At 29.5% G+C, this 72089-nt stretch overlaps 3 protein-coding genes and 1 long non-coding RNA gene across 6 annotated transcripts in view; all 4 read left to right on the top strand.

The window, feature by feature from the left end:
• Positions 1 to 10093, top strand: part of LOC107443543 (U1 small nuclear ribonucleoprotein C) — a 17528-nt gene extending 7435 nt beyond the window's left edge. Inside the window, exons 3-7 of one of the 2 annotated variants that reach the window (XM_087160730.1) lie at positions 3442 to 3550; positions 3667 to 3762; positions 5226 to 5357; positions 6346 to 6395; positions 9834 to 10093. In XM_087160730.1, the coding sequence (XP_087016856.1) occupies positions 3442 to 3550; positions 3667 to 3762; positions 5226 to 5357; positions 6346 to 6371 (363 nt within the window). In that variant the 3' untranslated portion in view covers positions 6372 to 6395; positions 9834 to 10093. The remainder of the gene's footprint in view (positions 1 to 3441; positions 3551 to 3666; positions 3763 to 5225; positions 5358 to 6345; positions 6396 to 9833) is intronic. The other variant, XM_087160729.1, reaches the window with a different exon arrangement.
• A 7100-nt stretch (positions 10094 to 17193) lies between these two features.
• Positions 17194 to 29599, top strand: LOC147810782 (uncharacterized). The gene is made up of 5 exons (XR_015433403.1): positions 17194 to 17214; positions 24354 to 24375; positions 26134 to 26185; positions 27101 to 27165; positions 29478 to 29599. It is a non-coding gene; the product is annotated as an uncharacterized LOC147810782 (long non-coding RNA).
• Positions 29600 to 37047: 7448 nt separating this feature from the next.
• Positions 37048 to 44578, top strand: LOC107443544 (alpha-latrocrustotoxin-Lt1a-like). 2 transcript variants are annotated; one of them, XM_071182008.2, is made up of 3 exons: positions 37048 to 41190; positions 42486 to 42669; positions 44440 to 44578. In XM_071182008.2, the coding sequence occupies exons 1-2, from the start codon at positions 37113 to 37115 to the stop codon at positions 42527 to 42529; spliced, it is 4122 nt and encodes a 1373-aa protein (XP_071038109.2). In that variant the 5' UTR covers positions 37048 to 37112; the 3' UTR covers positions 42530 to 42669; positions 44440 to 44578. The 2 variants fall into 2 exon arrangements, with proteins under 2 accessions (XP_071038109.2, XP_042910939.2); XM_043055005.3 differs by lacking the exon at positions 42486 to 42669.
• Positions 44579 to 56657: 12079 nt separating this feature from the next.
• On the top strand, positions 56658 to 61618 carry LOC122272029 (alpha-latrotoxin-Lg1a). Its single transcript, XM_043055006.3, has 2 exons — positions 56658 to 57835; positions 61478 to 61618. Exons 1-2 carry the CDS (start codon positions 56719 to 56721, stop codon positions 61489 to 61491), a joined length of 1131 nt encoding a protein of 376 aa, XP_042910940.1. The 5' UTR covers positions 56658 to 56718; the 3' UTR covers positions 61492 to 61618.
• Positions 61619 to 72089: the final 10471 nt, after the last annotated feature.

Raw genomic sequence — 72089 nt, 5'->3', positions numbered from 1 at the left:
TTTTTTTCGAAAAAAATGCTGGAATGAAATGTTTTACGTACCAGGTTTTTCTCTTTTCCGTCTTGCTATATAAGGGCTTTCACCCATGCTCCTGTCCCCCATGTCCATAGTAGCCTCCTTTTCCTCTAAATATAATGCTAATCATAAAATACCAACTTTATAATCCTGTTGAATCCGGTTACTATATCGTTAGGAAGGTCTTTTCAAGACAAAACCATTATAAAAATGAAAATTATTTTTTGGTTTCAAATCTAAAAGTTTTTGATCGCGTTATGGAAACTGAAGGAAATTATAGACTTTCTTTTTTCTATCTGCACATGTACCCACATTTTAAAAAGTCCTAATTGAAAAAATATTCAGAAATTTTTTTCTCTATATACATCGATTAACAAAAACAAAGTTGCCTTTCTCCAATATGGACAGGTCCCTAGAAAATCGTTTTTGAATATTTGGCCTATATATTCATAACACCATGTAATCATATGTGACAAAATTATGACGAAGAGTAATAGTTTTTTTAATGAAAGAAAAATGAGAAAAACTCAAAGCATATTTGCTAATTAAAAAAAATTATTTTTAATGGTTTGTCATGGAAATGAATTTTAATTGCTGCGGATTTCTAAGCTGATGTTCATAGCTTTTTTATTAAATTAAATGCGTTCCGTTATTAAATTAAATATGATTTTTTTATATTAAATGAAGATTGCATTTCACTTTTTAATGAAAACAAAGTTGTTAAAAACCCTAAAAATTCGAAGTTCCATTTTAAAAAATTTAAAGGTGTTAATAATTTGAAAAATATAAAATAAGAACAAAATCCATGCACCCAATAAACGGTAAAATTATCAATTAAAGTATTTACTATACAAATTAAATTTTATATACGAACATAAAAAAAAGCAATTTTTATGTTACCATTTTTATAAAAGAATTCGAATAGTATATAAATATAACATTTAAATGCATTAAATGAGTTAATGCAAACATTTACTTACCTCCTGATAAATAAATTTACATTTGGTTTTGCTGCTTTCCAAAGAAAATTTTTATTAAGAATGGGAATTGTTGATATCACGATTTATGTTTGAAAAAAATGAAGTTGCAAATAATTTCAATAACTCTTAATTAAAGTTAAATTTTAATTTCAAAAATTGAATAAAATAAAAGCTAACAGAAAATTTATATCTGAATTAAAAATGGTTAATTTAAATGACGCAATTAAATGAGCTAAAAACTGGAATTTAACTGAAACGTTTTACGTTTGTCTCAGAAAAATCTCTTGACAAAATGTCCTAAGTAAATGTCAACAAGAGTCATTCCCTTGGATCCCTTAAAAGCTTACATCTATTTTCCTAGAACATCTAGATAATTGCTAGTTTAAGACAACTTAAGGGACATATAGATGGTACTGTAAATATATGACATTTTATGAAAGCACAAAAGAGCCCAGGATCATAAAAATGAATAAGGCAATTTAAAGAAGCAAAAGGTCATTTTCCCATGGTGTAAAAGGAGATTATTTTTTGAGGAGTCAGATAACTGTGGGTCAACTCTGTGGGTGGTATGAAGAACCTTCATACCACCCACAGTCAAAAGATGCATTTTTCAGGACGCGAAACAGTGGTACTTATTTTAGTTTTCTAAACACTTGTTATGTTTTTTTATGATGTGCTCCTCTTCTCTTTTCGTGTTTTAGTTTTAAATTTTTTTAATAAATTAAAATTCGTAATATATAGAAAAAAATTTAAACAAAGCAGAAGTATTTTTCTTGTGTGGGGGATTTCTACTTCAATTTGGAAAATAACTAGTAAATTGGAAAAAAAGTAGTTTCTTTTTCTGAAATTCTCAGTTCTATTTTACTTTATTGTAGCGAATGTCAAGTTTCAGAAGGGGTGGCGCACATTATCTTCTATCTCAATTAAATTTCAGAGGAAAATAAAGTTTTCAATTTGGAAAATAGCTTTTAAAGTCGAAAATAAGAGTTAAGTATAAATTTTACTTGACTTTATTCCTGCAAATGTCTGAATTTCAGAAGGGGTGAAGTATATTCTTCGCCCCCTCACTTTAATTTTAGAGGGGAAAAAGAGTTTTTTTTTTTTTTGGAAGATAGATTCAAAGCTTTTTTTTTTTTTTTTATTTTTTAAAAACAATTTTACTAGACTTTATTATTTCAAACGTCTAAATTTCAGAAGATACAAAATACATTTTAGTCCCCCTTACTTTATATCAGAAGAAAAAATTTTCGAAGTTATGTTAAAATTATGTTACAATTTTTTTCTTCTAAAATCTCCTACTTTACTTGATTTTATTCTATTAATGTCTAAATTTCAGAAGTCCAAATTTCCCCCTCACTTTTATTTCAGAAGAAGAAAAAAATTTCTATTTAGAAAATAGATTCAAAGATGAAATTTTTTTTAGTTACCAATTTCTATTATTTTTTAGCACTTCGAAATTTCGAAAGGGGCGAAACACTATATTCGCCCCCTCATTACTATTTCTGAAGAAAAAATAGAGCGAAAATTGGAAATAAAATATTTTTTCCACTTTCATTTTACTTTTCCAAAAGTCAAAAAATACATTAATCGCCTATAACAAAATAAAGTTTCCTACTTGATATATAACTTCAAAGCTGAGAAAGAATAGCTTTCTTTTTCTTCTCTAAAATTACCTATTTTAATGGACTTCGTCTTGGCGAATAACTAAATATCAGAAGAGGCAAAGCACATAAATGTTAATGGAATATTAAGGTTTTCTTATTTCAAAAATAGCTTCAAAATTGAAAAAAAAAATCTAAATTACTGATTTTACTTTATTTTTGTGAGTGCCTAAATTTCAGGAGGGGCGAAGCGCATCGTTTGCCCTATCACTTAAATTTTAGAGGGGCCCTCTGCCTCCGCCTGGTTGGCACGCCACTGGGTCTGACGCTAGATAGTAGAGGAAACAACTAAGCAAACCAGAAGTGCAATATACAAAAAGTGTTAACAATCAACTACATGCAGCTGTGGCCTTTCCTCTTCTCTGCAAAGTGTGTTTGTTCTTTTGAGAAAGGGAAATAATTCGCGAAAAGGTGTTCTACCGTTTTTTACCCTTTCTTTTATGTTATAGTAGGTACGTAATTACAAAAAAGAAAAATTTTCAGCAACTCTATCTTAACACAATTTCTTTCCTACATATATATAATTAGAGTACTGTATTTTGAAAAAACATGATGTGGTCTCTTCATATGGGGCCTCCCTTGACCGTCGGTGTCCCGGTTGCCCCGGCGTAGTTACGGCCCTGGTGTTACATTTTTATTCTTTCATTACCTCTGTGATTTACTAATGTTCACTGCTTGTGTATATTTTTTCAGTTGTGTTTTTAAAATGTTTTGATGATAATTTGATTAAAATATTATAGAGTTTTTTTTTAATATAAATCTTTTCATATTTACTTTTTTTTCAGCCTTCAGTGCGTAAAACACACTGCAATGGGAGAAAGCATCGGGATAATGTAAAGTTTTATTATCAGAAATGGATGGAGGACCAAGCTCAATATTTAATTGATGCTACAAGTACGTTTAGTTCTCAAAAATATGTCTCTTGCTTTATAGTTCTGTTTTAAATTTTCTCACATAATCATAATTCTGTATTATAGCTTTGATTTTATAAAGTCATGTTTGTTTTCTAGCTGCTGCATTCAAAGCAGGGAAGATTCAATCTGCACAGTTTCCCAATGTAGGGAAGCCTGCTGGGGTAATGATTCCACCACCTGCAGGTCTTCAAGGTATTATCAATACGCTTTATTGTTCAAAAAAAAATTTTAATTTGTAAATATTTGGCTATATTGTGATAAAATTGTCAATATTTGTAAATATCAAGGATATTTCCTCACCCTTCTGCTTAAAAAAAACCTGAGTGGGATTGTTTTAAAAATTTTATTTAGAAATGATTAAAAAAAAGTTTTTTGCCAGTCAGTTGTTATTATAATTTCACACATTTTAGAATATTTTATCTAACCTTGATTATTTTCTATAAAGCTGTTAACCAAAGGATTTTTAATATATTTTTGAAATTTTCATTAAATGGAAAGTTATTAAATTTTAAAGAATAAAAAATACTTTAACGGAAATGGAACAAATTATACTCTTCAATATTTTTTCCAAATTTTTTAAACTCAATGATATCATAAAATATTCATTTCATTAGAAAATTCTATAATTTATATTCCATAATAAATTATTTATCAAAGTAAAGTGACCGCCGCAATTTAATTAAAGTTTTGTTGTAGTTCCTTCTGATTCTATTAACCTTTTTAAATTTCGATCATGTTTAACAAGCTTATTTGCTTTGAGAGCGAAACTGTTTTTTATTTTATTTTATTTGGATTAGACAAATTTGCGAATAGGAAACATATCTTTTATAGCTGTTGAGCTAGCTAATTTAAGCTCTGTGTTACTTTTCTAATTGCAAGAGTGACTTAAGTAAATGTTGAAGGATATTTCATTTTTTGTCTACTGATAATGGTCAAAATAAAAAAATAAAAGAAAGTAGATCTATTATGATGGAAATAGTATTTGGTGTTTTTCTGAAAGGTTGCCTTTTCTTTAAGTATCACCAAACAATGTGTGTGACAACTACTTTTATTTTTAAAAAAATTTTAATGGAATAATGGTCCTTGTAATAGTACATTGATGAAGTCTTCTGGGACAATATTTTATGATTTTCAAGTTGTTTAATGTTATAATGATTTGATAAATTTTCAAACCATTTTCTAGTCTTACTGCTGTTGAAATAGTTGTGAGTTATTTTTATTTGTTTTCGTTTCATTGTGATAAAAAATCTCATCTTTCTACATTTTTCACAAATGTGCATTTTTCATAGCATTTCAAGTATAGACTTTAGTACATATTATAAAGACTTTTGCAATGGGCATCTTCAAATTAGACATTTTTAATTTCTATACCTAAGTTTTTTATTATTATTATTTTGTGTGTGTTAAAGTGAATTTTTTGGATTTTTTGTGAAGTGATTGGTAATTAATTCTATTAAAGATTTTAGATTTAAAACTTATATTGGATGCTTCTTTGTGTGACTGCTAGTAAATATAGGATATCTTAACAGTTTTTATTCAAAAATAATTGTTTCAAAGTTTAAAATTTTAATACTTTTAAATAATTTGCATATTTAGAGGATTGTTATATTTCTGTCGTAAATGTATCGAAGTTTTTAATTGTTGTTCGTATCTAGGACCAAGACCGGTTGCCCCTGGACAACGCATGCCGGTCATGGGTCCACCTCCAATGGGACCTATGCCCACACCAATGGGAGGTCCAATGCCCGTAATGGGAGCTCCTGGTCCTCACAATATGATGATGCCTGGTAAGATATCATTTTGTATATCTTATATAATAATGTTATATTTATGTGTTGATACATTTTGATCAAATGTTAAAATTTTTAGTCGCTAAGTTAAAATGTCACCCATTTTAACCCTTTCACTATGAATTTTAAAAAATGATTTTTTTGTCCCGTTTATTATTCAAAAGGACAAAATAGGTCACAAATTTAGTATTTGGGAATTTTCTGACAAGTGGTTATCAATTTAGAGGTTGGGACATATATGACCTAGCTGTACTTAATGGTGGGATACATATGTCCCACCTGTAGTGATAGACTTACTACAAGCACATCTATCATTCCTTGAAAATTTATTATATGGACTTTTTTTTACATGGTATGATACAGGGTAAAGCAATCTTTGCATAACCCGACATTACACATTGGACAACAAGTTATTTTTCTATGTTCATTTGTGAAAATATGAATGGACATAACAATCCCAATGAAGAATATGAGTGGGATATATCTATCCCAGCCCTAAGTCACAATACTATTTCGTGCAAGAAACTCTTATGCGCCATCTAAGGGATATTTGACACATGAAACACGAATACTTGGTTCGACTCTACGACTGGGACATATTACAATGAGTTTCTAAGTGCTTTTCGAGTACCCATTTGTAATTTTTAAACTTTTGTTGGGACAAATGAGTTCCATTGGTAGCCAGAGGGATAAAATAGGCTCGTCATTACGTTTTTGAATACGTATTGGTATTTTTTCATTAAATTTTTCCTTAGTATCACTGAAATTGTGAAAGTATAAAGTTATCTATGCAATCAATGCAAATAATGAATTCAAAACTATTATTAGGTATCAATTTTGCACAATCTCACTAAACAATCCTGCGAAAAACATTTAACTAAATTTACTGTAATCAAAAGTAGAATAGGAATTTAAAAAGCAAAATTTTATATTAAGTTGCAATGGTAATCTAAAGAATGATTAAGTTTGAATTTTATTCCAATAGACTTTGGACTAGTGTTAATGCAATAGGAAATTTGGAGGTATTTTAATAGGGTAAATATAATATTTTTCTATTTTAACAATCTGTTTCTCATTAAGAAATAAAAATAATAGTGTTGTAATCTAAACTTCCAAATAATTGTCACTTTGCAACAAAACATGTTATGAATAGTTTCCAAGTATTTAAATTTCATGTTTGAAGCAAACCTTGCAATCTCGTTAAGGTCTCAGCCATAACAATTTTATATATTTTTTAGAGAACATAAGTTTGGGTTATTAGTAAAAACCCAAATAATAATAAACCCAGGTGGGTTAAGTTATTTAAAAAAGAAAAACAAAATATGTTTTTCAAATTCTGTTTATAAGTAGGAATTTTGTGTTGCTAATGTTTTCAACAATACGCTTGTTTAATCAATGCCGTATCATATAGTTCCGAATATAAATCATACAGTGTGAGCAGAGAATATGCTCTTTCTTTAAAAATTCACTTCATTTAATTTATTTTTTTTACTCAATTGAAAATGCTCATGATCTTAGCTTATCTTATAAAATTTTCTTAAAGTGGGAAAATTTCTGTAAAAGATCCCTTTCTAAGTGGATCATTTACTCAGTTTATTGCTTCCTAATTTATATGAAAGAGTATTTTTGTTTAAAGATAAAGTCAACCACATTTACAGTACTGAGTTTAAAGCTTTTCTTTCTTACTCTGAAATGTCCAATTTTTTTATTCAGAACTCTCCATTTTTAAACTTATTAAAGAATGTTTAAATAACTATCTGAAGTAAATTCTATTTATAATCACAATTATGTATTAAAATTTTTTATAACATTATAAAAGATTATTTATTTAAGTGCCTTTAAATTTATAGATTATAGTGTTATGTAGTTTTTGTATTTTACTGACTTCCAAAACACTTGAATTACCTTTGGAGCGTCTGTTAGGCATTATACTGCAGTTTATCATGACATTTGTTTTACGTGAAATGTATTGGATTTCTTGAAGCGACTGGGGTGCTAAGTATTATAATTTAGCCATAATTATTATATCTTAGTTGAGATTTCTTATTTGGGGGAATTTTCATATTAGTATATTAAAAATATTTTTCCTCTTTTGTAAGGAGTTATGAAGTTTTGTTGTTTGCAGTGAATATTAAAAAAATAAACAGGGATCTGTTCAGGCCAAATTTACTACCGATTAGCGGAACCTTCACAAATTTAACTTTAGGAAAAATGGTAGTTTCACAAAATGCTTTTTCTTAAAATCTTATTTTTGCATCCCGTAAGAAACTATAAATCCATATTTTTGTGTTAATTTTTTAATATATTTTTTAATTTTTCACAAACTACATTTAAATTTTCACAAAATTGGGCCCCTCTCAGAAAAACCTAGACAGACCCCTGAGAAAAGAAAGTACAAATAAACTCTCAATTATCCGCGGAATTGAGAGTCCAAAGCAGAGCGAATAAGCTAGTTCACGGATGATCCATAAAACGCTTAAGTAATGCACCCATCAGCAAATATTTGTAATGTAAATGATAAATTTCAATATCTATTGGCAGTTTTATTCACATTTTCTACTTATAATTTTTTTTTTATTTCTTTCTGTATGAAAAAGCCTGCCAATTTTTTCTTGTTTCTTCGTGTTGGAGAGCAGGATGCTGAATAAAAACAGGCACAAACAGACTTATAACTTGGAAGTTCATGCGCTGTTGGAAAAAGAACACACAAAACAATGTTAACACAAAAATTGGTTCTTGCAAAGAGTTACTGCACATACATGATTTTCAGAAACTCTTATTGGTAACAAGTGCATACGCACTTTTACGCATTTGGCGTAAAATTTTATTTTCATATTTAAAGTGGTAGTAAATATTTATTAATTTTTCTTTTATAAACTTAATGTTTAAATAATTTTGATTACCAATATTCTTAAAAACATTAAGCATATATATTAATATGTATTATTATCATAGTTGTCAGCTTAAGCTTTTTCAAAAACAACGTATTTTTTGCTTAAAATTGAAATTTTAATTCCTTTTTAATACCACTGGGAAAAATCATAATGGAAAGGATTAAAAGTTGGCAGTTAAACAAATGTGTAACTTTTCCTTTTAGGGGTATAAGTGTTGTGTGAGGACCACCCTTGCATGTTAGTTATCAATTTTTTAACTGATTAAAATAGAGTATAAGTTCCAGGAATATGTTACATATTAACTAAATAAATGAGAGGATAATTCATGTCCATTTATCATACGAAGGCAAGATGGAAAAAACTAACTTTCTATTCTTGCTATCAATATCATTGCTTTGAATAATAACAATACGATCTAGTAGAAAAAATGCTTTGGTGCCGAATCTATTCATTGAAATTTGAACTTCATTCTGCATTTATAGTTGGCAGCTGTAAATCATACCCTATGTTGTCATCCTCTTTATGATTGTGTTTTCACCCTTTTAATGCCCCTTTTTACTTAGGTATTGCACTTGAAACTATAATGTTTATATGTCAACCCATTATTTGATTAATTGTGAGCACCTGGGCAACGAACATGAATGTTTGCTTGTATGTTGTTCTCAAAACTCTTTAAATAGTTATATCTCAATGCATCTATTTTCAATTCTAAATGCTATATTGTTCATCATTGCAAAAAAAAAAAAAGAAATAGTGAAGCACGGATAATTTGCAAACCGGATAATCAGGAGTTTACTGTATACTTAAGTGTCAGTTTTTTGATAGACTGAGAGCACTTTTCTGGCACATTCTATTCTTGTAATAATGCCCTTTTAAATCACTAACTAGTCAATCACTATTAAAACTTTTTTTGTCAATTCAAGAAATGTGATTGAAGAAGTGCTAAATAATAGCGAGGAAGACAGTGAAAAGGAACCATAACCAGAGAACAATATTTGTACAAGGCCTAGAATCCATTGAAACAATGAGGAACTTTTTATATTATCGCACAAACTTACAGAAAGTTAACTGCAATCTGTTACAAAAGTTGAAAATGTATTGCGGATGCTGAGCAAGGGCGTAGCATGAGGGGGCAGGCTTTTTGTTTTTAGAAAACTGTTCATTTATGTTAAGTTTTATTCATACGTTTTTAAGTAAATATCCGTACCTATGAAAAACCAATGTATAAATAAAACTTAAAATAAATGAACAGTTCTCAATTAACAAAAAGTATATCCACCCCCTTACGCTACGCCTATGGTGCTGAGGGTAAGAGAGTGTGTTCGGTCTGAAATTTCCGAATATTTTAAATAAATGTGCTAATTCATATTTTTGACATAGTAAATATTTTTGAAAAGCCAAACTTTTGAAATAAATATTTTATATTTTATGTTGACATGCATTTGTTGTTTTCTCGTATCTATTCACTATGAATGGTTCCATAAGAAATAATTGATCAAGGTTTTACTGTATTTAATTTCGACCACCTTTCCTGTAAAGAATTATATATTGTAACTTTAATTTTTTTCTTCCAATATAGGTATGAGGCCACCTGTTGGAATTGCCTCTGTGATGCCTGTTGGGCCAATGGCAGGACCCACAATGAGAGCTCCTTTAATGATTCCACCTTAGAATGTTGTACAGATGTAACATATGAATGTCTTTTTAATACATTTATCGCTCATATATATTTTATCATACTCATTGCAACAATCATTCTATGATTTTTTTTGTTTTGTTTGATAAGAAAAAATAAGTGTATGACGGAAGAATAAAGGTCTTGATGCTTTTTCAGTATGATATTTGTGAAAGTCTGTTTTCTGTAGAGGTATTTAATAAGTTGTTTGTATTTTATTTTACAATAGTTATAATACTTGGGGATAATCTAAACATTTCATTGCTTAACCGTGTCCCAGTAACATTTTTGCCAGTGGCCACTAATGAGACATTATTCTGAATTTACTAGTACTCTTATTTTTTTCTATCATAAGTTCTCATTTATGCTTGATAATTACCATTTTACACAGATTTGACAAAGAAAAATGCAACTTCAGATAAGCTTCAAGAACACAATACAGAAAAAAGAATATTATATCTTCTGCTATAAAATTTTATTTTAATAAGATTTTTCTTTCATTTGCATTTTATAGCAACCTTTTTTATGATCTTCTATCTTGAAAAGAAAACAAATATAGTGCAAAAATGCCAAAATGTATATATACAAGATTTGAAACATGTAGGGAAAAAAATATGTACGTTAGATCTTAATTTGATAAAAATAATAAATAATAGAGTGAGAGAATTAACATACTTTTTGATAGAAATTTTGATTACAATTTTTTTATAAAAATATATATTTTGTCAAAAGATTATAAGAATGCTATTGTGAAAAAGAACCTTCTAAATAATTTTCGTTAATGCCAGAATGGAACAGAACATATTATTTTAAAACTAAAACGAAAAATTTAAATATTATTTTTATTTCATTATTTATTGATAGTTGCATCTTTGATAAGGAATTGTGTTGGAATCCTTGTTTACTTTTATACTATGGATGCATTAAATCATATATCTTCTATAATTTCAAATGAATAAGAAAAAAGAATAAGGAGTGTATTAATAAACTTTATGGAAAGTATGCCTAAAGTGTACCTTAAAATATATCTAGAATAAATTTTGGAATCGATAAATAAAAAATGCATTTTCAAACAATTTTGAGTAAAATGAAAACGTTTACTTGCTTGAAATAATTGTTCTTGTAAGTATTTAACTTAGATTCATGTTGATAGGTGACATTCCATTGTCTCATTCAAGTTTTGAAATTTCAATTGCAAACGGAGTTTTTGACGTCTCTAAAAATGCTGTTCTAAAAAGTTTAGCAGTAAAAAAAATTTTTTTTCATTTTTTAGAAAGTTTTGACTAATTACCTTCTTTTTTTTCAATCTAAGAGCCTACCCAGTAAGCACACACCTCACGGCAAACGTAAGGCCGTAAGCTGGCATTCTAGGTAGGGTAACGGCAAAAGGCAAGTACAATAGGGTCCTTTATCGTTTGTTTTGAGGCATTTCAGGAAGAGGCGGAATAACTCTTCACCTATACAGGCCCGAAAAATAAAACCGTTGTTTGGCCTCTTACACTTAATTAGTTACTGGACCTTTATTGTATACCGTTGTTTGGCCTCTTACACTTAATTAGTTACAGGACCTTTATTGAATACCGTTAATTAAGTGTAATGTTACAATAGATTAATAATGAATAGATGCAGAGTTGGTAAAAAATGTGCTTTTAACTCAAAAATTTGAAAAAAATCAGGAGAGAATGGAAAAAATCCATAAAACGTTAACCGTATTTTTGAGAGGAAAAAAACAACTTTTATTATTCTTTGAAAACTGCTAATTTTTTACATAGAATATTAAAAACTTGAATTTTATTATTTTACTATAATCTAAATATACTTTATGTGGTATTACCTATTATATTTTTTAAAAAAATAATTTTATTAAAAAATAATCATTTTAAATTTTATTAAAATTTTTAAATAAATATATATAATTATTTATTTTTTCTTTTTGAAATCATTTTCTGAAGTATAATTTTTAACTCGAAATATAATATATTCTTTCTTTCTAGAAAAATTTAATACATATTCCCTTAAAAATAAGAATAAATATTAATACTTTTAACTAGAACAATTCCTTTGTTCATTGAGAAAAAGTTTTTATTTTTTCGATTGTTTATTATAAAATTTTGTTAAATTTATTGTATTAAACATGTACTTAAGAAAGACTTATTGAATTGAATACTTATTGAAGACTTTTTCTTATTGAAGACTTATTATTATTTTTTTATTGAATAAGCGATACATTTATTTTTAACGTTAAAGGATTCAATAAAAAATCCATCATTTTTGTAATTCATGGTTAAAAAAAAAAATCTAGTATAATTTATATGATAGCAGTAAAAGGCTAAAGGTCCGTCATTGTCTATTTTTTGTCATTTTAGGAAGAAGCGATATGAAAACTTTTCCCATTGTTTATGTTTTGGTCGCTTGAAAATTATTACTGTAAGCCCCAAATGAAATTAACATAAATTTTTTCCAGACTATGACTCCTTTTTTAAACCTTCTCTAAAACAAAAATGAATAGGTAAGTTTAAAATTCATGTAAATAAAAAAATCTATTTATAGAAAATAAATGAATAAAAAAATATTGTAAATTGCTTAAATCCTCCTAGAAATTATAAATATCTTGAATTTAGAGCAAGGATTTTTAATGAGATGGGCTTTTTTATTACATTAATTTACTAACTTTTATTACAATTTAAGTGTTTTGTAATAATGAATGTATACCATTTATAATAGTAAACGTTTTATTTATATAAATTGTTTTTTATTTTATTTTTATTTTAATGTTCATTTCAAATTTAATATCTTAGTTTAATCACTTACTTCTTAAAAACTGGATTCAAAATAGTTTAAATGGTCTTAAGAATTTTGAATTTTAAAAAAAATCGTGTTTAAATTTTCTGACTGTTTATAGCAAATGTCTAGTCTAATAAAGTAAATAACTTTTTTTCCCCTAAACTTTTAAGCAATACTTGAAAATAATAATTGTTTAGGAAATTTTATTCTTAAATATACGTTTTTAAGTAATAAAAATACATTTGGATATTTTTATTAATTAAACTTCAAAATATTAAGCAAATAATTTTTTTTAAAAACTTATAATACAGAATATAAATAAAAATTAAAATTATACTTTCAAAACGTTAATTATATTTATTTTTTATTTGCATTACAAAAATATTTTTTCATGCAGCATTAATTTATTTTTAAAATAGTTTTTATACATTAAGGAAAAAAAACTGTTTTGAATGCAATACATAGATGGCGCTGTTTTTTATTTTTTACTTTAGACGTGTTTTCGAGTCCTGCGGATAGATGGCAGAAAATATAAAGTGTAGGGTCTTGTAGGGTTGCCTTTCTTTTAACTTTGATAGAATTTCGCCAATTTACTCAGAATGACAGTCGGTACGGCTTTTGTCCAGGCATAACCAATTGAGGACACTACGGCGACAATATCCCCCCCCCTCTCCCTTCTACTTACTATAGTCAAGCAAATTTATCATTCATGTGTGGCAAGGGTCTGCACTATTTATTCTAGCATAAAATGTGACATAAATAAAAAAATGTTCTACTGCATATTGCCTTAACCAATTAAATAGCGGAGTAGTTATTTAAAACCATAATTGCGTTATTGAGTTTTATTTTGAAACTAAATTCTTTAAATAGCAAATTAGACAAAATTAAACATTAAATTTCTCTGTTTCAATCTTTCTTTACACTACATTCGTCACATACTTCAATTCAAGTGTTAATAAAAATAGCATTGTATTTAAAGCTGGAAAAAATACAAAAGTTACAGCAGGATTGAAAAAAAGTCACCGATTTTTTCTTCTACGAAGTCGATATAAGATTTAAATAAAAATGCATTGTGTGAAAAATTACTCATTTTCCAGTAATGTTCCCTAGTTGTAGAAAAATGAAAGAAACATAACAATACAAAATAATAAACATACATTTAATCATTTTAAAATGTCATTTGCAAAATGTTTCCTATACATGAATTAAAAACATTGTTTTTTTCTCACAAGGGGTTTTGGGTTAACAAATTTTAAAATTGTGCTATGTTTTAAATCTTAGGAACTAATAACAGAAATATGACTGAAATATTAAAATAACGGTAAGAGAACCGAAATTTTATCTGTTTGTCCCATTAAACTGTAGGTATAGTTTTAAATTTACGGTAAATTTGCAAATCAATATTTCAGAAAAGGCATAACTATTTAGACGAAATTGAATGATTATGTAATTAGAACTAAGTGGAGCTCTTTTAACCATAAACTGGTGAAAAATGAAATAGTATTTCATGCTGCCGAATCGACTTGGCAATTTTCATAGTACAAAACGAATCCAATGAATCATTTTCATACCTCCTTTTTAAAGAGTGCAGTTCTTTTTGAACTAATTTATTGAAATCCGGTTAAAGTTTGACGTTAATTTAAAAAAAATTCAAAAACAGGTCATAATTCGTAAACATGCTAATATTTAAATATATTAAATGTTTTTCAGATAGTGACGATAATTTATACCTTGACTGCAGCAGATAAATTTTTATCAATTGATCAGCTTCTACAGTCCTTTTTTAGAGACAATTTTAAATATTAATCATACGCTTACTGATAATAGTTGTTCGACACAATTTATTTTTATGTATCCTTGTTTTCTACATGGAGGCACCGTCACCTGTTCGCTACGCTCGATAATCCCTGTAGTTGAATCTCATTCATCAAGTTTGAAATAATTGAAGATCAAGTACAAATTGTTTTCTTCCACTTTTTTAAGTAAAAATTACGATTGGATTGCCAGCAGTTGCATTTTAAGGATTCCTAAGTTTTGACAAATGAAGAAGAAGGAAAAACGGTCTCGCCGAGAGTTATTACGCATTGAAGATGTTCTATGGAAAAAGCAGTTTATGCCCGCGCGCAAATTCGTTTTTTTATTCTCTCAGAACTAGCGGTATTTGGCACAAACTGTTCTTAACAATGTTCTTAAAAGTTTTTTTTTCCTGAAAAGTCGATTAAAAATTATTTGCTTAATGTAAAATTATTATACTATTATTTAAGTTCATTATATTAACTTGTTAATTTTGACAAAATAAAAAGGATAGCTGGATTTGAATGATAAATAACTGCGCTTAAAAAAATTACATTTTAGAAAGGCAGAGTGTGCGACACAATGAAAAGGATTTATAAATTAGAAGTAATTTTTTCTTGTTAACCGATCATATAAGAAACAATTCTTATTTCTCTTTATTCTACACATATTTTCAAATGTCGGTATAAAATGTCGAAGTTTTATATTTGGCAACACCTAGCCTTTTTCTATATAATATTTTTTTCTTTATTTTCATTATTTTTAATATTAAGTCAAGAGGGATATTATGAAAATCGCGTAAATGAAAACTTTTTCCACAACAATCAATAAATAATTATTAGTTAAAGAAAAAATGAAAAAAAAACTTTTAAATTGTAATAACTTTCAAACAAATAAGAGTTTCTAAAAGGAAATAAAGACTCTATGTTACGGTTAAAAACAAATTTGGCTCTTTCAGCATACCAAATTTAACTTCCGCAGCTGAATTCTTGCGGTCACAGAGCGGCCCGCATGTTATTTTTCTAACAAGTATAAGAGTAAAAATAATCTTGACTTAATTTTAGAATTATTTTTTAATTCCATTGTAATCTCCGTTCAATTTCCTACATATTAACGTAATTTGAAGTTTCTAAATCAAACAGTGTTTGATAAAATGTAACGTTAAGTTGAAAACCCCAAAACAGTGGCGGTATCAGTGACCTTTTCAGTTTTCTGACAGAGAAGGAAATTTATTCAGTTTTCTGACAGAGAAGGAAATTTATTAATATCTGCTCGTTTCACGTTAATTTAACAATGCAGTTTATTTTTCCAACTTCATATAAAAAGAATTTTCAGGAATGGTCAGTGTTAATGCTATTATTCTAGGTTCTCATGCGTTCGCACTTTTCGATTAGACCAATTTAATCGATTAGATTAACTTCAACACTATTATCTTAAGTAAAGAATTCTAAGAGTCATGAAAAAAATCATGATAGCATCTCGAAAATCAAAAAGCATCTCGAAATGATATAATTAAAAATAAAGAAGATAATTTTTGAAATTCTTGGAATTCATTGTTTTACAGACTGACCTTTTTCTTTTTACTTTCACCAGAGGGTAATTTTAATAGTGTTACATTAAATTACTTTAAGCAATTTTATATTCGTTTTATAATTAACTTATACACAACTATTGTTCTTCTTTTTGGCAGCAATTATTATATAAATATTAATACTGAAGAAAGAAAAGAATTTTCTGCGAAACGTATATTGGCTGGAATTAAAAATCAATTTAGCCCATTGACTGACAAAAGGACAAAAATTAATTTAGACACCTTCTGTAATTAATGACGACCTTAAAAAAAATCTATCCAAGAAAAACAAATGATTAATGGGTATCCAGTGATTGGAATAGTGCAATTACAATTCTCTCATGTTATTAAACAAATAGTATTCTGTAACTTCCATTAATCATTTTATTAACGAATAAAATTGTAATTGTATAGTATATTTCTTTCTCTTAATAACACATACTTTTTTTTAATTTTTTATTTTAGTAATCTTTTTTTGAATTGATTCTGTTTTTAGAAAACAGTTCAAACCAATCTTTCAATAAAATTTTATATAAATAATATCTGATATCTATAACTTATTCTTAGTTTATTTACAGTTAAATATAATAAATTTCGCAATTATAGTAAGAATAAAGAAGTTTAACAAATACGACATAGTTAAGTTAAATTTTTACTCTTTATTTTGTAAAAAAAAAAAAATTTATTTGATATGCATATTTTTTGTAGAATATTTATTTTGAAGAACTTGTAATTCAACATAACGTTGAGTAATTTACGCTGCGTAATTCTTTTGCCGCATTAACTTATTTATTCTTTATTTGACTTAGCTCAAATAAATATCCCCATAAAATCAATTTAGAGCAGTTCAGTATACATATCTTAATAGAAAATTAAAGGAGTTTAGTTTCCTACTCAGAATTTTAACACTTTAATCTTTACGCTACTATGACAGATATTAAATGAAAATATTATTTTGAATTATTTTCGTAAAAACAAAGTTTACTCACTGTCCCTTCTTTACACGACCCATCATGATAATTAATTCCTCGAATTAGTGCTGTTTTAAATAGTTTTCGATAAAATTATAATAATTTGTATTATTGGTAATTATTGTACTAAAATTAGTAGTTTGTAATGCAAGCGCTTTTGTACGTGGTAAGAACTAGCGATTTTTTACTGTATATATTAAATGTAAAGTCTATATCAAAAAGAGAATCATAAGAATTTTAATGGTCAATTAATTTTATGCAATAGAATTTCAGGAATAAAAAGGAGTTTGTAAGTGTATTTGTGTGCCCTTCATGATATTAAAATATTTGTTGCAAAAAGAAGTAAAGACCTTTATTTTAGAATTAGTTACAGTTTGCTTTGAGGGGGACGAGTATTTCCTCTCTTTGTTAGTGTATGGTAAATTGAGAAGTTAACGACGTCCGGTTATGCGCTTCTCGCATCCCACCCTGTTGGGGGTCAGAGTTCTTGAGGAACTTTAGACTTTTCCAATTTTTTTTTTTTTCTTCACTAAAATTTCAGTTTTTATTTATTTCCTTATATTGCTGATGATTATTATTATTTAACATTTTCATAAAACCAATTTTGTTTTCAATTGTTTGCAATAAGCTTTTAATTGAACTATTTATTTTTTCTAAAAAAATAAATAAGCAAATGTATAACAGAAAAACGCAAAATTCTCATATTTCATAGATTGCGAAAAGCAATACACAGTAAAAATCTTTTACAGATCAAAATTCTATTTCTTATGCATCTAACAAAAATCTTTCAACCGGATATGGGAAATTGTAAAAGTAAATAAAAAATAAATACATAAATAAACTCTAACTTTTTAAAAATATTTTTTGATTCAATATTAAAGTCTTATTTGATTAGTAATATAACTTGTTAAAAATGGAGAGAGTCTCGCTTTTTATGATTTATGGGTACAACTAAGCATCATAATTTTTTGCACTTTTTTGGATTTTTAAACCCCTTGTATCTGAACAGTCAAGAGTTTGTAAATGATTCAAATAAATCAAATTCATTCTCATTCATGTGTTTTAAAATTATAAGCAGATATATTTGTTTGTAGGAAAAAAAAAACATTATAAAGCGAGAAATCAGTTTCAACCTTCCTTAATTTTAACAATTGATATAATAAATCGGTAGCTTACTTAATTAGCTATATCTCGTGGTTCGTGCACTAATAAAGAAAGCTAAAATATAAAAAGAAAACTATAAACGAAAAATTAACGGTAACGAAATTGTTAAATCTTCTTATTTCGCATCTTCATAAATTAGTAAAATCAAATTTTTCTCTCATCTGGACACAAATGCAATAAAAGTTAGATCTTTTGTAATTCATACATTTTAATTTTTTAATGTCCTAATTTTTATGAGTTAAGGTGGAAACTTCTAACCGTATTTCATTTATTAAATTGGCTAAAATGTTCAGACTACACAACATCATTTTTCGTTCTTTTCTTTATCTTTCATCTCTTTATCTAAGCAGTCGAAAGTTTGTAAATTATTTAAATCATGGTGAACGACTATTTGAGTCTTTCACAACTATTGAGATAATATAGTACGTTTATAGTACGCCATGATACAAATTAATCAAGTTTCTTTAAATGCTTCAAATATAAACACATATATATTTTTGTGCAGGTAAAAAAAGAACATTAAAAAACAAGAAATTAGATTCTTTGAACCCTCAAAAATTTGAGTAATTTATCTGATAAATTTGTAATAAGCTTCGTGTTCATGCATCACTGCGATATTTCTTGAATATCTTGATTTTTTTACAACGTAAGCACATTATATTTCTTAAACAAATGCGCAAACAGAAGTTTAACTGTTATGAAACTCTGAAGAAGCATCATAGTATTTTTTTCCCCATTATAGTAATAACTTTTAAGTAGGATTATTTTAAAATTTCTTGTTAGAATTTGTTTTACTAATTAAAGAAATGTTTAATATTTTTTTTCAAGCACAAGTTAGACACTGTTAATAAATTATTAAAAAAAGGAAGAAAATTAATGGTAATAAAATTGTTAAGTCTTCTTATTTCGCAACTTCAAAAATTAGTACTATTCAACTAGACACAAATGCGTAAAATGTTGGATCTTTTATAATTCATGCACTTAAATGTCTATTTTTTAGTATATTTACTTTGAGGAGTTAACTCAGATACTTCTAAACTGGATTTCATCTTTTTAATTAGAAAAATATTCTGCAAAAAATTATCAATATATTGTATTTTTATTTAATTTTTATATGAAAAAATTCATAAACAGTGGCAGGAAAACTACTAAATTATTGAGCCGAATCCTGAAAGAAATATTTACTATAATACATTTCCCTCTGAATAAAAAAGTCCTAAGGAGCGAAGTCCCCTCCGCTATTTTTGGGTGTTTATTTTAACTTTACATTTTGCTTTGCTGTACAAAAAGTATAAGATTTAGAAGTTTCAAATTACGAAGGATAAGCGGTGGAGGCTCAGGGGAAGGAACGCTAGCCAACTAATGAGTTTTGAGGATTTGAATCTTAAGAATTGCTGGTTGATACGAATTTCGTACCCGGCTGACATAAAATATTCCAAGTGATAGACGCATCGTGGATTATTAGAGTCCCATCTTCGTCTTGCTAATCACGGGAGGTTTTCGTGGTTTATCTCACCATGAAAAAGTTCTCCACGAAGGCAATTCGTTCCCGATACTTTTGTACAGGAGTTCTCTTATTTCTTGGTTTAGATTCAAAATTACAATGATATAAAGTTGAACACTGGTAACCATGAGATCAAATTCGGGTTGGCTGTTCAACAACAGTTATAAAATAAAATTACAAAGGATTACAGAAAAATGAACAGAGAGTGCGATGAAAATGAAAATGACTATTCTATAATTAGTTTGGAAATTGTTATCTGCAAAATCTGGTGTAAAAAAATACTGTACTGGCTGCTTTGTAGAACACAGAAATGCAAATACTAATTAGAAATTTTGCGCTCTGTAAAGGCTAATTTTGATCTTGAAATTAATACCGGTATTCAAATATGTTCGAAAATTAATTGCAATTTTATTATTGCCTTTTACGCACCTTTTTTCTTCTTCTTTTTCTTTTCACGTGATTGTTCTCATGATGAGTTGTAGAGAAAATTTCGATTTTGATTGTTAACTTAAAAATCACTAATTGTTAATAAAAAAATACTGCGATTGGTTGATATGTTTGCTAGAAAAGAAAATTTAATCAAAACTACCAAAATATTGTAAAACTTACTTTATTTCCGGCTATAGGGAAAAACCAAAAAGCTCAGTATTTTTTAACGAAGTGGTTTAGTAATGTTTTCGGTAAAGTAATAAAAAATTTAGATTTTATAATATGAGTTGAAATGCGAAAAACGTGGTAAAATTTTATAATTTTACCATGATAGTTTAGAGCACTGTATAAAAACCATTTGTTCAGAAAAATTTACTATTCAGTTTTATATTTTTTACTAAATGTGAGGTTAAAAGAGCTATAATTTTGAAAGCTAGAGTATCCGGTTAACTGCTATCATTTTAACAAAAAAATTACCAAATAAATGGTTTAAATACTTGGTTTTATTAACAGAGCTATGGTTTTGTTTTGAAAAAATGTTATTATCATAGAATGCGGTAATTTAAGAAAAACTTTTTCTTCGCGTAGTTGGCTGAAAGGTAACTTGGTTAAAATTTAATTTGCTGAAAGGGCGGATTTATGTGTAAACTTAACAAGAATTTTGTTTTGAAATTCCAATATGTTTGAAAGCAATTGAAAATTTAAATACCCATTCGTTATATCTTTCTTTAAGTTTTTTTGCTTTAAATATTGACCATTGACTATTTATCCATTGTCATAAAAAATTTATTTTATAAACATGCGCTCAAGTTGTTGTCAATAAAAAGTAGCGAAAGACAGCCAGAGAGAGAGATTTGTTTGTTGCCTAATATCACTCTTAATAATTATATTGACATTTTTAAAAACAATAAACTTAATAAATAACGCTAAAACCGTTCCCTGTTTAAACTTCAATAAGTCTTGTTAACGAGTAGTATTACTTCTCATTTTTTTTTTCCAGTTGAGTTACACAATCTAAATTCCTTAAGTTTTTTTTTCTTTCAAGTACAGATAATTATTTTTCAAATTTATTAAATCCTTTATTTCATTATGCTTAGCAAAATGTTCTTACATAAAGCTGCAATACTTGTATATTTTGAAAATAAAATGTTATGTGTTTTGCGAAAAGTGAAAAATATTGCAGCTTAAGGAAGTATATATAAAGAAAAAAAATCAATGATGAATGAACGATAAGCAATTACGGGAGTGAGCGGAGTAAGAAAAGGGTAAAGCCTGCTATTTTTTATTTTTGTATAAATGGAATGATTTTTAAACAAAAAATAGACAGGTAATTTTTAACTATGCATTTAATGAAATATTTAAAGTTTCAAATGATAAAATAAAAAATAACGTTTTTCATGTGTTATAGCTATGCAAATAATAGCAAAATAAAAACTGATGTTACTTCAAAAAATTTCGATGCATGTTTTGAAATATAAACTGCGTGTATATAAGTGTGTTTCAAAGTATAAATTTAAAATATAAACTAAATAAAACTGTTTGAAAACTAATAATGGATTTCTAAAATCAATGTTGTTGCTTAAACGTAAATAAAATAAAGTTTTAAAGTTAAAGTTACGATTTTTATGTTAAAGAATTTAAAAATCCTGAATTTTAATGCCATAGAAAGTATAAATATGCATAGCTAAATAGAATTTCATCGTATGAATATCATCTGTAAGAAAGTTAAAAGAACATCATTATCCTTATAAAGATAGTTAAAAGAAGTAAGTATTTAGTAGAAAAATAAAGTAACCTCAAATTTTTGCTTTAAGTATCCAAGGTAATGAATTTGTTGCAGTTGGTTATTTAGGATTTTAAATCTTTCTGATCATTAGCTTTCAACCAAAAATATAATTATTTTTTAGTAATGTAATTGAATGATATAAAAAAAACCAGTCGTCATGCATTCATTCATAAACAAAAACAAAAAAATTCTTAACTCGGGGAGTGATTTATAAAGACTTTTAGACGAAAATATATATATATTTTTTTAAAAATTTATAATTTTGTAGTGCTAATATTATATTTTACACAGCCAGTTTGCTAATGTAAATAAATTTGCCCAATTAAAGTTATTTAATTATTTATAAAAAATATTTCATAAAAGTAGAACGTGTTTTTATGTACTAAAATTGTTAAAAAGCTGATGAAACCTAAAAAATGGTTTATTTACTTAAACGTCCTTAATTATGGAATCTTTACTGTTCATTATAAAGAAACGATATTCTAATTTACTACTCCGCAAATCAAAATATATATGTAAGCATTATTTCCGAGTTTATATGTATTAAAAATTTTTCTTACGAAAAGTACTCAAATGAATTTTGACTTCAATAATTTTTAAATTTAGTAAGCTTGCTTATCGCTAATAGTTAATAAAATATTTTAGTGCAGATTAATTTTTTATTATGAGGACCAGAAATTGTCTTTAAGAATTCAAAATAGATATTCATTACTGTTTGAAATCACCAGATAAGTATGTTTGAAGTCCTTGAACTAAAAAGAATGTGGGGAAGCACATTTTGTCCCCTACCCCCAATTCTAAGAAACATTCCTTTCAAGTACGGAAAAGCTGCTTAGTAGGCAGTGCCGTAGCGAGCTTAACTCGCGCCCGGGGCACAATACCTTTTTAGCGCCCCCCCCCCCTATTTGAAAACCATCTAATATTATAAGAAAAATATACTCACAAAGTAATAAATAAATAAAGTAAAATAAATAAAGTCATAGGATCAAGCTAGGCATTAAATTTGAGACAAAAAATGTAGTTGAGAAAACAAGACTAGATTTTGAAATGTATATGATCATCTAGAATTAGTTCAAAAGATACCTATTATTTATTTTACATATTTATAAAGAAATATTTTAAAAACACGCAGTTTTAAAACAATAAAAAAGTAAATATTTATTATCTCTAAGGAGATACATATATTTAATAATATGATTATAATACATTAATAAAACTAATTACTATGTATAAATTTTCCGCTTTTGATGAAGCAAATTATCAATAATATCATCAAAGTTGATCATTTCAAATTTTTTCAAACCCTATTCACTGAATAATAGAATCGTCGAGTAGATGTAGTAAGTAATCTTATTTGTTTTATTACTAACCAAGAATGCCTTGAACTTGAAAGGTAGCAACACAGTGAAATATACACTATAATTTATGCTAACATTAAACTTATAACATTTAATAACATTTCATTTTCATTCTAAGCAGAGCGCGATGACAATGACGCAAAACTGAAAAATACAGGCACAAAATAACTTAAACGTTAATATTTCGGGTATTTACCTAACTTGTAGCGGAATTCCACAACCTGTCGCAAGTGTCACGGAAAAAAGTATCCGGAAAGTAACAAATAAAGAATCATTTATTTTTTGAAACAGATAATTCTCAGGTACACAATAAATACGGCGTTTGTGTCCTTTCCTAGAAACAGCAAAACGCTGTATTTGTTGTGTGTCTGAGAAGTATCTATATTAAAAAATAGACAATCTTTTAGTTGTTATTTTCGGGATACTTTTTTCCGTGACTGTACATATAAGTACATTAGAGTGCTATTGTTATCGTTTTAAAATAGCAAGCGTAAACTACATTGCGTTTATAGAAACAAAAATAAATAGTGTTCTGAAAGAAAGAATGTTTGTACTTTGTACACTGTACAAACATACAAACACTTTGTACACTGATGTTTGTACTTTGTACACTGCAAATATTTGGAGATAATATATGTAACCACACAGCGTAGATGCCATAAGGAAGTGCTGACAGACACAGGTCGAGTCAGCCCAGTGGAAAAGACGTGTCATTTCTATTATGAATATATTATTACAGTTTGATTAGTGTTCCTTTTTATTTACGAATTAACATTTATTATATTTCACCGGCACTAAATTTAAAATATATTTTCCAGAAATAAATTATAATAAAAATAAAAATTATTCAAAATTTTTTTTTTGTTTTGCTGACCATTTGGCGCCCTTTTGTGTGTAGCGCCCGGGGCATGATGCCCCCCCTTGCTCCCCCCTCGCTACGCCACTGTTAGTAGGTGGTCGTTGATTACTTGTATAGAACAAGCTAAAAGATTCATTTGGCGAAAAGGGTGTAAAAAGAAGGAGATAAACGTAGCCCCTAGTTTTCTTCTTTCTTCTAAAAATAGAAGTGGCGCCACTTGAGAGCAAGTAAGTAACAAGTTTTTTCTCTTTAGTTCATGTAATTTAAAAATTTTTTTAACTTATTTATTAAATAGCTTTTTAAAATTAGTTTAATTCGCTTTGATTTTATTTGCTAAGTTTTTAGAAATTATGTTTTATAACTATAATACTTCAGTTGGCTATTTTATCTTATCCTTTCCTGTTGTTTAGTTTAAGCTGCTAGTTTAGTTTTAAAATGAATTAGACGATTTTTTTAATAAATAAAAGTTCAATTAACTCTATCTAATAAAAGAAAAATTTATGATTTCTTATGCATTAATTAAAAATGCTTCTTTCATTTTTCGGAAGCATTGATTAATTTAATAATTTACTTCATTTCGGTAGCCATATTTTTTCTCTGAAGGATTGTTAAAAAACATTATTTGAATTATCTAAACCGCGGGTGTCACTTAATAAATAAATAGTAAGAGTTTAAATTTTCTCATCTCTAATTAGTTACTTTATATTTAAATTATACTTTAATTTTGATATTTTTCTGCTTTGACTTTTTTAAATTAAAAAAAAATAATAATAACGTTGGTAAACATGTAAAAATTGTTCCACTAAACACTTCCACTTTTAAAGTTTTTTTGAGTATTTTCAGAATATATTTTTAAACAATTTAAATATTTGTTTTGATACTCAATATAATATATTCTTTGTTCTAAATAAATAAATAACAAAATGACATATTAAATAGAAGGACAGTATTTCTAATTTTTATTTTGTTGTTTTTATACTTCTTTTGCAATTAATGAATTGCTGTAGAGGTATAAGAACATTTCAAATCTTTATATTAAGTTTAATTTTACGATTAAATTTGTTTTAAAATGAATTAATTCGTTATAAAATTATTATGTTGTAAAACTGAATTTGTTATAAAGCAAATTTAATTTAAAATTACGTTCAATTTTTTTGAATAGAAATTAGAATATTATTTCATGGTTATTATTTTTAAAATTTATTCATAAGTATAATAATATTTTCTGTATAATATTTTTTTTCATGAAATAAAGCTTTTTGTATTAAATATTGTTGGTCCTCAATGCTATAAAGACGATTACTAATTCTTTTTTTCCAGTTATTGTGCAAAATCTATAATTTATCTCATGTAATTTATCTTCTTCTTAATTTACTATTTTGAGTTTTTAAATGGTTGTTAATTCTAAAATATACCTGTTCAGCCTTCACCTTTGACAATTTTGTGTTTAAGAAAGTGTATACATTTTCTACAAAAAAGAATTTTTATTAACTGTTTAATTAAAATTTATGATGATAACTGTGTAGTGGAAATATATAATCTAAAAATTGTTGGAAACTATTCCTCAAAAATTCAGGAAATTTTATTTTTAAAATTGAGAGGGAGCCCTAACTAACAAAAGCTTTATTTAGAATTTGTCTATTTATTTTAATTCTAATTTATCTATTTATTTTAATTCTAATTGGCTAAAAGACTAGTTCTTTTTCTAAATTAGAATCAAAAAAATTTTAAGAGAAAATTTGGTAAGGTAAAATTTGGTAAACATTCAACTTATCGTCAGTTACCAAAAATATAAATATTCGCTGTAATTTTAATATATGATCCTTCTCTTTCCTTTAAATCAAAATTAATTTCATTTAAATCAAAAAATTGTTTTTAACAAAAATTATAAAATATAATTAGTTAGAAACAGTTTTGATTTTGTTGATTTTTAACTGTTTTTATGACGATCATACTCTAATTTATTCCTTTTCTTTTATGGAAAGACAGGGCGAACGATCCAAGAAATGCTAATCCAGCCATCAACAGCAAAATAAGGTAAGAACATAGTGAAACATTAAATATTAATATTTTTTTCAATTAAATCACATATTTTTGATTTGCAAAAAGAATTTTGATTTTTTTAATTAATAATTATTGTGCTTATCAAAATTAAGTTCACTTTATGTATTTCTCTAACACAGTCTTTATTAATAACAAGTGTTTTTATTACTCATATAAGCTTTTATATTTATATTTTTGCAATATTCTTATTTAATAATTTCTTAATAAGGTTTCGTAATAAATGAAAAATGCACTTTATGAATGTATAAATTAGGTGAAAAGATGTGCTGACAATTTTATATCATTACGATATTTTAGTATTTGTTTTCTCTGTTTTCATGCCTGTTATAACATTTTTTTATCATTCTATTTTTTTAATTAGTTAGAAAACAAAATTTTAAAAGAAATTATTTTTACTGTTAAAATAACTACGTAAAGTTATGAATGAATAACGAAATATTTTTCGTTATTTTATTTGAAATGATAATATTATATAATATTTCATTTTTCCATAAGTTTCACCAGCATATAATATTCGTATTAAAGCAATTATTTTAGCAAATATTTTTTACTTAAAAAAATACATGAAAAAAATTAAAAACTTTGTCCACATTAAATTTGGGCTGAAAGGCTGAAAGTATTCCCCTACAAGCTCGTGCTAAGTTTTATTGAATTTACCAATTCACATTTAGTTCCCCTAACACACCACATGCTTAGAGTATAAACAAGATAAATGATAAACAATGAACTTATTGTCATATTCCATAACTGAAATAAAAATATTTACATTAATCTTCATACATGATTTTAGAAACAGTTTTTTTTTTTAATGTTTCGATTTTGTTGTTTTTGTTTTAACTAATTTTACAACTATCATATTCTAATTATAGTTTTTTTTTTCTTTCATAGGGAGTCAGGATGGAAGATCAACAATGAAGATAAAACTCAAAATTTAAAAATCAACAAAAAGGATGGTAAGAAATAAATTTATATTTTACCTTAGGTTACCATATGGTTGAAAAGAAACCAGTTTTTTTTGTTTAAACTGGGGGTTTTGTGTTTTTTTAAAACAATTTGTGGGACATTATTTTAAGCCAATTGAAATTAACCGAGCCAATTCAAGGTCTTTCATAGCAATTAACTATTCCTTTAACTATTAATTAATATTTTCAATAAACAACTAAAAATATCCACTCTTTTCTTTAAATATATTAACAAAATATCTAATAAAAAAGGAAAGAACTAAATATTTAAGTATGCAGCTTTATTTAGCAAGCAAAATAAACATTCAGCATTTAAATTTGATTTTAGTGATACCATAAAGAATGATTCTCTACCTTGCTTGCCCGTAATATAGAAATGCTATATTTCAATATTGTTTAATTAATGTTATTATTTAGATGTGTATAATTTATGATATTAGTATGTAATTAAATTTCATGGAACATAATTATTTTTTAATCCATTAATATAATATAAATTTTTATATATTTAAGGCAATATATCATATATATTTTATATGAATGATAATTAAAAAGTGTTTTCTTATATGGTGCATTATAATTATTTGATAAAAAAGATACAAAATTTATAAGGAAAGATATAATAAAAGTAAGTTTTTATACTAATAGTTTAATAATAAAGTATAAATTTTCTCTCCATTTATTTTAGCATAATAGTTTATTTAATAAGTTAAATAATATCCGAGTTCATAGTCCTGAAATTTCTGAATTCCTGATAAAGAAAAAAAAACAACTTTATTCTCATGTTTTTTTAGCTTTTTGCTCTGATTTCTGACAATGTCTGTGTTCAGAACATCACATATTCTACAAATACTAATGCAGTTCCTAAAACTATCAGTTTGAATAATCAAAAGATTTGTATTTCTGATGTAATATATATATATACATATACATATATATATATATATAAATGCCAAGACACAATATTTACTTTGCCTTCCTTTCAAAATAATTGAAACTCCACTTAAAAGTAATTTATTAAGGATGTCACGAATTTAATTGCAGATTTTAAATAAATATTGGTATGAAATAATATTAAATAATTGATACTGGTTACAGAAGTACTATTAACATTTCCTAATTATCAATCTCAAACTGTTACGAATCGCTCATTAATAGAATTAAAAAAATTATTCAAGCTTTGTTTCTGGAATTAAAAAATTTATATTTAGAGCAAATTATACTTTTTTGTTAATTTTTTTTACAGTTAACTGATAAATGTATAATGTACCAGCAATTTGGTTATTAATATAATGTCGCATTAAATAAAATTAAATATAACATGAATATTGTTAATAAATTGTTGGGTTTAAGAAAATCATTAAAAAAATTTTTTTTTTTCTACGTTTACCATTCAAAACATTGAATGAATTGTTTTCATAACACTTAACATTACTTTAAAATATTATTATAGCTACAATAGTTAACATTTCTAACTAAGATGGTTAAAATTATTTAATTATTACAAAACTAATTGAATAAATAGAATTATAATTATGTTTTTCATTCTCAATTTGCTAATGAATGTTAAAGTTTGTGATACTATTTTTCAATTAGATATCTAAAGCAGATTAAATTAGTTTAGATCAGATTGCATTGCTGAAAAAACTTTTTTAAATTACTTTGGGTAGAATAAGTCTTGATATCTATGAGCTACATATATATGAACTGCATTTAAATAATTAAAAAATGAAATGTGAATAATTTTAATATGTTTGGCAGTTGATCTATTTTAAAAAATAATAATTTGCTTGCATATCCCTTTCACCATTTCTTAGTAAATAACCTTATTAATGGAAAAAAAAAAGACTTGAATTAAACATACTATAAATAATGTTTTTATTAGTTACATAGTATAAAAAGTATTTATAATTATAATAGTTAAATGATAAGTTTATTTAAGTAATTGATTTTTTTCAAATCTATTTCTTTAAATCAATACTTTTCTTAAGTATAATCATTAAAGGGATGTATGACTATAATAATTTACATACATATCTCTTTTATTATTTCTTAGTGAAATACTATCATTATCTCTGAAATCAGATCTTAGTTGTTTTTTTAAATGCAACCTAAAGAATGCATATTTATTAACTAAATTCAATATCATATTTTTATAATTAAATTAATAATTTTTTGTAAAAATAATCAGCTTGTCTTAATCCATGGCTTTTAAAAAATCAGTTGATTTAAATCAATGATATTTTTTTTTCTGTGAACATTTAATATATCTATAGTAAAATAAATTGCTTTATTTTTTGCAGGAAAAAGGCTCATTGAAATAAAGCTTCTGGAATGGGATAAAGAAAATATATTTGTCCATATGTAAATAGTGTATACAGATGTATTGATTTGTTACAAGGAAATAAAACTCCTTCATGGTTTATTTTAAGCTTTATTGTTGTTAAAATTCCTGCTTTTATATATTTAAAATTACTAAAATGGTGTATTATTTACTAGTACAAAATATTTTTTTTTTGAAAAAACTATTTATGATATATACTGTTTATCTAATATTTAATAAAATTAATGACTTGATGAATATACACAAAATTATAGGATAAATAAACTTTTATGTATAAGTTTCTATCAATAAAAGCTAGATGTAGGTTTTAAATATATAAGCATTATTTTAAAAACTTAAATAACTTATTTATTGAGTTGCATTGTGTTTTATTTTAGAATAAAAATTTGTACTTAATTTCCTCTATCTCAAAATGCTTAAAAAATTTAAATACTCAATTCAAAAAGATTTTTTTTTATATGCTTCTACTTTAAATGATAGCGCTTATAATTGTTTAAAATGAAATAAAAAAAAGTCTATTTTATTGTACGAAGATTCATTGGACATTTGGTTATAAATTAAATAATTGTTTTACACCATTTTGTTTTTTATATTTTCATAAAACAGTATGCATGTAATGACAGTTGTTGTTATATTACAATATAAAAAGCTAAGAATCAATAAATTACTATCACTGATATCAGCCGAGTAGAACAAACACTCGTGACAATTTATGTTCCCTAAATAAGAATTGTAACAAAATGCAGCAAGAAGCCTTTGAAATTAAAAGCTAAGTTCTAATGATAAAAAATAAAAAAAATGCCGAGACACCTAAAATAAAGGTGTGATACCGGCAAGGACGGCATTAAAGTTTTCTATTGAACCAAGTGGGAGGTGAGTTAAGGGTGGTTTATTAGCAAATAAGGCAAAGAAGTTCGCCTAAGCATCTGAAATAAAGGTGTGATACCGGCAAGGACGCCATTAAAACTCTATTGAACCGTGTTTGAGGTGAGTTAAGGGTGGTGCATTGGTAAATAAGGCAAAGAAGTTCGCCTAAACACCTGAAATAAAGGTGCGATATGGGCGAAAACGGCATAGACGTTTTCTAATCAGTCTACAGTTAAGGTGCCTTAACGGCAAGCGAGGCAACGACGTATGCCAGTGAACGTATTCAGCTTTTGATAAAAAGGCAAAAAAGACATCATAAAGGTTCAATAAAAGCCTTTACGGCAATTTTCTTTTTATTCTGTGAAAAAAAAATTTTTCCCCGGTATTTAAAAGGCAAAAATGGCAAAGCAATCCAGAGGCAACAAAATAGTCCCGGTCCTTCAACGATTGCCAGAAGTTTGCCTGAAATGCCATGCACTGGCCCTCATTCTGGCCCAGATTTCACTTTATTAACGGAACCGATACGGCAATGAAAAGCCCGCCGTAATGGCACTTTAGGTGAGCCGGCATTGTCCCTTCACTAGCCCAAAAGTTGTGTGCTTGTTGGGTATGCTTTTATCTTGCTTAAAGCTTATTTCAAAATCATGATAAGTTTTTCAGTATACTGTGTTACTCAATGAATAATTTTAAGAAACTGAAGTACAAAGATAAAAACTTCATTGACTTCAAAAGGTGGGATGATTATAATGGAAGTAGACATTTTGAGCCATGTTTTATTGAAAAATTCATGTCATAAAATCATTCAGGCTTGACATTGGATGCTTAGTTTTGAGCGCTCGAAACTGGTTGACTTTTATATTAATCTTCATATTTTTCTGAAAACTGGATAAAATACATTTTCTGTTCTTATTTTTGCTGCAGTAAAAGGAGATTCATTCGGTAAAAAGGGAATATGGTATCAGATGTATAAAGTGGTGATAAAAATCAAAAAACAAGTTTGTAAATTGAAGGAAAAAAATATAAAGAATAGCAATATTTGGATACAAATATGTATTTGGATTGCAATTGAAGAACATGTTGAATGATGTTATGGTGAATTTGCGAATAATAAGTTTCAGAATGCATGGAACCATTAGGATGCTATTTGCAAATATCCAAAAAACTACGCAACTTAAACATTTGGAAAAATGAAGTGATTTTTTAATCACTGATTCATACAATATCTAACATATTCCTAAAAATACACATTTCAATGTTTTTAAAATGCCATTTAACATTCATAAACTTCTTCAGTTACAGAAAAAGAAATATCGTAAATTATATAAAACCTTTCAAATGTGATTTATAGATAATCTTTTCCAAACCCTAACCATTTTTTTATTCCTTTTTTTTTCCTTGTCTTTAACACTAGAAGGGCCGTTCGGGACATTTTGATCGTTTTTTGCCAGTTCATATGGTTTTTTAATTATTTTGTATTATTATTTAATAATTTAATTGTTGTTGTTGAAGATACACATGAGCCTCGAAGCTCATATTTTTTTTACTTTTCCTAAATTGCTTTTAAGTGTACTATATGAAAATTTCATGTCTTTCTGATAATTAGTAAAATATGTAATAATGGAAGTGCCTAACACAGTTAAAAGGGGCCGTTTGGACCCCTAAAAGGAAAACGTTCATTTTTTAAAGCTTTATATCTGTTTTTCATCTTGCAGAGCAGGAAAAAATATGAAGATGAGTTTAAGAATAAAAATTACGATCCGCCGTGTTAAAAAAATATCACGCGCATCAGTTTTCGTGAAATTATTATGTATCTTAGATTTGATTACCGAAGTGGCTCACCTGTTTCGATCCTATTAAATTATTATTTCATTATTGCGTCTGAATAAACCATGCACACGCCTATTATAAGAGATCATTGTTATAATTCTTGGAAAAACAGTATTGTTGGGGAACAGTTATTATCATGTAAATAATAATGAAAATTTATTGTATGACTTTCAAGCAAGCAAGGGACATAACTTTAATCTCAACTGATATAAAGTTTGAAAAAAAAATTTTTTTTTTGCTCTTCGGCAGCATGGGGTTTAAGGAATAAACACTTATATATACCAATTTATCAATAATTTTAAAATTTAGAATACAAATTGTTGTAGTACATTTACGTCGCCCTAGAGCTGCTCAATGGGCTATTGGCGACGGTCTGGGAAACATCCATGAGGATGATCCAAAAGACATGCCATCACAATTTTGATCCTCTGCAGAGGGGATGGCACACCCGCTTCGGTAGCGTAACGAACTGCACGCGAAGTCGAGCACTTTACGGTAGAACAGTTTAACGAAGACCAATACCGCTCACCCTTGATTCCTACGCAGACTGATCCAAGTGGTCACCCTCCCGCACACTGACCGCAGATATTGATGCTTAACTTCGGTGATCTGCTCGGAACCGTGTCTTAACGATCAGTCCACTGCGGGACTTTAGAATACAGAAGATGCATCTTAACGCAACACTAGCAGGTGAGGAATCTAAACTGAGATTTAGATGGAAAGTACAGATTCGACTGCGCATGCTTGATATGATAGTTTATACACATAGCCTCGAACTGCTAAATACACGACAAATGGTTATTTTTATTTGCGAAAAGTATGCTGCTCTAATTATGGAACCATACATAAACTCCGAGCGAAGTGAAATTACTGTCTTTGGCTTTAGTAGACCTTGCAGATGAGTTTTTTTCATAAAAAACCCTACAATACTACGTTTGAACAGAAGAAAATGTTCTCCTAATGTCACTTTTAGTATGTTATAATGCCATTTTTTTATGCATTCACCTTAAACACTGCAAAATGATAACTAAATACTTACTATATGGATAGTGTTTTCTACACTAGGGAACGCTACAAGCTCGGGACTGCCTAAATTTCCGGGTTACTGTTTCCGTTGTATTTTAAAGCCATTTGGCATCATTGTGTTTTGAGATTCTTGCAAACAATGTATTTGATTACTTATTACTTATGTTTACAATGCTAACAATACTTGTGTTTACATTACTAAAAGTGTTAACACTAACGTAAGATGGTGCACAGCTTGCAACACGAACAAACAGTAATAAACAAATGGAAAGAGGCCAAATCAAGACTGCCAAAAAAGCGAGTTATTCAAAATCTAGCAACCCTGTCACCTTTTTTAATAATAAATAACAAAATAACTAAAACAAATTTTCACTCCAAACTCCCCAGAATTACATACTAACATTAATATCTTATGAAATACGGCAGATTTGAGCTCTGAAATTATCTAATTTATTTCTTTTATTGAAAACAAAATTATCCGTTTGAAAACATCGCCTATCAGAATAACCTGTAGTAAGCAGCTGCGAACTTTCTAACCGGAATTAGAGTAGTTGCCGAGCTCGAGATTGTTATTGTTTACATTTCTATTGAAAACACCATCCATAGGTGCAAAAGAATACCATGATTCTGAATAGTATTTATTCATGCAACCGTGTTTGCGAATTGTAGCACAAAGTAAAAGCCACGCACTAATTTTTACTACAATTGTACGAAATGTTACGCAAGGTTGGCAGACTAGATGCTAAGGAATTATTTTACAAGCGGTGAAACTTGCAGGCGTCTCGCATTTCTTTACAACGTTTGTTTTGCCAATCCAATTACTCATTGTGAATTCATTCTAATGTTTGTTGAAGAGCTATAAATTAGTACTTTAAGACACAGGAACATCCCTTTTAACGCTGTTTTTTTTTTTTTTTTTTTTTTTTTTTTTTTTTTTTTTCTAAGCTCTGTCGCTAAGGACAATGAAAGAAAACCATAGTTTAAATTCTTACACTTCTGGTAATGTGATGATTTAAAACTATGTTCAATTTTCAAATGTTCATGAGCTCAAGTAATGCGGCAGAGGAATAAGTTCTTAAATACGTATTAAAAAATTAGACCACAAACGCTTTTCATTTTTACAAAACTGTGGCTTTTCTCCCTTTTGACGTTTTCTGCCATTTCCAAAATAAGCGTAGACAGCGCGTGGGTTTTAGATAGGCTAAACGTGACCCGACAGTCATGAGTAATATAATATTATTTCATGTGTATCATAGCATACTATTGCGTAATGTAACATATTATAAATATTGCATATTATTTGCAAAAATGCATCATGCGAGAAATGCTCCAAAATGATTTCTCGATGTTTTTTTGTAACTTTCACGTCACATGGAAATGCCTAATTAGTGATGGAACTTAAAATTTTAAAAAACGTTGTGTGCTAATGTATATTATATAAAACGCTAATACGTATGTATGTATCAATAAAACCGATGATATTTCTTTTCTCGCGCTGGCAACAGTTTTCATTCTTAATTGATTGGATTCGGCGCGCAAGAACACGTAGTGAGCAACCAGATAACAATAACCAGAGTGAGCATTATCAGGTTGTTCAATTCAGATTCATGCACTAAAAGCATGACAATATTTAATTTAAACTCAATTAGGAATTAATTGAAGTGAGAATGCTTTAAAAGGCCGCTGTTGAATTGATATTTTTCTACTGAGAGCTACCTAAACGTCTAAAAAACGTTTAAGTGTTTGTATTGAATGCATCGAATTTTTTTTTTATTTCGCGTTTATTTATGCATTGAATTTTCACGCTTTAAAATGCAGAATATTAGTGAAGCAATATTTGATAATTTATTTTGCTAATATGTTTCTTATTTAGCTAATGTTTTGATTTTTTCGCCATGTACAATCTAAATAGCTAATATACTTTTTTAAAAGCCAATAAGAACATTGGTAGAATTCTTCTACATAAGTACAATACTATGTCTTTGATGATAAAATACTATGTCTTTGATGATAATATATTATGTCTTTGTGCTAGAACATTGTGTTCATTGGCGAGCGAGCCATGGTTCACGGCGTGAACCACATAGGATTGCGTAGCAATTCTCGGGGGATGGCGAGCAGGGGGCGGAGCCTCCCAGTGTATATTATTACCCATTGACAAAATGGGTCTTAGTTTGGATTTGATGGTATCCACACACTTTTCAACTGCCTTTAAGAGTAACAGTAAACAATTGCATGCATTGCTATGGCGACCGCTGCTGTTTTTATTTTCACTAGTAGACATTTCAAATGTATTTACATAATAATAATTTAAATTATTTTTTATATTCTTTTTATTGTTAGCGTATAAAAACTGGTTTGACGGTAATTCCAATATAAATATGAATGCTGAGAAAGGAAAAGTATTTTGTGACGTCTTAAACACGTACATAGGCAGGACTTGAAAATCAATTCGACGACGAACATCAATTGAAACAGTTTTTGCAACCCATGATTTAAAATGTTGTGGCGTTTCACGATGTCAATCTAGAAAGAAAAAGAATTTGCCCAGTGGGTAACCAGTGACTGTGAAAAGGCGATCACAACTTTTTATTATTTTTTATTCTTTAATTTTATTTATATTTATTTTATTTGTTTAGTTATTATTTAATCAGAATTTAGTTATTATTTAATCAGAAAAATTTGTCATGACTAATGAACTTATTCATCAAATTTCATACAAAAATTTGCATAATGAGTATAAATAATGGCTAAATTCGCAAATGAATAATAATTCAGAATGAATTTATTCTGACTAAATTTAGACATGAATAAAAATTCCTTGAATGATGCCCATCACTAATATATAGCTTCCTAGCTCCACTATTTATGATTTTCCGAAATTTCGTCTTGTCCCCTGATTTGATGGTCTGGATTCCAAATATATAAAAAAATATATATGCATATAAAATATAATTAATAATTAACATGATTAATAATTAATATATTCAATTATAATTAAAAAATATAATTAATAATTAATTAGCATATTTGAAATCAGCCCCTGGAATCATTAAAATTGACACTTAGTACATAAAATTGCGATCATTAGAACAAAAGTTATTCAGTATAATATACATATTTTATAACTGGTAATAGTAAGGAAAGTAAATGTAAAAGTAAATTTATACACACATATATTAGTATACAAATATTACGTGTGAAAGTTTTCTATTATTTGCGTTATTGAGGTTCGCCAAAGAACTTTCACGAATAATCTATAGAACGCATCTTATCTTCGGGTTAGCTTTTATATTTTCAGTGGTGTTTTCTCTTTTTTGTTTCTTTTTTTTAAATTCACTGATTTTTTTAAAAGTTTTTTTTTAAAGATAATAAATGAAAATCAAATTTTTCCTCATAAAAATTTGCGTTCACTGCTTTTACACATGTTTGTGTAAGCTTTTTTTTTATATATAAAAATTAAGATATGAGCAAACGATGTCAATTAATTTCATGGACACTTGACAAAACCTGGCTGAAATCTTTTTTTTCCTTCATTTTCCTAAAAAGCAGCATATATTGTTTTTATATTTTAATATTGACTTAAATGGCATATTGCGAGATCTTAGAGCTATTCTCTCTACAGAAGATACGCAACAACTGCTGTTTTGAAGAAAAAAAATAAACTTGAATTCTTGAAGTTTGAATGCTTATTTCTCCCAACCGCCAATCAAATATGTTAAGCAGGACAATTAAGAAATGTTTACTCAAGAGGTTCTGCAGGTGTTTACAAAAACATACACTACTTATATATCCAGTTTGACATTTCAAATTTATGAATTCACTACTTTTTGAGCAGACTATAATTTTTAAAGAAGCAGCTTCTTGAAGGAAAATGTCGATTATTTTTTGCCTCTTACTTCTCTCGACTCTGCCCATTTTTTCATTGTCGAGGGAAAATAACATTTTTTTAAATCGCTTAAGGAGAGATGCGAAGATAAACAGAACTGAACTGAAAGAGAGAGCGGAAAAATGCAAATCTATGGGAATCGCATCTGGAGCCCTTTCGATGGGTGAAGATGTTTTAAGCATTGTAGGTGATGTCTTTGATATTGTCCCTGTCTTTGGACCATTTATAAAAACTGGTTGTTCAGCTCTGACTAAAGTTTCCTATCTGACTAAAAATGGGTTGAATCTAGCTGCAACTGCGATGGACTGTAATCAAATTCCATTCGATGAGATTAAAATTCATATCGATGAAAAGATGAATGAGGTTGAAAGGAAAATGGAAAAAATGACAGAAGAACTGGAAGTAATATCGGATAAAGTAAATACTGTCATAAACATTGTTCAGAAATCAAGAGAAGAGATGAGGCAAGGTATAAAGAAAATTCTAGATACCATTAAAGACTTAGATATAGAAAACAAAATCTACAAAGTCGAAAGCATGATTACTTATTATGAGGATGAAATGGAAGACACGAAAAATCTACCAAAAGAAGACTATCTGCTTCAACTCTTAAGGGTTAATGATGATAATGTAAAAAAACATTTGGGAGACATTAGAGATCCAACTGAAATGTGGACGCCATTACTATTGCTTTTTGATACTGTAAAGAGCATGTTGGAAAGAGGAGACGATGTTCCAATATCAGCAATCGACACAATATTGAGGGGAACGCAAACTTATTCCTCTGTCATGAGTTTTCTTATTCAAGCACATATATATCTTGCAAATTATCATTATCAACAAGGTAATTTAGACGACTACAATAAAGAAATGGTCAATATTGACAATGTACATAAAAAATATTCGAACGTTTTAATTCATAGAGATAAATCTATCATTGGATACGCTAAAGATATATTGTCAAAAGTACCTTCGAATCCAGTTTATTATGAAAATAATTTTTTATCTAATTCGACGAAACTTCTTAATGATTTAACGTATGAAATTTTAAACTTTAATGTAACAATATCACAGCCCGACAATGACATGGTTATATCATTTAAAGCGATTTCTAACGAGACCGAATATCCTAGGTGTGATTGTACAATAAAATACGCTTTGCAATTTAAGAAAGAAGGAATTTATTCGAAAATCAGTCAATGGACAACACCAGCCAGAATAGAAAAAAAAGGTAATCTAACCCTAAGAATACCAATTGATACGGAAAACAAGCGACTTATTTTTCGGCAGATAGGGGATAATAAAGCAGAGTTAGTAGGAATGGTCAATACTTCACAAACTCGTTTTTGGGATATCAGTAGGGATCTTTACAACGCTGTGAAAAATCCATTGGAGTTAAAAGCTATCGAAGAAGTAAAATTATACAAGAAACATGGTGCTGATATTCAGGCGACATTTGAATACGGAAGAAGTGCAATTCACGCAGCTGCTCTAGCCGGCCATGAAACTTTAGTACAATATCTACACGAAGAAGGTGTTGATATTGATATGAAAGATGATGAAGGTTACACTCCTTTGCATTTATCCGCTGGAGCTGGTAGAGAAGATGTTACTAAATATTTGGTTGGAAAAAATGCAAACAAAAGAGCAAAGACTAAAAAAGAATTGCTGACACCGTTACATCTTGCAAGTAAAAAAGGGTATTTGGACCAATTACAGTATTTAACTACTAACGAAACTGTAAACGAAAAAGACATATTCGGATTTACACCTCTTCATGCAGCCGTCAATGGAGGAGAAAGGGTTATGGATTTTTTTCTTCAGGGAACAACATTTTATCTAAGAGTCAATGCAAAGTCATACATTCGTAAATTTACTCCATTACATATTTCAGTAATGAAGGGTGGCCTTGAAGTTATTAAAGCATTAATTAAAAACAATGTGACACGCTTGAATGCTAGAGACAGGGATGGCCTTACGCCACTTCACTACGCAGTACTTGCTCTTCCGTCAGAAAAAAATCTTGCTATTGTCGAAGAGTTACTTACAAAGAAAAAAAATGGTCTAAATACTAAATGTAATAATGGTTGGACTGCTTTGCACTATGCATTATTTAGAAGGAATACAAATGCAGCTTTAAAACTGTTAGAAAATGAAAATATCGATTTATCGTTGCGTCTTGATGGAAATGTCACTTTTTTGCATTTAGCAGTATCGGCTGGACAAAAGGAAGTTATTCCCAAGTTGCTCGAAAAAAACATCAATATTGAAGCTGAAACAGAGGATGGATACACAGCACTTCACTTAGCAGCTATGAGAAAAGAGTCCGAAACTGCTTATAAGTTAGTTGAAATGGGGGCAAATATCGAAGCCCGTACCAAAAACTATTCCACCCCATTGCATTATGCGGCTTCGGCAGGCAGAATTAAAATAGTACAAGATCTTTTGGAAAAGGAAGCAAGTATGCTGGTTCGTAACAAAGAAAAGCGATATCCGATCCATGAGGCGGTATCCCATGGTCATTTAGAAGTTACGAAGCTGTTTATTGAAAAAGATATCAATATTGTGTATGAGAAAGATATCACTGGCAAATCATCTGTGGACATAGCTGTAGAGAATTCATATAATAATATTATTATTGAATTTGATGGAAAAGGGCTAAATTTGACTGGACTTTACGGGGAAGGAAGACCACTTTTGCATACTTTCGCGAAGATTGGAAACATTGAAATGGTGAAATATTTTCTAAGTAGAGGTGCAAATGCTAGTGGGTCAGATTTCGAGAATAAGACGTTTTATGACTTGGCTGTAGAGAATGGTCATAAAAATATTGTAGAATTCATTTTTAAGAATAAAATAATCAGTCGTCCACAATTGGACAAAATCTCTTGCAAAGCCATTGCATTTGGTCAGCTGGATATTATAAAATATTTAATGGAGCAAAATGAAATATCATGCAATCCATTACAAACTGCAGCTTCAGAAGGTCAACTGGAAATTGTAAAATATTTAGTTGAAGCTGGTGGCTCTGTAAACGAAAATAGAAACGGACACACGGCTTTGTGTAATGCAGCGAAAAAAGGACATTATGATGTTGTTCAGTATTTAGTTTCTAAAGGTGCAGAGATATATGGAAATTGCTCTATAGAGTCAAAAATGTATACTCCATTGATTTATGCCATTGAATATCAGAATATGGAAATATTTAAACTTTTTGTTGACAAAATTTCTAATCTCAACGAAAAAGATAAATTTCAAAATACTCCGTTGTATTACAGCTCTTTGTTTAACTGCTTAGATTGTGTAACGCATTTAATCGAAAATAAAGGAGCTAATATAAACGCACTGAATTTCAATAATTACACTGCGTTGGATGCTGCTTATGATGAAAATTATTATAAAATTGTTAATTACCTTACACTGCGTGGAGCTATTTTTACTGGTAAATACAGCAATGGACATACGACTAAACAAAAATATATAGATTCTAGGGTTTTTGTGGATTTTGATTCACCACAAATAAACGAACCACTTGTTCTAAAAAGGAATAGAAGCTCTTATGGATATCGCTTTCGTCGGAATAATTACAATCCCCTCAGAATAGATTCTTCCACCGCTTTGGAATCCTTCGCAAAACAGAAACAAAAGCTGCCTTCCTTAAAACGCAGTATAAGAGATGCGATTTATGTTTTACCGAAAAAACACATTCTACAAAAGAAACTGCAACTAGATCAAAAGCATTCAAGTATATTAAGTTTTCTAGAATCAAATAATCCAGACAAAAATGGTCCTTTGTTGTTACTAAACATTTTGTTCAATAAATTCATACTTAAAACAAAATCACCCATAATACGCCAAGACGCATCGGAAATGGAAATAAACGCCAATGCTTTGCTTATCACAGATATTATCAAAAGAAATATGAAGTCCTTACGCGAACCTCTGGAATTAAAAGATGTTGATTTTTCTGAAGTACATTCGAAAATTTTGAAAGAACTTGCGTCTGGAAAAGAGCACAAAATACCAGAAATTCTGTCAGAACTTCTACGCACTAGCTCTCATGGTAAGGTGCTTAATCTTTTAAATTTCATTTACATCATATCATTGAATATTTTCATTCTTATATTACATTTATAATTCCTTTCAAATATTTTTACTGAAAACTCTGTTTTAAATTATCAAGAAAGTACCACTCATGTTTATCACTACATCTTCAGTAAATTAATTAAGTAGTTGAGTAATTAAGCTTAATATTTTTGATTGATTTATAATAATTATTTTATAATTTTTTTTAATTAATTTTAATAAATGTTACTTATTTTTCAGAAAGTATCTGTTGTAAAACTTATAAGGCCACCTACTAAAATTTGCATTTTACGCATCATAGTGAAATCATTACACTAGAAACAATTATTATTATTATTATTATTTTGTATGAAAGTTTTAAACAGATCTTAGTTTTTTTCGCGTCGCTGATTTTGAATCAGCAGTTGGTTTCTTTCTACAAGCTACAGTTTTTATGCAGTTTAATACTTTATTCCCAACCGGAATTTTTTAAAAATACGCTCGAATGAATACTATGTGGTTTTACTTTGAAAAAATATTGGGGCAAAATTTATTTCAGTTTTTAAATTTCCACAACCGAATTACGTAAAGTCTATAGTACGTGATTAAATGCAACAAAATATTTGTTACCCAGTGTTATGAAACGTATGCAGTAGAATTTTGTGAAACCATTAATTGTGAAACTGATATACTGATTGTGTTTGTTTATTTGAAGATACCGCGGGGGAAAGTCTCATTTTGAAGTGAGAAGTATTTTTTTAAGCTCGTAGTCTGCAAGAAAAATAGCTAGGTTGAAGAAACTTTCTAAAACTGATATTCACAATGTTGTGCTCAAGGCAGCTGTTTCAAAGAAAACTAAACTATACGCCAGAAAAAATGATTTTTGCAACATCAGCCGATTGACCGATTGTCCAAATCAGTGATAGACTTTTAACCGGTCGTCCATATCTGTAAATTTTTCGACAAATAAATATCGCTTTTTTTTTTTGAATAATTATTTTTAAGGGCAGTAAAAAAAATTTAATAATATAGAGAAAGTACAACATTTTTTGAACGAAAAGTAACAACAATTTTTTTTTATGATAAGTTTTACTACAATTGGCTTGATTTGAGAGCTTAATCAAAAGAATGGTTCAGTCGACAAATAGGAGGAGATTCAATAATGGTCAAAAAAGCCTCGGACTATGACAGCTTGAGGCTATTTACAGCAAATTTTCTGGATGTTTATCAGTCAGTGTTTTTCATATCAGTCTTTAATGCATTATAACCTGAGAACATTTGGTTTCTTATTAGGTGCTCCAAACTGGATCTGGAAACAGCAGATCAATGTTTATTGACAAGCATCTAAATTCACTGAAAAATGGATTAAAAAGTTTTGTAACTATAGTGGTAAAAAACTAGGGAACTTGTGGAAAACCCCGTCAATCATTTTAGCCAACCCCAAGAATTGAAACTTTCTACTTAAACAAAATTGTTCGTAAGTAAATTGTGCCCCATTTTTTTAATAGTATATTTTAAAATAATATGTATGGCATGATATTATGTCAAAAAGTTTATGCGAATAATAAACCCTTTTCATCCGTTAATGAACTATAGGTAGTTATTGTGAAAGAAGGACACAAAATATTGCTGAAATTAAACTTAGCCACAAAGTCAATCAATTGAAAAATGAAATGTTTGAAGTAATTCGAAACTAGAGGATCAAAACCATGTTAATTTTTATATTTTCAGAGTTCTTAGTTCCGTGGTCTTATTTTTTTAGCGCTAAATTTTCTTGGTTAGGTAAAAATTAATTATTGGATGCCCATCTCAGTTTGGCGTTTTTTAATATTCTTACAGAAAACAGGTTAACTTAAAAGTGATATTTTTTAATTAAAAGAAATCGAGACGGAAATAATAGAGACAATAAAAGATTTCAGGGAACGGGATAGCCTGGTTGGTAGGCCACTGAACCCATGTCCTAAAGTTCGTGGGTTCGATCCCCGCCATTCCTTAATCTCAATTTTTTTCCATCGATTTCAAATTCCTAGGTGCCTGGTTGCTAGGGTACTGGGCCCATGTTCAAGAGGTCGTAGGTTCGATCTCCATTGGCCGAAGACTCCCTGTGTAGTAAATGGTGACTGATGCACGTTAAATCTGACGAGTCGCAATTTAATGTTCCCATAAAAAATTATACTTCTGGGGGTGCTGATCCAGGAGTTTCTTTTTCTTCTGGATTGGTTCAAAATAACAAGACTACGGAGTTGAACATTAGTAGTCGTGTACCCAAAATTGGGTCGACTGTTCAACGACGGATATAAAATTAAATAAAAGATTTTGTATACAAGAAAAAATACCAAGGTACAGCGTCCAATTCAAAAGGCACCCAATTCTACCCTCTACCCATATTTTTTCTAATTTCTTTAAATCGGTATTTGTATTATTCGAAATTATTATATCTAATTATGAAAAAAAAGTAATAAAATTTTATTTTGGGATTAGAACCGTTAGTTGTTTTCAGTGGTCTTATAACTTATTTACAAACTATAGGATTATTTTATAATAAACAAACACCACATTTAGATCCACTATTTTAAATTGAAATCGTAATTAAAATTAAAAACGTTAATTACGTATAAAGTAATGATCATAGAAATATTTTGCAGGTGAACATTACTTTTATATTTTTTATTAACTATACGTCTAAAACATCCGTAGGAATGGTGACTTGCATGTGGGAAAACTTCATGATACCATGTGATTTATGCATCCAATAAGAATACGCGAATGAGTTAAAATCTTGAATTTACGTAAATGAATACAGAAAAAAAAAGAAAGAAACTTGCTGTGAAAGTCGTAAAGAAAAAACCCGCTGAAATCATCTGGTTGTTTATAAACAAGAAGACGTGTTAATTTTGCAGCTGGTAAGCTTTGTTTATTATCATGCTGAATCAATTTTTGGATCTTATTTAATTGAGTTCCTACAAGTTAAAAAAATGCTACCATACAACAGCCAATCAGGTTAGGCACTCACGCGTGCCGTTGCTTACAAGTACCCAATGAAAATCAGCTTATATTTATAATAATTTATTGTCGCTTAATTTATTATCGAAATCTTAGTAGAAAAAATTTTGAAAGGAAATGTGTTTTAAATATGAGTACTTTTATAATGAATGCAATTTACTTTAAATTTTTTTAAAAATAGAAATAAGAATAATTTTAAAAAGTTATACACAAAAGTTTAAAATGCCTATGTTTCTATTTATAGCAATAATCCATCGAAATTAGAAGAAGGAAATAAATTTGCCATGGAAGTCTGCCGATGATGTTTGAAGACTGCCGAAAGAAGATAAATGTATTCATTTTGTAACAGAAGAGTATATACTATTAAAAGTTTATTACTATTCTATTGAGAACGTTTTCTGCTACATTAGAAATGTAAGAAAAAAGGTTGAAAAACGAAACAAAATATGAAAATTTCGGTGCATTATGCATTTTAACCGTGCATTATGCATTTTCGGTGCATTACGCATTCGGTGCATTATGAATTTAAACACATCAAAATAATTTAATTTGCTTCTATACGCAACAAAGATAAGGCATTCAGTCTTCCCTGTTGCATTGTTGTTCTTATGGATTTCTAATGTACACTCTATAACAAAAAAAATCGACGCACCAAGAAGGAGTGATTCGATTGAAACGAAAGTTGGTGGACAGGAAGACAATGTACAGAATAGTAAATGATTAAAATTTCAGAACAATTGAATAATTTATTGAAGAGTTACAGTAACAAGTTCAATAAGGTGTTGACCCGCCTCTGCCCTGGATACAAGCTGCCACATGGCGTAGCATAGACCGATAAAGCTCCCGGATGGTCTCTTGTGGTATTTCCTGCCAAACTCGATCGAATTGTCGAACGAGGTCATCAACATTCCGTGCCCGATGCGATCGCCTTCCCATCATATCCCAGACATGCTCGATGGGAGACAGATCTGGTGATCTGGCAGGCCAAGGAAGAGTTTGAAAAGCTTGCAGACAGTTCATAGCAACACGTGCCGCATGTGGTCTAGCATTGTCCTGCTGAAAAACCAGCCCATGGAGCTGTAAAAGGAAGGGTGTCGTCGACGTACCGCTGTGCAGTAAGTGTACCTCTAATGACGACCAAAGGGGTCCGGCTGTCAAAGGAAATGGCACCCCAGACCATAATGCCTTGTTGAGGGCCGGTGTGGCGTGCAATAGAGAAGGCAGGATCCCCCCTCTACCCTGTGCGTCTCCAAACACGTCTTCGATGATCGTCAGGACACAGTTGGAAGCGGGATTCGTCGCATAAGACTATACGTCCTCAGTCGGCATCATTCCAGCCTGATCGAGCCATGCACCACTGTAATCTGGTACCAAGAAGAAATCAGATTATTGCTTCTTGGTGTGTCGATTTTTTTGTTATAGAGTGTATTTTAACTGTGAAAATGTACTCTCAGCTATACTATTTAAAAATTGGCAATTATCTTAAACAAACCTAATAATCTATTTAGCCGACTAAAATCTTATGTACTAAATATTTTACATATTCTTTTCAACATTTAAAGGCAAATTGGTAAAACAATTCGAAATAAAATTTTTGTATTGTTACTTAAAATTTTTATTTTAAATCGAAGAACTTTATGATTAAAAAATTAATTTGAAATTTGCTTTTATTATTTTTGAGTATTATTGTGTAATAGATTGTCTAAAATGTAAAAAAAATTATATAATTTTCAATAATTGTAATTTTATTTTTACATTTAAGTTTAATTAATTTTTTTATTAATAAAATATAATAATATTTTATGAAAATTAAACTATTCACTTATATTGATTTAGACATAATCAATATAATATTGAACGATAAATAATAATTATGAATAATAACTGTTGATAATTATTTAAAGGGCTTAGATAATACCTGAAGCAATATAAGCCGTACAGTATTGCAGCATGCCTTCAAAAATAATTTAGAATTAAGTTTTAATACAATAGATTTTTTCTCTGCATTTACGTAGGATTTTAACATTTATATTTTTCTTTTCATGAAATATATTTCTGTAAAGATTCATAAGATTAGTTTTATCTGTTCCTTATAATTTTCATTTACAAGAAACGACTTTGTTAAAATAAGGAAAAAATATCTATACTATAATTTCAATAGCATACCTGCCAACTCTTCCGGTTTTCCCGGAAGATTTTATTTACATATTTAAAGTGGTAGCGAAATTCATGTTATTCCGCTAAACTTCTTGAATTATAATAATAATTATAAATGAGTTTGACCACTACTACATATAAATGATTACAACAAATATATAAAAGCATATTAGTCTTTACGATAGCGAATTTCAACCTGATTAAAATATAAATATACTAGGAGGCTCCGCCCCCTGCTCGCTAATGCTCGCCATCCCCCGAGAATCGCTACGCAATCCTATGTGGTTCATGCCGTGAACCATGGCTCGCTGCGCTCGCTCGCCAATGAACACAATGCTCTAGCACAAAGACATAGTATATTATCATCAAAGACATAGTATTTTATCATCAAAGACATAGTATTGTACTTATGTAGAAGAATTCTATCAATGTTCCTATTGGCTTTTAAAAAAGTATATTAGCTATTTAGATTGTACATGGTGAAAAAATCAAAACATTAGCTAAATGAGGAACATAACATATTAGCAAAATAAATTATCTAATATTGCAGTTACTCACCTAAATTCAACTAAATGTGTATAATAAATTAGTTAATGCTTGAAATTCTGAAAGTTTTAGAAAGAAAATTTATTATTTAAAAATATAAACTTTAAACCCTAACTTTTCTTTGTGAGATAATAACCCTCAAAATGTCTTTCATTTTCAAGAACACAAAAATTTGTTTTATCGCCAAATGAAATATTTTTTGGTGATCAATATTATTGAAATCAATTTCAATATTAATTAACATTTGTGATAAAGTACATAACATTTTAGAACAAAATAAGGAGGTTTTACATACAATAAATTAAAATGCATGGCTGTTAGCATTACCCGAGAAATACCATGTGGAGGTCGCCATGCTGCATTTCTAATCGGGTAGTTTTGATTTTGACAGATATTATACTCTTCGACATCTACTGTTACATCTTGAACAGTTATTATTGCACTTGATCTCTGCAATCTACAGTGGTGGCCAAAAGTGTGGACACATTTTGAAAGTTTCATGTTTTTCAACTTTGTGTGCTTGTAGAATATAATAACTTTTACTTAAATGCAAACGTTTAGATATCAAATTGAAGGTAATTTAATGTAGAATTTAATAATAAGTACAGTATTACAATATCTGTATTACAAAAAAAGTTATGCAACTAATAGTAAGATCTATCTTAGATTTGCATTTTTTTAAAGTGATACTTACACAATCAATACTTAGTAGGATAACCCTTATTTTTTAGGACAGCTTCACAGCGTCTTTTCATCGAGTGAACGAGTGTTTGGAGTTTATCTTTCGTAACCACATGGTGCCAAGAATCAATTATAGCTTCAATAAGTTGTCTTTTATTGGATGGACGTTTTTTTCGTACAAGAATTTTCAAACGTCGCCACAAATTTTCAATTGGATTGAGATCAGGGCTGTTTCCTGGCCATGGTAATATATCTATGCCTTTTTTTTGAAACCATGCTTTGCATACTTTTGCTGTGGCATGGAGCTGAGTCCTGCTGAAAAATAAATGGTGCGTTGTTGGGAAAGTTCTGGTGTACAAAAGTTCTGTTTACGTTATGAAAAAACGAAATCAGTGGAAAATAAACCAAATCAGGCCGAAAAAAGTTCACAAGTGCTACTGCCGGTAGAAAAATTATACGGCTATGCCTACAAGATAGAAAAATTTGATCAGATGCCATTAGATGAGAAATGAATGCAGCGGGTATTGCAGTAAGTTCAAGAACTATAAGAAGAAGGTTATCAAGATTTGGACTACAAGCTAGAATTCCAAGGAAAAAACCATATTTAAATCAAAAGCAACGCGAGAAACGAGTTAAGTGGGCAAAAGAACACATTAAATGGTCAGAAAATTAATGGAAGCAAGTAATCTGGAGCGATGAGAGTAAAATATCGCTCTTTGGTAGAAATGGTAGAAAATACGTGAGACGTAGAGTAGGTGAAGAATTTCATCCTGATTGCATTGAAGCAGTTACAAGAAACTCAACAAATGTCATGATTTGGGCATGTATGTCTGCAGATGGTGTAGGCCGAATTCAAGTGATTGATGGCATACTGAATGCCAAAAAATACATCGAAACTGTCCTGAAACCAAAATTAATACCTTCCATCAGGGATGTCTTCCCAAACAACGTACCATTTATTTTTCAGCAGGATTCAGCTCCATGCCACACAGCAAAAGTATGCAAAGCATGGTTTCAAAATAAAGGCATAGATATATTACCATGGCCAGGAAACAGCCCTGATCTCAATCCAATTGAAAATTTGTGGCGACGTTTGAAAATTCTTGTACGAAAAAAACGTCCATCCCATAAAAGACAACTTATTGAAGCTATAATTGATTCTTGGCACCATGTGGTTACGAAAGATAAACTCCAAACAGTCGTTCACTCGATGAAAAGACGCTGTGAAGCTGTCTTAAAAAATAAGGTTTACCCTACTAAGTATTGATTGTGTAAGTATCACTTTAAAAAAATGCAAATCTAAGATAGATCTTACTATTAGTTGCATAACTTTTTTTATAATATAGATATTGTAATACCGTATTTATTATTAAATTCTACATTAAATTACCTTTAATTTGATATATAAACGTTTGTATTTAAGTGAAAACTAATATATTCTACAAGCACACAAATTGGAAAAACATGAAACTTTCAAAAAGTGTCCACACTTTTGGCCACCACTGTACGTTTTCCATGACATTCCTCAACACTTTCTTGGACTCTTCGAACACGTTTTCTTTCATTACGTTTAAAAGCAATAGCAGCTTCACTAATATTCTGCATTTTAAAGCGTGAAAATTCAATGCATAAATAAACGCGAAATATAAAAAAATTCGATGCATTCAATACAAACACGTAGACGTTTTTTAGACGTTTAGGTCGTTCCCAGTAGAAAAATATCAATTCAACAGCAGCCTTTTAGAGCATTCTCACTTCAATTAATTAATTAATTCCTAATTGAGTTTAAATTAAATATTATCATGTTTTTAGGGCATGAATCTGAATTGAACAACCTGATAATGCTCACTCTGGTTATTGTTTCCGTTTTTAAAAGCGCTATATGTTGAGCCACCTCTTCTAGATTTGCCATGTGACATTTTCAGCAGCAATCATTGGTCGATTTTCTAACGTTGCCATTCGGGGAGTTGTAATGAGGCTTTTTTTTTGGTGCCGTGTAAGAGAAATATATATATAGATTTTTGAGGTAGATAGTTTTTCGGTAATTGTTTTACTACCACTTGGAAAATCTATTCTCGAAAAGAGTGAATGTTGGCAGGTATGCAATAGCCTATTGAAATATTAACTATTTTAAATATTAAAATTATGAAATTTAATTGCAAATAAACGTATTGCAAATAAACTTTTAAAAAAAGAAAATATTGTTGGTTATTTTACATATTAATATATTGTATCTTAAATTTTACATTATATGTTAAAATAACCAATTTTGAAATACCTTCTATGAGATCTTAGTACACATTTTAATGCTTAAAAACGAAGAAAAAGAACTTCTGAAATTTAAAATTTCGAACAGGCAAGGACGATAAAAGTAAAAAATTTTAAAATCAATATTTTCTAAGTAGAGATACATCAAAGTTAACCATTTTGACAAGGCTATTTATCAAACACCTGACTTAGGCTTTTATTAAAAACAAATTAGTGATTTCGTTTAAACAAAATTAAACTTATATTTCATAAAATTGCCTTTAAAAAGCTGTTCAAAATTTAATAATTAAAATTATTTACCCAATGAAATGGAAGAATCCCCAAGTATTGTTTATAAAAACATTTTCATTTTCAACAAGCATGGAAGGAAGGTGAACCGTAGAATAAATGGTTACTGGTGTTAAATAGAATAAATGGCTACTTACGTCAAGTCTGAAATTGTTCCTCTATATAGGCTTATTATTAGATAGTTGCCCAAAACCTTTCTTTTGAAATAGTAACGAAAATCAAATCGTAAATATTAATAGTAAAAAGTAAACAATGCGAAAAACATGCGTTGTTTTTCGGCGGGATTGTTTGTTACATACCGAAATCATTTTAATAAAAATTGATTAAATTTCGGAAATTGAGAAAAATATTCACATATATATATATATATATATATATATATATATATATATATATATATATATATATATATATATATATATATATATATATATATATATATATATATATATATATATATATATATATATATATATATATATACATACAGTGGAGCATCGTTTATACGACGATCATATACGACGTTTACATTTATACGACGTTTTAGTGTGGTCCCAAATCATTCCTATTCATTTTAATGTAAAAATATATCGTTTATACGACGCACAGAATCGGTTATACGTCGGTTTTTAGATTTTGTTCACGTTTATTTAATTTTTTTATTTTTTCTTGTGTATTTTAAAAAAGGGTGGAATTTGCCAACATGAATGATACAGAAAAGGGTGCCAACAAGAATGCTTGGATGACGACAGTAATTTTTAGTAGATGACTGAAAAAACTAGATAATGTTATGTAGAGGCAAAAACGAAACATTTTGCTATTCATCGACCAATGTCCAGCGCACCCATCGATACTAATTATTTTGGAAAATGTAAAAGCTCTCTTTTTTCCTGCAAATTGCACAAGTGCGCTTCAGCCATTAGATTTGACCGTGATTAGAAATCTAAAATTGCATTATCGAAAGCAGTAAGTTCAGCTCGCTATTCAAAGCATTGTAGAGACTAATAGCAAGAAAATATAATTAAAGGTAACATATATTCAAATTGCTCACTGCAATTTTTCTTCTTTGGTTATTTGTTTGTTTTGCTTTGTCTAATTTAGAAATTTATGTAAATCAACACGTTAAACATTAAAATTAGCTAAACAGAGTTAGTTTCAGTTTTAGAAATAAAAATCGATTATACGACGTTATCGTTTATACGACGTTTTTCGGTGGTCCCTTCGGCGTCGTATAAACGATGCTCCACAGTATATATATATATATATATATATATATATATATATATATATATATATATATATATATATATATATATATATATATATATATATATATATATATATATATATATATATATATATATATATATATATATATATATATATATATATATATATATATATATATATACATATATATATATACAGTCAAACCCCGCTATAGTGAACCTTCAAGGGACCGAAATTTCAGTTCACTATAACCGGGAGTTCACTATATCCGTTACGCAGGCAATTTCACTCATGGTTCCCAAACTCCTCCCTTTTATTACATTATATTCATATAAATGACTGAAAAATATTATGTAGTTGCAAAAAATGTGTTATTTTTCATCACTCTTCGTCTTGCGTACAAATAAAAATTAGCTGATGAGCAATCCTCAACATCAGATATGGAAACACTTCCCGACTCTCCGATAATTTTTCCTGAATTTCTGTTATTCCGCTTTTTAAACCTGTCTAACCTGCCATTTGATAAAAAGTAGTTAAATAATAAGTTAAAAACACATAAAAGTAGTTTCTAAAGATGGTTTTAAGAATCGGTATATGTATTTATTTTGAAGTAGAAATTTCAAAATTATTACAGAGAAAATGGGGGGGGGGATCAGTCGAAGACAGAAAAAAGTTCATTATATCCAATTTCCTCACTTTTTTGGTTCACTATATCCACTAAAAATAATATTATACGTGTATAGCAGGGCACGGCACCGAGCATTTCGTTCACTATATCCGGGAATTCACTACAAGCCGTGTTCACTATAGCGGGGTTTGACTGTAGTTCAAATGTGAAAAAAAGGGGGGGGGGAATAATAAGTAAAAAAATAACAAACAGTTTTTAAAAAAAGAGAAATTTTATTTAAAAAAAAACGGAAAAAAAAAGATATAATCTTTTCATCAGTCCACACGATTATATCCGCAAAAAAGAGTGCTTTCTGATATTGTACCAATATAGCCAAAGCAAAATATATTAATACAATAGTGTGAGGAGCACTCAAAAAAATTTTTTACAAAAATTACAACAAATAAAATAGAACACAATAAGTAAAAATAACATGTAAAAACAGAAAATAAAATAAAAGAAAAAAAAAACAGTATAAAACATAGACTATAAAGCGAGTAGCGAAATCAGATGTACTTACATGGACGGAAAATTTTTCAAGAGTGATTTAAAAATGTTTTCGCAACAAGAATGCCAGATTACAAAATATGAAAACAAAAGCGCAAATTGAGTGCAACTAGAGGATTTTAAAGTGCCGTTCTTACTGCACTGCTGAAGTGATTTGTTATTCTGTGCATTGATTTGTTAGTTACCAAGGATGGGCCCGAAATGGATACACACAATAAATATATGCACACACTATCTACCAGTAAGTATTTGGACACCTATACAAATGACTATATCTGCGGTCCTGAGATACGTCACGCCCTCCGCCGGTATATATCGCGTAGGGAGCAACGAGATGCCACGCAGTTCGGAGCTCTCTGATTTCGAAAAGGGTATAAGTGTCGGGTATCACAAAAATGGTCGATCTTTAAGGGACATATCTAGCGAGCTGAATTACCCAAAATCGACAGTGGCTTATGTGATTAAGAAAGGGAAAGTGAGAGTCGGAATGTGCCTGAGTCGGAAGACCAACGAAACTGGGAGATCGAGACCGGCAGGTGTTGTCCAGAGAAATTCGGAAGAACCGCACCCATACAATGGCCCACATACTCCAGGATTTTCAACAGGCATCCGGGAGTGTTGTTTCAATTAATACCATCCGTAAGGAAGTACATCTGCTTAGTTTTCATGGTCTTGCTGCTGCCCATAAGCCTTTGATCACAAAGTCCAACCGCACAATCAAAGTTCACCCTCTACCATTTGGATGGCAGGGTCTGCGTCTGGCGTATGACCGGAGAACTTCTGCCAGAATGCATTGTGCCAACAGTCAAGTTCGGCGGAGGTGGAATTATGATCTGGGGGTGTTTCTCCTGTTATGGATTGGGTCCCCATTCATGGTAAGCTCAACGCCCTATTTTGGATGACAAAGTGCTTCCTACGTTGAGGCAGTTTTACAGGATGGACCCCTGTTACTTCCAGGACGACAATGCCAGCTGTCATGTTGCGAGGCTCACCAAGGCTTGGTATGGTGCCAATGGGGTAAATCAAATGGACTGGCCTACCCAGAGCCCAGACCTGAACCCTATCAAGAATCTCTGGGACGAGTTGGACAGTCGAATTAAGGGGTGTACTACCCGTCCAAAATCGGTGAAGGAACTTACATCTCTTCTCCAAGCTGAATTGCAAAAAATACCACTAACCGTCGTACAGGGACTTGTGGAAAGCATGCCCCGGTGGGTTCACGCTGTAATTGCCACTCGTGGAGGCTCTACCTACTATTAATTATGAATAAAGTTTTTTTTTTCTTTTCAATTACACGTGTCCAAATACTTATTGATAGATAGTGTGTAATCTAAATAAGAATTTTGATTAGCTCAAACTTTAATCATTATCATTATTAAGTCATTAAGGATTTTATTTATTAATAATTAAACATACTCCTAAATTCATTTAGTAGAAATATCTTTCTTAAATTTACTATGAAATTTTCATTGCTTTTAATTTATTTAACGTAAAATTTTGAAATCAATAGGTGCCAAAACACAACTATTACGTAAATTACAGATTACTTTTTCCAGTTGCAGTGAGAATATTAATTTAAAATATAGTATAAGCAAATATTTTTATAAAAATGTACAGTACATCAAAACATAAACATGTACAAAAACTGCAAACATGCAAAACACATTTTTTTACATCAAAAATCACATTTTTTACATCATCAAATCATTACATTGAAATTTTTTAAACACTTTTCTTAGATCAAATATTTTTTTACATAAAAATATCAAATTGTTGAAGTATTGACTTTGCTACAACTGTAAACATAAATCGTAGCAGTATGTTTTAAAATCATGGTAATTGATAAGATCGATAAGTGGATAGAGATTTTATCGCGTAGAAATTCTCTACCTAAGCAGGAATTTCTTATACATAACATCTTTTTTTTTTTTTTTTTTTGCTATGAAAAAATTCGAACTTAGAAATGCTTGTTGACTAGAAAAATGACAGAAACCCTACTCATAATATGGAAGCTCAAAATAATAAATTTATAAACAATGTTTCGAAAAAAAAATATGTATTGCGAATATTTAGTAAGGCTTTGTGATGCCCTCCTACTCTCTGGTGCCCTACGCACGTACTTAGTTTGCTTAATGGTTGATCCGGCAGTGGTTGTAATCATATATATCACAATTACTTGAGTTTAAGATTACCTGCAACTGTTAGATTATGAAAACTTTTTTGTTTCTCCAATGGCAGGTACTGAATTTGAATCTTTGCCTATACTATGCCAGAATTGTTGCTCATTTCGCTTTACCCAGTGGGCACCTGTGAACCAAAGGCACGGAGGCGAGCAACATTGCCCACGCCACACTGCCATAAACCCGTTTATAGGGTGGGCAACATTCACACATCATTCACACACACAACAGAGAACAGCACAAAGAGAGAGAGAAACATCCATGCCCAGAGCGGGATTCGAAACCGCAGCCTATGGCTTCGCAGTCAGGCACGCAAACCGCTCGGCCACCTGGCCGGCGTGAAAACTTGCACTTATGATTTCTTGTAATCTTACTTTATGATTACAAGAAGTCACGATGATTTGCAATCCCAGGAATTGATTATTTATAATTCTGATTATCTGTAATAACTTTTTATTGTCATTATAAATAGTCATAACCGCTTGTAATGAGAAATAATTATTTGTTACTGTGATTACTTTTAATGATAATCATTTCAAATAGTTCACTACTAAGCAATCATTATTTATAATTAATTACATTTGTAATCTATTTTTGCAATCGAACTTGCAATGAAAACGACATTTTTCGCTGGTTATTCATTATTTTATTCAGAAAAATTAGACGACTAATGAATTTATTCATCAATCAATATACAAAAATTTGCATAATGAATGATAAATAATGACTAAATTTGCGAATGAATTCAGAATGAATTTATTCTGACTAAATTTAGTCATGAATAAAATTTTCGTAAATGATGCACATCACTGATATATAGCTTCCTAGCCCCCCAACTTATGATCCAATTTTTTACTCCACTAATCTACTCCACTAATTTGATGGTCAAGAATGCAAATATGTAAAAAAAATATATGCTTATTTAGAAAAAATACATTTTTGTGTCTGATTTCGTACCTTAATTAATAGTTAGCACTTATTAATTAGCATATTTGAAGTTAGCCCCTGGAATAATTAAGATTGAAACTTAGTATGAAAAACGTCGATCATTAGAACAAAAGTCATTAGAGAAAAGTTATTTAGGGTAATATCTTTTTATTTCTCGCACACATAATATATATATATATATATATATATATATATATATATATATATATATATATATATATATATATATATATATATATATATATATATATATATATATATATATATATATATATATAGATAGATAGATAGATAGATAGATAGATAGATAGATAGATAGATAGATAGATATAGATATATTACAACTAGCAATAGTAGGAAGAATAAATATAAGAGTACATTAATGCACACATATATTAGCATACAAATATTTTATGCAAAAGCTTTCTATTATTTGTGTAATTGAGATTAGCCGAAGAACTTGCGCACATCTTTTCTTGGGTTAACATTTATAATGTCTCTAGTTTTTCTCCCTTTTTTTTTTTTTTTAATTTTCAAAAAAATTTTTTTATCTTAAAATAGAATAAATGAAATTTTTCTCATGAAACTTTGTGTTCAATACTGGTACACATGTTTGTATAAGCTTTTTTTATAAAATAAAGAGCAAACGATATAAATTAATTTGATGGAATCTTAACAAAACTATCTGATTTTTTTTTCTTTTCATTTCCCCCAAGAGTAGCTGATATTGTTTTTCTATTTTGATATGAAATTGAATGACATATTGTGAGATCTTAGAGTTATTCTCTCTGCAGAAGATGGGCAACAACTGTTAATTTGAAGAAAAAAAAAGAGAAAAATAAACTTGAATTCTTGAAGTTTGAATGCTTATTTCTCCCAACCGTCAATCAAATATGTTAAGCATAACAATTAAGAAATGTTTACCAAAAGCTACTGCAGGTGTTTACAAAAACATACATTACTTATATATTCAGTTTGACATTTCAAATTTCAGAATTCACTATTTTTTGTGCATACGATTATTTCTAAGGAAGCAGCTTCTTGAAGGGAAATGTCGATTATTTTTTACCTCTTATTCCTTTCGACTTTGCCCATTTTTTCATCGTCGTGGGAAAACATTTTTTTTAATCGCTTTAAGAGAGATGATGATGTTATGCAGGATTTGTGTTATGCAGTGAAAAAAGAACATTATGATGTTATAAGCCATTTAGTTTTGGCAGGTGTAGAGATAGATGGAGACTGCTCTATAGGGTCGAAAAAGTATACTCCATTGATTTATGCCATTGAATATAAGAAAATGGAAATATTTAAATTTTTTGTTAACTTTATTTCTGATGTCAACCAAAAAGATAAATTTGAAAATACTCCGTTGTATTACAGCTCTTTGTTTAACTGCTTAGAATGTGTAAAGTTTTTAATCGAAAATAAAGGAGCTAATATTAACGCATTGAATTTTAATAATTACACTGCGTTGGATGCTGCTTATGATGAAAATTATTATAAAATTGTTGATTACCTTACACTGCGTGGTGCGATTTTTACTGGTAGATACAGCAATGGACAGACGACTGAAAAAAAATATATAGATTCAAGGTTTTTTATAGATTCCTCTTCACCACCATATAACGGACCACTTGTTCTAAAAAGAAATAGAACCTCTTATGGATATCGTCGCTTTCGTCGGAATAATTACAATCCCCTCAGAATAGATTCTTCCACCGCTTTGGAATCCTCCGCAAAACAGAAACAAAAGGCGCCGTCGGTAAAACGCAGTATTAGTGATGCAATTTATATTTTTCCAGAAGAACACATTCAACAGAAGAAACTGCAGCTAGATCAAAAGCATTCAAACATATTAAGATTTCTAGGATCAAATAATCCAGACAAAAATGGTCCTTTGTTGCTACTAAACATTTTGTTCAATAAATTCATACTTAAAACAAAATCACCCATAATACGCCAAGACGCATCGGAAATGGAAATAAAAGCCAATGCTTTGCTTATCACAGATACTATCAAAAGAATTATGGAGTCCTTACGCGAACCTCTGGAATTAAAAGATGTTGATTTTTCTGAAGTACATTCGAAAATTTTGAAAGAACTTGCGTCTGGAAAAGAGCACAAAATTCCAGAAATTCTGTCAGAACTTCTACACACTAAGTCTCATGGTAAGGTGTTTAAAATATTATTTGCCTTATATCTAATATAAAATATTAGTTGTCTTATAAATTTCATTTACATCATGTCATTCAATATTTTCTTTCTTTTATATTACTTTTATGATTCTTTCAAATATTTTTATTGAAAACTCTGCTTTAAATTATTTCAATATTTTCAAAATTAATTTTAATAAATTTTACTTATTTTACAAAAAGTATCTGTTGTAAAACTTATAAGACCACCTACAAAAATTTGCATATCATCCATAATAGTAAAATCTTCACATTGGTGAAAATGTTTGTTTGGTCTTGTTTCCTGTGGCATGAAATTTTTTAACAGCTCACTGATATTTTCATGTAACTAATTATGCATCTGCAATTGGTTTTCCACTACAAGCTACAGCTTTTATTCAATTTAATACTCTATTCCTAACCGAAATATTTTAGAAATACACTCGAGTGAATACTAATTTCCCACACTTCTCTTCTACGTAGGGAGTGGTAGGATGAAGGCGATAGTTCATTTAAATTTATGATGCGATGCGTTAAGGACGTATGTCTTTTTTTTATTATCTTAAGTGTTATTTTCAAAGGAGCATACAAGTGTGTGTCGCTAGCGCTTTGAAACGCATGCACTAGTATTTCGTGAAACCAATTACATTATTTTTCAAGAACGTGCGTATTATTTTCTTAAGAAACTGAAGTTCTGATAGTGTTATTCTTTGTTTATTTGAAGAAGCCGCGGGAGAAAGCGCGAAACATTTTTTAATGCTGGTGTTAAGTCTGCCAGAAGAAAAATAACTAGGTTGATGAAGTCCTTTAAAACTGATATTCACAATGTTATGCTCAAGACAGCTGTTTCAAATAAACCGAAACGATCTGATAGAAAAAATGATTTTTACAACATCGGCTGATTGACCAATATTCCAAATAGGTGATCTACTTTTGACCGATTTTCTAAATTGGTAAATTTTTCGACTTTCAAAAAAAAAAAAAAAAAATGTTTGTTGGTTTTTTAATTTTTGGAATTTTTAATGGTTTTAAAATTGTCACAGTAAGGAAAGGTCTGAAATCAAAGGACAATAAAAAATTTGAGAAAATCAGAAGTTATTGAACGAAAAGTGGAAGGAAAAAAAAATTTTTTTTTGATGATAAGAAAATTACCCTTTATGTTCCTAAAGTATACAAATACAATTGCCACAATTTGAGATCAGAATCAAAAGAAAGATTCATTTGACAAATAGGAGAAGGTTCAATAATGGTCAGGGAAGTCTCGGACTATGACAAATTGAGGCTATTTACAGCAAATTTTTTCTGGATATTTATCAGTCAGTCTTTTTCATGTCAGTCTTTGCTGCAGTATACCATTAGGTCACTTATTAGATGCTCTAAATTGGATCTGGAAACAACAGATCAATGTTTTTTGACAAGCATCTAAGTTCACTGAAAAATGAATTAAAAAGTTTTGTAGCTATAGTGGTAAAAAATTTGATACTCGTGGAAAACCCCGTCAATTATTATAGCCAAAACCAAAAATTGAAACCTCCTTTTTAAACAAAAATATTTGTAAGTAAACTGTGCCACATTTTTTTTATCGTATATTTAAAAAGATATTATGTATTGCATGATATTATGCGAATAATAAACACTTTTAATCTGTCAATGAACTAGATGTAGTTACTGAAAAAGAATGGCACAATGTTGTTGAAATTAAACTTAGCCACAAAGTCAATCAAATGAAAAACGCAATGTTTGAAGAAGTTCGATAATTAGAGGATCAATATCATGTTAATTTTTATATTTTCAGCGTTTTTAGTTCCGTGGTTTTAACAGTAAATATTCTTGTTTAGGGAGAAATTAATTATTGGATACCCATCTCAGTTTGGCGATTTTTATGATCTTATAGAAAACAGGTTAACTTAAAAGTGATATTTTTTAATTAAAAGATATCGGGATAGAAATAATAGGGACAAGTAAAGATTTTGTGAACGGTAAATGTTCCAAAGTGTGCAACGTTCATTCCAAAAAGCACCCAATTTTACACTCTATCCCTATTTTTTTTTCTTCCAATTTTTTTTAAATTCAGTATTTGTATTAATCGAAATTACTATATCTAATTATGAGAAAAATGAAGCAAAAATTTTATTTTGTGATTAGAACCGTTATTCGTTTCGTTGCTTGTTTTCGTACATTTCAGTGGTCTTATAAGTTATTTACAAACTGTAGGATTATTTTATAATAAACAAGCACCACATTTAGACCCAAACTTTTAAATTTAAATCGTAATTAAAATTAAAAACGTTAATTACCTATAGCACAATGATCAGAGAAATATTTTGCAGGTAAACAGTACTTTTATGCTTTTTATTAAATTTACTAGGAGGCACTGCCCCCTGCTCGCTAACGCTCGCCAACCCCCGAGAATTGCTACGCAATCCTATGTGGTTCACGCCGTGAACCATGGCTCGCTGCACTCGCTCGCCAATGAACACAATGTTCTAGCACAAAGACATAATATATTATCATCAAAGACATAGTATTTTATCATCAAAGACATAGTATTGTACTTATGTAGAAGAATTCTACCAATGTTCTTATTGGCTTTTAAAAAAGTATATTAGCTATTTAGATTGTACATGGTGAAAAAATCAAAACATTAGCTAAATAAGAAACATATTAGCAAAATAAATTATCAAATATTGCTTCACTAATATTCTGCATTTTAAAGCGTGAAATTCAATGCATAAATAAACGCGAAATAAAAAAAAAATTCGATGCATTCAATACAAACACTTAAACGTTTTTTAGACGTTTAGGTAGCTCTCAGTAGAAAAATATCAATTCAACAGCGGCCTTTTAAAGCATTCTCACTTCAATTAATTCCTAATTGAGTTTAAATTAAATATTGTCATGTTTTTAGTGCATGAATCTGAATTGAACAACCTGATAATGCTCACTCTGGTTATTGTTATCTGGTTGCTCACTACGTGCTCTTACGCGCCGAATCCAATCAATTAAAAATGAAAACTGTTGCAAGCGCGAGAAAAGAAATATCATCGGTTTTATTGATACATACATACGTACGTATTAGCGTTTTACATAATATAGATGTTTAAATCATTCGTTGAAATGTTGACTTGCATGTGGGAAAACTTCATGATACCATGTGATTTATGTGTCCAATAAGAATACGCAAGCCAGTTATCATTTAAATGAATATAGAGGGGAAAAAAACGAACTTTCAAGTCGAAAAGAAGAAGACCGCTGAAATCTACTGGTTGTTTATAAACACGATAACGTGTTAACTTTGCAGTTGTTAGGCTTGGTTTATTATCATGCTGAATCAATTTTTGGAACATATTTAATTGGGTACCTGCAAGTAAGAAAAAAAAATGCTACCATTCAACAGTCAATCAGGTTTGACCCTCACGCGTGCCATTGTTTGCAATAATTAGTTACTTTTTTTGATTAGTTTCTTGTTCAAATCTTGGTCGAAAAATTGTTGAAAGGAACTGTGCTTTTAAAAGGAATACTTTTTTAATGCAAGTAAATTACTTTAAAATAATTCTTTTTTTTAAAAAAAAATAGAAATAAGAATAATCTTGAAAAATTATATTCAAAAGTTTAAAATGTCTACATTTCTATTTATAGCAATAATCCTTTGAAATTGGAAGAAGGAATTAAATTTGCCTTAGAAGTCTACCGATGATGTTTGAAGACTGCCGAAAGAAGACAAATGTATTCATTTTGTAACAGAAGAATATATACTATTAAAAGTTTATTACTATTCTATTGAGAACGTTTTCTGCTACATTAAAAATGTGAGAAAAAAGGGTTGAAAAAAGAAATAATTTTAGAAAATTTCGGAGAATTATGCATTTAAACAAATTTTTTGGAATAATTTTAAACTAAAATACTCGTGTATGAACGAAGAATAGTCCCGCAGTGGACTGATCGTTAAGACACGGTTCCCAGCAGATCACCGAAGTCAAGCATCACTGGCTGCGGTCAGTGTGCTGGTGGGTGACCACTTGGATCAGTCTGCGTAGGAACCGAGAGTGTGCGGTATTGGTCCTCGTTAAACTGTTCTACCGTAAAGTGCTCGACTTCGCGCGCAGATCGTCGGGCTACCGAAGCGGGGGTACCATCCCCACTGCAGAGGATCAAAATTGTGATGGCATGTCTTCGGATCATCCTCAGGGATGTTTCCCAGACCGTCGCCAACAGCACATTGTGCAGCTTTAGTGCGACGTAAATGAACTACAACAATAAATCATCCGGTACTGCCCAAAAAAAATTAAGTAATTAAATAATTAACGGTAATAAATGAAATAACGGTTAAAAAATGAAATAAAAACGATGATTCTAACAGCAAGATGTCAGAAGTATAAATGGCGAAAAAAATGAACCCTTTTACCTCTTTTCTAACACAATCCAACTTTTTCGTAGGTATACATATCAAATAACCTATCAGGTTTAAGAATTTAAGTGGTGTGATTGGACGTTCAAAATAATCTCCTCGAAATAACTTATCGAAATCTAGTTTGGCGAGATTTCAACAAAATCGCCGCTGGGTGAAGTATTTTAAGTTCCCCCTTACATCAGTATCCTCTTTTTAAGGATTTATTTTCTCTACAAGCTGTTTCGATGTCAAGCGCTAGTTCAGAAGCTTTGATGAAATTTATATATTTTCCACTAAGCAACTTATTTTGAATCTCTTCAGACTGTAATCCACAAACAAGCTTGTCTCTAAGTGCATCATTTAAAAATGCACCCAAGTTACATCTGCTCTCGCCAGTTCTTATATCTTCACAATAAAAGAAGCTGTGTCCTCATTTCCTTGTTTCAAGTTACAAAAACGGAAACACTCCATAATAGTAGATGAAGTGGAAGAGTAATAATCCGTCTATGCTTTCAAGATTTCATTATAGGCAACCGTTTTCATGTCACGTGGCTGGAGTAAGCTTCGAAGAAGTGAAAATATTTTCTTACCGATGGCCATTAAGAGTAGAGCTCGCTGCTCATCATCGGAGGAATAATCTTATTGCTTTCAAAAAAGAAATCGATTGCAATAAGTATTCTTCGAAATTTCCACCTTCTGTAAAGCTTTGTAAATGTCCAGCTCTGACATTCGTTATTTTGAAGCACGTTGATTATTCACTGCTACTTTAAATCCAGTTTAACTCGTCGACATTGCGATCCATTACATTGGGGTTCGAAAGAGTTTTGCAAAATGGTAGATATAAACTTTAAAATGATGTAACTTTACGATGGATCTTCGAAATAATTCAGAACTATCTTAACAAAGAAGATTACCGCATCAGCATCGATAAACATAAATCAACGATTTGAAATGTTCGGTCAGGTATCAAGAAAAGGAGTATCTTAGGCCCGAAACTCCATCTTATTTACACTTGTGATTTTTCAGAATTTCCAGGGAATGAAAAAGGGTCCACGTGAAGACTCAAACACCCAGTTAGAGCTTTATGAAAATGATTATGTAGTGATGCTCATAAGTGATTAATAAAATCGGGGGGAAGAAATTTTGTGTTCGGCAGGCTGCCAACTTTCTATGCTTCTTATAAATATTTATTCTAGTGGTCTATGTTTAAGTTTTAATGTATTATTTGTTTAGTCATTTAAGCGTATTTTCCATAGCACTACATAATAATGATTAAAAATTTCATAAGCCAAGGCATTTTTATCATATATTCTTCCTATGCCAATAGTCCCAGCTGCACATGAGAATATCAGATGAAGGAGTGATATGCATGCTTCGCGGTCAGGTACTCTGGTTAAACACTTATCAAGTCAAGCATTTTTTTTCTTTCACCACAGCTTAAACACCAGGACTGTGGCAAACCCGGTAAAAGAGCAACCCTCTAGTAGGTTCCAGGATCTGGCAGGGTCCGGGCATGGGTGAAAGCGAGACGGAAAAGAGGAAAAGCTGGTAGTAAACCCACTTCAGTTTTAGCATGTTTTCGGGAGAAGTTTAACTATTCTCTTTTTTAATTAATCAGCTTTATCTACTTTTCTCTAACGAAAGAAGCTGTTTATATATACTCCAAAATTGTAAAAAAATTGCGGTAGTTACAGAAATTTAATGTTTCTTGAAAAAAAATTTAAAATAAAATGCCTTTCGTACCAGTTTTTGCTCTTTTCCGTCTTGCTATATATAGGCTTTCAGCCCTGTCCTTTCTTGACAATGGAGGTCTTCTCCCCTTTTCCTTCTGATCACAACCTAATCTTTTAAAAATAGTCATGACTTCTCAATATATCAGTTATTTGTTCAGATGAATCGGTCAGTGGCGCTTCACGCCAAAATGCGGAGATATCACCCGTTCCCAACATCTAGTTTTTTCCATTATGAGGCTCTAAAAAATGTTGGCTATTTATCAAAAATTCAGAAAGTTTCGTTTTTTAAATGTCTACCATTTACAGTATTTTGCAGAAAGCGTACTTGTAAGCAGGCCTGGTTCAGTTGCATAGAATCAGGTCTGATAAATTTGGGCGACGCTGATTTTAAATTAATATAGTTCAAACTAGGACTTTTTAGGATTCACTCCACTAAAAGTTTCCCCACCACTTCTCTGCTACGTAAGGTATAACAGGAAGAAGGCGGTAATACAATCTTTTGAGTTTATAAAGCAATACAATCGGGTAATTTTTTAAGTGTTATTTTCAGAGGAGCTGACAAGTGTGTATTAATTCAACATTTTTCACAAACCTGCACTTATAAATAAAAAGTTAACTAATATATAAATTTGGAATCTGAACCATTTGTAACGAAACTAATTCTAGAATTGAAATCTCTCCCCATCCACATTTGAAGAAAAAACTAATCAAGATTTCCTTTTTAGATGAATGAGGGAGAGGATTAGAGGATCACTAAATTTTCTGAAAATCGAAGCAAGCATTAATACATGCAGTTTTCAGAAACCTGCACTTATAAATAAAAAGTTAACTAATATATAAATTTGGAATCTGTACCGTTTGTAACGAAACTAATTCTTGAATTGAAATCTCTCCCCATCCACATTTGAACAAAAAACTAGTCAAGATTTCCTTTTTAGATGAATGAGGGAGAGGATTAGAGGATCACTAAATTTTCTGAAAATCGAAGCAAGCATTAATACATGCATTTTTCAGAAACCTGCACTTATAAATAAAAAGTTAACTAATATATAAATTTGGAATCTGTACCGTTTGTAACGAAACTAATTCTTGAATTGAAATCTCTCCCCATCCACATTTGAAAAAAAAAACTAGTCAAGATTTCCTTTTTAGATGAATGAGGGAGAGGATTAGAGGATCACTAAATTTTCTGAAAATCGAAGCAAGCATTAATACATGCATTTTTCAGAAACCTGCACTTATAAATAAAAAGTTAACTAATATATAAATTTGGAATCTGTACCGTTTGTAACGAAACTAATTCTTGAAATGAAATCTCTCCCCATCCACATTTGAACAAAAAACTAGTCAAGATTTCCTTTTTAGATGAATGAGGGAGAGGATTAGAGGATCACTAAATTTTCTGAAAATCGAAGCAAGCATTAATACATGCATTTTTCACAAACCTGCACTTATAAATAAAAAGTTAACTAATATATAAATTTGGAATCTGTACCGTTTGTAACGAAACTAATTCTTGAATTGAAATCTCTCCCCATCCACATTTGAACAAAAAACTAGTCAAGATTTCCTTTTTAGATGAATGAGGGAGAGGATTAGAGGATCACTAAATTTTCTGAAAATCGAAGCAAGCATTAATACATGCATTTTTCAGAAACCTGCACTTATAAATAAAAAGTTAACTAATATATAAATTTGGAATCTGTACCGTTTGTAACGAAACTAATTCTTGAATTGAAATCTCTCCCCATCCACATTTGAACAAAAAACTAGTCAAGATTTCCTTTTTAGATGAATGAGGGAGAGGATTAGAGGATCACTAAATTTTCTGAAAATCGAAGCAAGCATTAATACATGCATTTTTCAGAAACCTGCACTTATAAATAAAAAGTTAACTAATATATAAATTTGGAATCTGTACCGTTTGTAACGAAACTAATTCTTGAATTGAAATCTCTCCCCATCCACATTTGAACAAAAAACTAGTCAAGATTTCCTTTTTTAGATGAATGAGGGAGAGGATTAGAGGATCACTAAATTTTCTGAAAATCGAAGCAAGCATTAATACATGCATTTTTCACAAACCTGCACTTATAAATAAAAAGTTAACTAATATATAAATTTGGAATCTGTACCGTTTGTAACGAAACTAATTCTTGAATTGAAATCTCTCCCCATCCACATTTGAACAAAAAACTAGTCAAGATTTCCTTTTTAGATGAATGAGGGAGAGGATTAGAGGATCACTAAATTTTCTGAAAATCGAAGCAAGCATTAATACATGCATTTTTCACAAACCTGCACTTATAAATAAAAAGTTAACTAATATATAAATTTGGAATCTGTACCGTTTGTAACGAAACTAATTCTTGAATTGAAATCTCTCCCCATCCACATTTGAACAAAAAACTAGTCAAGATTTCCTTTTTAGATGAATGAGGGAGAGGATTAGAGGATCACTAAATTTTCTGAAAATCGAAGCAAGCATTAATACATGCATTTTTCAGAAACCTGCACTTATAAATAAAAAGTTAACTAATATATAAATTTGGAATCTGTACCGTTTGTAACGAAACTAATTCTTGAATTGAAATCTCTCCCCATCCACATTTGAACAAAAAACTAGTCAAGATTTCCTTTTTAGATGAATGAGGGAGAGGATTAGAGGATCACTAAATTTTCTGAAAATCGAAGCAAGCATTAATACATGCATTTTTCAGAAACCTGCACTTATAAATAAAAAGTTAACTAATATATAAATTTGGAATCTCTACCGTTTGTAACGAAACTAATTCTTGAATTGAAATCTCTCCCCATCCACATTTGAACAAAAAACTAGTCAAGATTTCCTTTTTAGATGAATGAGGGAGAGGATTAGAGCATCACTAAATTTTCTGAAAATCGAAGCAAGCATTAATACATGCATTTTTCAGAAACCTGCACTTATAAATAAAAAGTTAACTAATATATAAATTTGGAATCTGTACCGTTTGTAACGAAACTAATTCTTGAATTGAAATCTCTCCCCATCCACATTTGAACAAAAAACTAGTCAAGATTTCCTTTTTAGACGAATGAGGGAGAGGATTAGAGGATCACTAAATTTTCTGAAAATCGAAGCAAGCATTAATACATGCATTTTTCAGAAACCTGCACTTATAAATAAAAAGTTAACTAATATATAAATTTGGAATCTGTACCGTTTGTAACGAAACTAATTCTTGAATTGAAATCTCTCCCCATCCACATTTGAACAAAAAACTAGTCAAGATTTCCTTTTTAGATGAATGAGGGAGAGGATTAGAGGATCACTAAATTTTCTGAAAATCGAAGCAAGCATTAATACATGCATTTTTCACAAACCTGCACTTATAAATAAAAAGTTAACTAATATATAAATTTGGAATCTGTACCGTTTGTAACGAAACTAATTCTTGAATTGAAATCTCTCCCCATCCACATTTGAACAAAAAACTAGTCAAGATTTCCTTTTTAGATGAATGAGAATGAGGATTAGAGGATCCCCAAATTTTCTGAAAATCGAAGCAAGCATGCTCGGATCGAGACAGTTGCTTCGCTATTAAAAATAAATACATAATCGCTGTAGCTCAACGTCGTAAATTATCCTTTTTTATTTTACTTTTAAATCTTATATAATCAAAAAAAGTGGTGTGTTTATTACAATTTTACTTGCATTAATGTCGAAGAATGAAGTATCAAGTTTAATGCGAAAAATATCGCCTACTTTCAACTCTAGGCTTTTTATCAAAAGTAGCCACAATTTATAATAGTATTTGATCTTAGTTTAAAAACGCCCGGCCTAAAATATCATTTTCCTAAATTTAAAATTAAAAAAAAAATCTGAAATACTATAATGAAATATTATTATAATTAAACTCCTGACTAAATGACTACCAGTTTTATTCAGTACTGGTGAGGAAATGCAAATGACATAGACTATTTCGACGTTTTTAATTTTATAAGTGCAACATCTCAAACAAATCATGCGATCCTAATATGAGTCGTTTTCATGAATTTCAATGTGTGACTTTCCTTCCATATATCAACTGACAAAATTCGACAATTGTTGTCGGTGCTGAAAACTCTATAGTCTTAGTAAACTCTGAAGTAGTCAATATAAACGGGATCAACATTTTTACTGCTGAATTTGATGTTGCACGTCAGATTGATGGCATGGCGATCCTTTGTCGATGAGCCTACAACCAGACAGAGCAGCTAAATGGTCACTATTAAATGATTACTGAAAACTGATCCTTAACTGTAATTTTTAAACACAGCACATTAGAGGTCTTTTTCGTATTCTTTGGTATACAATCGGAGAAGTATCGTGGTTGGTTGGTTCTAATGCCACTTGCCACACGGGCAAGCCTGCTTGGTGAAACCGAGCAAATTTAAGGCAGAGTGTGCGATTCTTGTTTTTCAGTGAAGCCATCTATGGCCAAGAATTCAACTTCGCCACATCATACGTCACACCTGTTTATAAGGTGGACCCATTCATACATCCATTCATTCATCCACAGATCGCAATTTTGACCTGAATCAGAGAACGATCGATCTCCAATCCAGTACCCCCAGAGGTATTGATTTGCTATGGGAACATGGAGAACTTATGCGACTCGACAGATTTAACGTGCATCAGTCACTTTACTACACGGGGAGTCTTCGGCCGGCGGGGTTCGAACCCACGAACTCTCGGACATGGGCCCAGTGCCCTACCGACCAGGCTATCCCGGCCATCTCGTAAACAGTATGAATATTTTACCTAACCATTGTTCCATTTTATTGATATTCATAGATATCAGGGGATAGAGCACTCGCTTCCGAATGATGTGACCCAGGTTCGATCCCGCAATAGCTGAACGCGTTTCACATAACTTACTCTCAAAAACTTATCTCTACTATACATATTTCTATGAAATTAACAAAGCAAATTAAAATTATTAAAAAAAATGCAAATATTAACCTTTATTTTAAGAGGCCCGAAAAAATTCATAATAAATTAGGTATACTGTAGATAGTATCGCCTACTTTTATAATTATATTCTCAACTCGTAACGCGAACTTGAGTAGTAATGACATTCTTGATTATTTTATTTAAAAAAAAAAATAGAAAAAGTTAGAAAATGAGAAGGTTTTTATAACCGTGGGGATCTTTCCCCTGAATGCTTCGAGGAGAGATTTACATAGAGTGAATCAGTCCCCCTTTCCTTGTTGCAAAGAACATTGTCACGTGATTCTGGAACGATTATCTCTCATTAAATCCTATCCTTTGTTTTTTACTACGGAGGTGGAATGCTGAGCTTTGTTTTGAACAATAAAACTTTTAATAAAAAGGGTCGATACGGATGGTGCATGCGGATGAGAAGAAAAATTCTTAAACGGAGGACCTTTTACATTTCATAAATAAGATTTTCATTCTTTTATATTCACTTTTAAACATTTATTTGTAATTCGTATGATAGCACGGTAGGTTAAAGAATGAATTAAATTGTTTTTTTAAATAGCAAAAAAGCTATTATTTTTTATGCTTCTATTTAATTTAATATATTATAATGCAGTTTAAACCTTTGTAGGTATTTTCATTACAATTGGGTATACTATAGCCTACGTCACAGATCGTGTTATTCCTACTAAATTTAACTAGTAAACAGCATTTTCTGCGAACCTGATTTCTAGCAACAAGTAAAAGCATCAAACCAAGTGTCTTGTTATAAGTCGCTACTCGCCAGGTTGGAATTGTATTAGTCTAGTTCCTTGGGAAATAATTTATATTGTTGTTTTACCGAAGTTTATGAATTTAGTAAGCATATTTAAAACTCAGTTTATTAATTAAACTAAAAGGTAAATGTTATTCCTAGTAAGTGGAAGTAGTTGTATTTTTTTCATATTATACCCAATTAAATTTCATATTGATATAAATATTTTGATACTATTATTGTTCTTTTTTTTTATGAAGCACATGCATCGGATTTGGCTAATTTTTTTCACGCCAATATTTTTGCGAACAAATCGCTTTTTATTTTCGCTCTGTAACTTGTGTTGATGCGTTAAAATAATTCTTTTTTAATAATTTCAAGCGAATTTAATTTTATATTTTAGTTGCATAAAACTACGAATATATAAAAGTGCATTTCATCTAATAAAAAAATTTTTGGATCAAAAATGGAATTATATTTAAATAAAATTTACAAACTGAAGAATACTTATTTTTATTATTGAGAAAATTATTTTATTATATAGGAAAATTGTTTGGATATTCATATTTATTAAATTGTATACTTATATTTTTTACTGTTTATTAATTATTCAGGAAAATATTAACTATATTATTGTAGGTTCTATTCTAAACAATAGGTTCTATTTTTAACTAATTATTATAAGCTGTCAAACGTGTGGCTATTTATTATTATTATATGCTTTATATTTTGATTTCTGGAAATAAAAAGGGAATAATCCTCTTTTTGTGATTATCAATAATTTTTTTTTAATATAAAATGTTAATTAGGTCAAAAACTATCAATGTTTCAAACAACAAGTAGATAGTATGTTCTTATAAGGAATTTTGTAATACCTTTTTTTAAATAAAGAGAGAAATAGCAAAACCGAAATTTGCTATTTTAGTTCAAATACTTTTATCATTTTATGTTAACTTTCTAAAATTTTAATTGTATGCATTGGCTAAAATAAATTATTATCGCATAGCAGGCAAACTAGAAAAGCCCAAATTTTGGAGCATTATGCAATATTAATATTTATTTTAAAAATAAAACAAAATATTTTATCTTTTTCAGAATTATTTTAAATTATGAATAACATTAAAACCACAAAAAGTTATGCGAAAGATGAATTGTATAAACGTGTATATATTGTGCTATTTATTGTGCTATTTTTTAGTGATCTTAAGTAAGTCAGTTATAGAGCATAATATAATCTACTATTTACTTACTTTTGATTTTATTTGGTTTCCGTTTTTATTTATATACGCCAATGATACAGCAATTGCCATAAAAGCTATGAACCCTAGATGAAGCTGTCATCTACCTAAATCAACTTATGACTCACATAGAGGATGGGTGTGAGCACAATAACGTGGCTATCACTTGCCAGGCAAATTACCCGGGTCTTACTTTTAATAGTAAGTTAATCTAAAAGTTACATATCAAGAAAATAATAACTAGGGCTTATGCGGCATTCATCTGCCTAAAAGCAATTTTAAACTCAAATTAAAATCATCCACTCAATTAAAAAAAAGAAAAAAAGAAAAAGAACTATCTACAATGCAAAAGACCTATCCTCACCTATACTAGTTCTTCAAAGGGATGAGTTAGTAATGCCGAAAGAAACAAACTTAAAGTCATAAAATTTAAAATAACGGGTGCACTGTACTATTTACCTAACGCAGCTATCAGAAACGATTTAAATATAGATACCATCAGCAATTTTACCAACAAATTAAATGCCTTTTACTATAGCAGTGCTAAAAACCCTGACACAGCAGGCTTCAATGACCTACTTAATAAAGATTTAATTGACGACGGGAAAGACCAGAATCCCAACACATCCTTTTTGCTGGTATATTTTCTAACTATATTATAATGAGCAATCCCAACCTCTCAACTCATATAGACATTCCCTGAGAAAAGGAAATGACCAAAAGGGTGATCCTTGACTCGGGGGTGGGGCACCTCTACGACAATTTCCCCCCCTCGAATTCCGTAGATTATGACTTCAGATATATTGTTTCAAAATATGACTGCTACCACCTCAACAATTCTCTCACCATTATCTGCTTTTAATGCTACATACCAGTCTACCAAGGGCATACACACATATGTAAGAATTGATTGACAGCTTCGCGGACAGGTACTCTGGTTGATACTTCATTCCAAGTCCACTGAAGATATTGCAACTCAAGAGAAGAAGCTGGCAGGAGTATGAGCTCCTTCCACTCTTCCCCATCATAAGTGTATAGACAGACGCTAGCTGGAGTAGAAACACATACAACATCAGTTCTCTTTTAGAGTGTCCAGTTCAGATAGAGCGATCATGAGGTGGACGCTATCAAATACAATTCTATCTATGACAAAAATTTGGCCATACTCAGAGA

The sequence above is a fragment of the Parasteatoda tepidariorum genome, chromosome 4 (assembly GCF_982258835.1).
Source record: "Parasteatoda tepidariorum strain Cologne lab strain chromosome 4, Ptep-v5.0, whole genome shotgun sequence".
NCBI lineage: Eukaryota > Metazoa > Arthropoda > Arachnida > Araneae > Theridiidae > Parasteatoda > Parasteatoda tepidariorum.
Note: the sequence above shows the minus strand (reverse complement) of the source record. Positions and strands in the feature narration are given on the sequence as shown.

Bases quoted from the DNA above. Each gene is read 5' to 3' on its own strand.
- LOC107443544 (XM_071182008.2), top strand. From the start codon at position 37,113: ATGTCGATTATTTTTTGCCTCTTACTTCTCTCGACTCTGCCCATTTTT. The intron at 41,191-42,485 runs GTAAGGTGCTTA...GTTTCTTATTAG, and splicing joins TCTACGCACTAGCTCTCATG to GTGCTCCAAACTGGATCTGG.
- LOC122272029 (XM_043055006.3), top strand. From the start codon at position 56,719: ATGTCGATTATTTTTTACCTCTTATTCCTTTCGACTTTGCCCATTTTT.